The following is a 72,089-nucleotide window of genomic DNA, read 5'->3' as shown; positions in this document are numbered from 1 at the left end:
TATATATATATATATATTTGCTTTAACAACTAATCCACACCTAATGACCCACCTAAGTGGTACTCAGGATATCACTCAAGAAATCACTCAAGATATCTCTCAAGTAATTAAGGAACAAAAGAAGAAAAGGCACACTAGCCTGGGAACTTCCTCTCTGCCCAGAACATTGGAGGCTATACACCACACCCCCTCTACAGTATTTATAGGAACTCAAACACTGAGATCCTGCTCTGTTCCAGTAACAAGAAGCCGAAAGCACCAGCCTGAAGATGACGAGTGAGACCTCGTCGAAACGTCGCCTAGACACCCCAACTTTTACACGGGAAGACACCCGAGGACACCAAAACCTGCATTCCTGTACCCGTGAAAATCTACGAAAGCATATATATATATATATATATATATATATATATATATATATATATATATGCCAGAGATATTTAGAATACTACAAAAGACACCAAATGCTTGGCAAGGAAGAGAATTGTTTAGCTGGGCTACAGTAAGACATTTCTGTGTGCCCTGGTCTTCCACAAAATCTTTGTTACTCACTCAGGACATATAATAGTTGCATCACCCATGACCAGCCCTACCAACAGGTAGGAAGGGCATAATTTTCAACAGATTTTCCCCATACGTCAAAGGTGGGTAGATTGTCAATTATAGCTTATAGTTATATTTTCACTATGAAGGATGGTACAATTTGGGCCTTCTGCCTTAACCATCAGAATGTTTTCAGCCATCTTTGGTGGTTCCATGAATGGAGTGGCTTCTAACAGCAAACACTTGAATTGAATATAGCTCCTGAACATAAAGTGTAACATAAAATGCCAGTGTAATACAACATAAGATAGAAGGCTGTTTTGCAGATCAGCCATAGGAGTCAATAACTGATTTCCCAGGGGTTCCTTACCAGCTAACTCATTAGGAAAACAGTAGCTTTTATGTCAATGAAATTGTGATTTGGGAGCAGAGTCATTGAAATAAATGTTTAGTGGTTACAAAAACATTTTTCCACCACCAATAAGACTTAATTAATGAACATATGCATTAGTGTTCATTTTTCAACAGGTGGGGATGTTAATGAAATACAGAATCTCCAGTGGGTAGAACTATTAATTTTATACATGAAGCATTCCTCAGCGTATGGGAGGGAAAGAGAAGTGGAGAATTGCCCTGACCTCGCTAAGAAAAAATAACTGTCAATGCAGCATTATTGTTTTTTCAGAATGCTTGAGCACTTACTCTTCACGGAAACACAAAAGTAATGTTTTCAGCAGGCACTATAGTGATATTATGGAGCATCATTTAACTAGTTATCTACAAAACAAAGTCCATTGAAATGCTATGTCTGTTTCATGATCCTCTGTTGTGTGAACCCTGAGGAGTTATATATAATAAAAAGTAAGAATGCTTGCTTATTTAAACATTTCTGTACTTCCTCGTCACCAAAGTCTCATGGTGCTAGACAAGATGCAGGCACATATTTGTGGCTTGTGAGTGCAGTGGGAATAACTCAGGTGCAACACAAGTGTTGTGTGAAATCAGTCCACAACTTTACTAACTAAAAAGCAAATAAACAGAGCTGGCTTGGCAGTAGGGTGAGGATCAATTCCATATTCCACTCAGCCCCTTATTGATGGAACAGCATTCCTCTTGAGGGTGGGAATCACCCAACCCCCATCATGGGAGTTGGCCAGGGTTGAACCCTGGCACAGTGCAAGCCAAACATCCAGGCAACTTGCAGGGGGAAGATTCTGTTAGAATTCCTGGCTCCCTGATTGCAGTCATGGGATTTTTGTCTATCACATGACGGTATATGTTTTGACTCCACAGAGTGGGAAGTGACAGAGACAGGATGTTTGTGTTACTGTGTTCTGTGAAGTATAATAATAATAATAATAATTTATTATTTATACCCCGCCCATCTGGCTGGGTTTCCCCAGCCACTCTGGGCGGCTTCCAACTGAATATTAAAAACAGTGCAGCATCAGACATTAAAAACTTCCCTAAAGAGGGCTGCCTTCAGTTGTCTTTTAAAAGTAAAATAGTTTTTTATTGCTTTGACATCTGCTGGGAGGGCGTCCCACAGGGCAGGCGCCACTACCGAGAAGGCCCTCTGCCTGGTTCCCTGTAACCTTACTTCTCGCAATGAGGGAACCGCCAGAAGGCTCTCGGCGCTGGATCTCAGTGTCCGGGCTGAACGGTGGGGGTGGAGACGCTCCTTCAGGTATACAGGACCGAGGCCGTTTAGGGCTTTAAAGGTCAGCACCAACACTTTGAATTGTGCTCAGAAACATACTGGGAGCCAATGCAGATCTCTCAGAACTGGTGTTATGTGGTCCCGGTGGCCACTCCCAGTCACCAGTCTAGCTGCCGCGTTCTGGATTAATTGCAGTTTCCGGGTCACCTTCAAAGGTAGCCCCACGTAGAGCGCGTTGCAGTAGTCCAAGCGGGAGATAACTAGAGCTTGCACCACTCTGGCAAGACAGTCCGCGGGCCGGTAGAGTCTTAGCCTGCGTACCAGGTGGAGCTGGTAGACAGCTGCCCTGGACACAGAATTAACCTGCGCCTCCATGGGGAGCTGTGAGTACAAAATGACTCCCAGGCTGCACACCTGGTCCTTCATGGGCACAGTTACCCCATTCAGGACAGGGAATCCCCCATACCCGCCCTAATAGTGGGACTATTGTCCTTTGTTCTCACTCTTTGCTGTCTGATGCTAGAGAAAGAGGGAGCCATGTTGCAGTGCTCCGTGTGTGTTTATATGTAAATAAAGTAGATTAGCCAAAATGCTGAGTTGCTGAGGTCTGTCACGTGAACTGTGCAGACTCTGCGGATCCCTAAGTGTGCCAGTGTCTGTTGGCATCGGTTGCTGTGATGTTTGGGCAGAAGAAAGCTTCAGAAGCTCCCGAACGATTGACCAGGAGGGAGGGAACATGCCAGTCAGGCATGTGTCTCTGCCAGGGTCCTACTTGAGGGTAGGAATAGCTCAAGACAGATTCCAGCCGGGTAGATATAGCAGCCAGAGCTCAGGGCATGCCTTGGGCCAATCATGAGTGTGCCCCAGGCCCCTTAGGTCTCTATCCCTGACTATGCTGATCCTGCCCAGTGTCAAGATGATCCCAATCCTACAGGATCTCATTAGAGCATTGTGGGGTAAAATAAAAACCGATCTCCCCACCACCATGAACTTGCCACAGGGAAATGTTGCCCTGTGCAAAGGGCATGCTGGGATTGGGACCTGTAGCTCATATTTACTGAAAAATATGATCCATTGAGTTAATTAGGACATATTCCCAAGTAAGCATGCATAGCACTACAGCCCAGGTATTTTATTTAAATATGTTGTCCTGCTTTAATATTCATGCTGAATACAATGCACTCACTTTCAGGAAGATAAATATTTCCTCCCAAAAATCCTTGACTGGGAAAATGTTAATCCTTTTTTAAACTTTGTATTATTTTCATTATTTAATCTGTCTGGCGCTGCTATGACAAAATTCACCACCCATTTAGTTACCACTTCTTTCTGTCATACAGGTGATCCTAGCCAATCAGGAATTAACATAGTGAACACCAGCTTGTAACGCTAAGAGCCAATCAGAGTTGCAATGGCAATGTTTGCTGGACCAGTCATAGCCAATTGAGGACCATATAGTAAACAACTGACATCATAATGCTACACAGCAAACTAGATTTGGCTATGTGACTGTTTCGCTACTAGCAAATGAGACCATTTTGAGAGTGGCAGGAAATGATGGCAATGTTAGTGAACAGGCCTTTTCCCCTCCAGACACTGCTGATTGCCAGAAGGGTATGATGGGGCTAAAAATGTTACTTAAATGCACTATGTACTTTCAGCTCATCACTACTAGTTCTTAGGAGCTATTGAGGACCCTTGATGAGGCAACTGAGGAAGAGGTTGCAAGACAGTTTCTGCCTTATCCAGCTCTTGCACAGCTAACATTTTTGTATCTGGTTTGTTAATATTAATAGAGTTGTGACCATAGTTAACCAAAATAAAAATGTCCCACCTTTTCATTCTGGATGTAGATCAAAGAGCTGCATCCTAGCACCCACCTTCTGGAATCATTTTTCTCCTGCTGAAAATACCCATGCACTGGGATGCTTTTTGCTGTTTCCTACTTCACCTTTGCTACTTGAAAACTGCTTTTTGCTATGCTTTTGCATAGATTTCTGTCTCATTCCAAATCTGTGATACACATTGTGAAATCTGTTTCTTGCATGTAGAATCTCCAGTTAGCTCATACTTTTAAATTCAGGAATGGGGATCCACTTATGCAAAACTTTCCAGATTTACTATAAATCTAAAGATAAAATTTATTTAAAAATCACATCTGCAGCTACAAACAGTTTTTGTGCTTTTTTGTGTATTTCAGTGGTGGTGCTACGTACACCTGAATTCTGCACTGATGTAATGCCTTATAGCAGGCATAGGCAAACTCGGCCCTCCAGATGCTTTGGGACTACAACTCCCATCATCCCTAGCTAACAGGACCAGTGGTCAGGGAAGATGGGAGTTGTAGTTCCAAAACATCTGGAGGGCCGAGTCCGCCTATGCCTGCCTTATAGCTTCTACTTTTTGCTGCAGTAGTAGTAGTAGTTGTTGTTTAGTCGTTTAGTCGTGTCTGACTCTTCATGACCCGATGGACCAGAGCACGCCAGGCACTGTAGTAGTAGTAGTAGTAGTAGTAGTAGTAGTAGTAATAATAATAGAAATTGTTTAGGGCTGTAATTATTGTGTAAAATGTTTGGCAGAGCTGCTGTGTACCTATATCACAGAAAGCCATCATATTTTTTTCATGCTATAGTATAAAATGTTTAAAACTCAGAATTTTATAGCTCTTCTGGTATATGAGGCATATTTTATTATACTATTATTGTGTTTTGGGGAACCATCAGAGAAAGAAGCCTACGCATTATATTACCTAAGTAAATGATATGCTCCCTCAGAAACAGTGGAGGAGTCTTCATAGTTATAACCGCCACGTAGTGCGTATTTGGGGAGTGTCCGTTCTTCTCTCTTCCTTCTTTTTCTATAGTAAATATCTAGCGATCATGTCATTTCTGGCCATGAAGATGCTGACATTTAGTATGGCATCTCCCTGTAATGAAAATATAACTGCAGTGGTTATGTAAGGTCACACTAATACCAAAACAGGCACATAGCAATAAAAACTGCAGAAATGCAGATGCATAACTGTAATAGAGCAGAGCAATCAGTGTTTATTTCCAGTAAGGTCTAAAACACATTCTGACAGCAATTATCATTATATTTTTCCTTCTCCCAGCATCATTGCAAATAACCACTCCAGAATTAGTGGGGCAGCCCTGTCTTCAAACGGGACACATGGGGCTAATATACAGAGCTGCACGTCAGAATCCTTCTATATAATGCATTAACTACATCCTCCAGGTAGTGGTAGAAACATGTTAAACGCAACTTCATGTGTTGAACATTAGTTTTGTTGTTGTTGTTGTTCTCTACTTTGGGGAACAGAAGCTTCACTGTCTGCTAGGAAGTCTCTACTGCTGTCACCAGTGTGAACAGCCTCATTGACCCAATAGCCTGCAAACTTCAGATGTCTCTTCTCACTGTGATAGGTTATATGGCGCTATTTGCTGTCCCTGCTAAAAGCAAGGCATGTGCCTCAGTTGCCAAGAAGCTATGAGGTTGCATGCTGCAGATGTGTGAAAGCATGAAAGCTGGAGAAACTGGAGGAGAGAATCAAGCAGCAAGATTGATGGTGAATATAGAACAGTTGTATACTCAGCTGTGTTTAATGAGATTGAGCTCTACTGAAGAGACCTTCCATTTCACACTGGCAGTAGTTAAACATTTATTACATTTCTAGAGATAAACATATCTGTGATATATCGTATTGTTCTGCATATGATATGCCATTAAATTAAGATACTTCCTCTGATATAATCATCAAGTAGACAACAGTGATTGATTAATCAATAGACGGGCATGGCCTTATTACAGTGAACAAATTAGACATTTCAGAATATATTGCAATGCTGGCAAGATTTCTTCTTTACAAATGTGCCTCTTAATTGATAGTTCTGACCTTTGGGCAACACTGAAAAACATCTTCCAATTAAAAAGCTGGTCTTTCTTTTATGCCTCAGAAGTATAGATCAGAGTAAATAGATCTAGTGTTTTCAGAACATGGATTTATTAGAATGAGGCAACACACTGAGCGATAGTTTCAGAAACCCCGTGCTTTTCTTCCGTTAATTTTGCTTAACATAAATAAATGAAATAGCATGATAAATTAGTAAGGAGTGAAAGAACACTAACAACTAGTGCTTTAAACATTTTAGGAAAGATTCACTGAAAGTGAATTGGTTTTTGTGCAGCAGTGTTTTTAACTCTCCCACACATATTAAGTTGTTCTTCACAATAAGATGCTTGGATTGGAAGAGACATATATGAGATAATGCTAGGCTATTCCTAGGTGAATTTCCATTTCACACACCGGATGTCATGTTTGCCCAGGGGCAAGTTTTGTGCTATAGTGATCAGATGGTACATGTGTGATGGGTTTCAGTATCATCATCATCAACAACATCATCATCACCATTCAGCCCTCTCTGATATTTTGACCGAGGGAAACCAGTTGTGTATTTCCTCCAATATACCCTATGCAGTTATTGTAGGGTGGCGGCAGCACAAGGCTGAAGGTGCTGTTACAAGCATGATGATCTTGATGACTGCTACCATTTCCCCCATGGCTTTCCAATCACCTTGCCTCATACAGAATTGTATATTGGAATGCTGAGTGCATTCAGGACTCATTCACTTAGAGCCTTAGCAGCCCATTGATGGCAAATTCATGGTCTTAACATTTTAACAGGTTCAGCTAAAACCTGCTGTATTATTTAAGAATGGACTTAGTGTACTAGTGTCCTGTTCCGAAAAGTTATTGGGTACAGTGTGAACACAAAACTGCATGCAATATTCATAAACCGGTGACAAAGTCCATGAAAATTCTGCATATCTTACGAAGTGTTGGAAAACTAAGCACAAGTTTGCACAGAAGCTAACAAAGGAAACAGGAACTATGATTTTAACCTTTTATGTGAAGCTTTAATGGTAAATACAGACAAACACTAGTGGCTCCATCATGTTTTCAAAAGCTATCTCAAAGTGCATATTCAAGAGAAACAGAGAGCCAGCGCTTTGGCTTCAATGAAGACCAAAGGTTAGGCACTGGGAATTCTAGGGAAGTCTACACATTTTGTAAATATAATGTGGAAGACACTGGAAATACCATCCATGTGAAATCTGTTACATATGATAGCCAAAGCATGTTTACCACCTCATTGCATGATCTGCTGCTTTCACATTATCTGGTGTTTAGGAGCACGGTTGCATGTGACTATATCTGATATACTAACTTTTTGACAACACATTGGAAAAGACTTGCACATGCTGGAGGGGTTATTTCGAGATCATGACTCATTTTGTCATTTCCATTTTCAAAGATACTGTATTCCCAACCCAGTATATGAGTCACTAATAGGATACATAGCAATACTTTTCAGAGAACATAGGAAAAGCCCTGCTGGATCAGACCAAAGGCCTATCTAGTCCAGCATCCTATCTTCACAGTGGCCAGCCTGATGCATATGCTGATCCCACCCTTGAGTGGGTGGGGGGATAGTTTGCTCACCCCACCTCCCCTAGAAAGAAGACTCAAAATGGTTTTGCCCTGGGGGGAGATGGGGAGTGGAGTGGTTGGGTGAACAATCAGGCCAATCAGGATGGAGGGAAAGCCAAGCTTTATAAGCTGGCTCTTCCTTAAAGCATTGCACTCCTTTCTTTGCAGCAACCTCCTCCTTTCCTAAGCAGTATGGACTTTGCTAGTTGCCTGTTTGGGGGGCTGAGTGAGAATTTTAAGGTGGAGCCCCCAAATTAGCCTTGGGATTCCTCTGTTTTTGTCTGCTCCACACTGTTGGGAGGCCTGTTTTGTATTGCTGTTATTGGCTTTCAGTCCAGACAGGAAAGAAGAATTACGATCTGAGGGGGTGGGAAATACCTGAGGTATTAAGAGCACTCTCCATCACTCTATGCTGTCTTGGCATTGGGCCCTTTGTGATGGCCTTTCGACAAGTGGACCAGGGTGAACACCAATGCAGCAGTGCCATAGTGCACTTAACGGGTTCACATACCCAAGTTTTTTGTAGCAGGGAGAAATAATTTGTTCCATTCCTTTGCTTCAGGGCCACAGGTGTAACTATGGTGTAAATATGTACAGGAGCGGGGAAGGACCCGATCCTTCCCACCTTACAGAATCTCCTTGTCTGGACTATGTTTTGATTTGGCTAATTGTGTTTATTTGTTTGTTTGCAGATGCTCTGTGTTGTGTCATTCGAATAAATGTATTTTATTTTATTTGCCACAGTTGTGGTTTCTTGAGTCTTTGAGAATGTGCTGGCCAAACCTGCGTTTGGCTCCATATTCCAAGAAAACATCCACGGTTTCCTTCATGCACAAGATGTTAGTCATCATGATGCAAAGGCTGAGATTATAGCTTTTTATACACACACGAGTTCCATTCACACTAAGGACAGATTTCTGTACCAGCAATAGTGCTGCATTATGGCTGCTCTTGGTGTGAACCAGTAACATTTTCAGGAAGCAACTAACGTGCAGGAGCACAGCTTTGTGGTTACTTCGCATGAGACCACCATCTTGCCAAAGGGCTGGCAAAGAAGCAACCTTTTCATTTCTGCTGACATGACTGATCCGCTTTTTTCAAAAGTTGCTGAAGCAGCATGGGAACATTCACTCTTTGGGATCTCCCACACTACTGCTAATAATGAATATTCCTAAACTGGGCTGCCGAGTACCAATTACGCTGTTTGGAGGTATGCACATAAAGATGAAGGAAACTTCAATAATATCCTGTATCTGGCTTATTTCAACCCCATGATGAGTTTCAATATTATGTAAACACTCTCCATAGTCTTGAAAATCTTTTATCGGGCAGTGAGATGTGTTTTTCTCGTCACACGGTCCACCCAGCCAATTTTAATTCAAACAGGAGCCATAGATTGTTAAAAGCCATTAGTGTCTCTCTGATTTGTAACACCTTGTTCCTTCCCTGCATCCTGGTTTCTTCAAAGCATCTCTGTGTTCTTTCTAAGCATCTCTGCATGCCATTAAATGTACTCCTGGTTCCACCTCCAAGCTGCAGATTTTGAAGATTTTAACCTTAGTCTAGAGGTAACCAACCCTCCAGATGTAGCTAGACTGCAACTCCCATCAGTCCCAGTTAGCATGGCCAAACAGCAGGGCTGATGGGAATTGGAGTACTGTGATAGTTGGATGAAGGGTGGTATAGAAATTTAATAAGTAAATAAAAATAAATAAATAGAGTTATTTAGCCCGTTCCACAATTCTTTGCAGGCTGAGAGTTCTGATACTCGTGATGAGTTCCTTGCTTACAAAAGCTTCTGTATTTGCTTCAGAAAGGATGCAATTCATAGAATGGCCCTTGGCCTATCTAAATGTTTAAGGACTGCCATGGACTAAATATGGCACAGTGTGTCAACAGCTAGGTATTCAGCCTTATCCAATGCAAGTGCAGCTATTTAGCCTTCAGTAATAGCTCTTTCACATTATGTTATTTACCTGTTTTATGTAAAATATATATCTTCCTACAATTGTTGGGTTTTGTTTTGGGTTTTTTATAAAAAAAAATGGCAACAGTTATCAAGCTTGGGATAATATCAGTGTCATCAATTGTATCTTGCTTGTTTAAATTGTCATAAACTAATGGGGCAATTTCCCCTTATGGGATTCCGCTATACACAGGCTGAATCAAATAATTCACAAGAAATGATGATCAGACCTATAACAGCCCTTAAGAGCTAGATATTTCCCTGTCTGATGATGTGCTATTTTCCTCAGCTGCACTTTGTAAGGTGACATTGATACTGGCAGAAATGAAGTTTCCTGTAATAAACTAGCACAATACTTGCCGCTTCCTGTGGAATTAGACATTCTGCTTAGGGGTTGTGATCCTTAGGAGTCATTTATGATAGACAAAAAATGAATCTGTATCAGTAGAAATGCCTTGCAGAATTAATGCATTTTTAAACAAAGCAGATCCAGGAGGGATTAGATTCCTAATTATAGAACAAATAATGAAGGTGTTATGGGCACATAGTAGATTGCAGACTGCAAAGGGATGCCCCATTCAATTAATATGCCTGCTGTGCTTGTTCTCAGGAGTGAAGAGGTACCTAACCAGTAAAAATTGCTCATCTTCCCCATCCTGAAACAGGATCGAAATATCTCCCTTTTATTAAATATATAGATCGAAGGGACATATAAACCATACATTTAAAGCACATTTAAAGCACACAAATTCCCTTAGAGAATCTTGGGAACTGTAGTTTATTAAGGTAGCTGGGAATTGTAGCTCTATTGGTGGCAAACTACAGTTCCCATGATTCTTGGGGGAAGCCATGTGCTTTAAAAGTGCTCCTGTGTGCGGATATAAGTATTCAGCATTAATTATTCTATTACTTAATTAATAGAAATGGTAAAAAGCTTAGCTGGGTAGCATTCTTTCCTGAAAAGAAAAAGGGATGCAGGAGGTCAGCTTCACAGCCTGATGGATTACGCAGTTCTCTCGTGGGAGAAGCTCTGTGTATGTAAAGAGGTCCATGTGAAACACTGCTGTGGCATTTCTGAAATGAGCAAACACTGAAGAACCAAAAGGCTTTGTTTTAGCTCTCTCTCACTTCTGTGCAAGTGAAGCAGCATTTTAGTCCTTTTTCTAAAGCACTGTAGTGTTATTTAATGATGTTCTCTAGCTTCTATAAAAGTTATTGCTGAGGCATGAAACAACTTGGAATTACATGTATCACATAGGCTCTAGTGAACTCATTTTTCAAAGTATAGATCCTTATGTAGCCTTATTGGTAGACTTCAGGGAGTTGTGTTTTGGAGGAACGAGCCATAAACAGCTCAATGAACATGTTGTTTGGTGGGGAAGTGGAAGGAAAACTGGAAAGTGGGGTAGAGAGGAAATGGAATGGAAAGGAAAATAGCATGGGAGGAGGGATAGAATCCAGACTAGGACCATGCTACGCTACAACATTTTGTTGCAGGGACAAACATGTTAGAAATACAGTGGTACCTCAGGTTACAGACGCTTCAGGTTACAGACTCTGCTAACCCAGAAATAGTACCTTGGGTTTAGAACTTTGCTTCAGGATGAGAACAGAAATCATGCTCTGGCAGCGCGGCAGCAGGGGGAGGCCCCATTAGCTAAAGTGGTACCTCAGGTTACGAACAGTTTCAGGTTAAGAACAGACCTCCAGAATGAATTAAGTTCTGAACCTGAGGTACCACTATAACAGACAACCCAGGGCATTGGTACAAATAGCAGCTTTCTTCCAACCAGAAGCTTCAGCAGAGGCAACTTTTATCAGGACTGAAGAAGACAGAGAAAGTGCTAACCTTTCACCTCCTTCAATAGCTACATCATTTTTATATAGACTAAACAACAACAGAGTTTTAGCAAGATTTATTGTCTTATGGACTTATGCTGTATATGTGTGTTGTTGTTGTTGTCGTCCCCCCCCCCCAGGTCAATATTCAATTGGGACAGTCCACTAATACAACAACTATTTTGCTAGCAGGAGCCCTGTCTTTCTGTAGTGCAACACTCAACTCCAATGGATGTCTTGCACTTGCAAAATATGTTGTGCGACACTTAGCATGAACACTATAATTATTATACTCAATTTTAGTGGTTCCCTTTGATTGTGTTTCCTATTATACTCAGTGATGCTGCTTCCTATGTGACTTCTTGCACTACAGTTAGTGCTAGTGCTTTCATAACATTTAAACTGCTTGCACTAGTAAGCATGTTACCTTTGGACTGGGCAAGTGGGATACATAGGGGGTGATAGATATTTGTATAAGAAGATGCATTATAAACTGGGAGCTAAATGGGAAGCTTCTTGAAGTCAGATGGAAGGAACCTTCAGAGCCCTCATATAGAATGTATTCCCTTTGTCTTGGGGAATATTAATGTGTTATATTTTTTCCCTACATGGGAAAGGAGTATATTTATACATGTTGTTTTTGTTGCAAAATAAGCACACAAGAAGTATGTGAACCATCTTGATTAATGATTACATACTTAAGTATTTCAGTTCACACACGTGTGTGGTTGCCACACAGATATAATTCCTGTGTAGGAAAAACACAATTTAAGAAATATCCCTGATTTCATGCAGTTTGAGTCCCTCTTTCAGAATAAAGCTTATGATCCCGGTCCATCTACCTCAGCCGTTCACTGCTCTCACCCGTAGAGCTCGTGAGTATTTGTATAAATCAGACCTTCCAGGGAGGAAAGGAATCATAATTTGGAAGATAATCTCTTCTCCTCTAGCATCTTTACCGATTGACAAAGCCCGGGTAGAATAAAAAAAGAAAGAAAGCTGTGCAGCTATAAAACTGACATTATTTTTATGGCAGCCTTTCTGTGGAAAACTGTGCCTCATATATGGTGTTAACATAGTTCAGTTTCAAAGAGCACTTGGGCTGTACCCTTATTTGTTCCGCAGTCTCTTCGCAACAGCAACACATAACCTGTGGCCTCGAGGCAGTGGTATGGTAATTGTGTTAGGAACAAAATGAAACTGCAGTAGTGCAGCTGTGATCCTGTCAATGTAGCTGCCCTATATACAGTTTACATTGCTTGGCTATAAAATACCAGACTGATTCCAAAGCTGGCTGTGTGGGTTTTTATAATGCACACATGGTGAAGGCAACAGATCTGGCCATATATGTGATGTCACCTGTAAATCTCATATTGGGCAGACACCCAGCCCTAGCTATCTTCCAATAGTTCCTTTAGCCATCGTATTAGAGGCTAGCAAGGATGCATTCAGGGTGAAATTCTCTCCTGATTTGCCACTGGTGTTTACAGTGACGGGAATGCAGTTTGCTCTGCACACCACAATTTGTTCATTCCTTCATTATATCCACACAAACCTTTTCAAAAAAGTTCCTTTTGCTTTTGTGAAAGTGTTCTAGAAAGATTGTGAAGGAATCAGGCTTTATTGTCCTAAACTGCCTGTTCATGATATGGGAATGCATGCTTTGGTTTGTGTATATGCTTTGTATGTACAGTGGTACCTTAGGTTACATACGCTTGAGGTTACATATGCTTCAGGTTACAGACTCCACTAACCCAGAAATAGTATCTCGGGTTAAGAACTTTGCTTCAGGATGAGAACAGAAATCGTGTGGCGGTGGCGGGAGGCCCCATTAGCTAAAGTGGTGCTTCAGGTTAAAAATAGTTTCAGGTTAAGAACGGACCTCCGGAATGAATTAAGTACGTAACCAGAGGTACCACTGTACTATGGGAATGTATGTCTCACTTATATGTCTTGTTGCAACCTGCATGGGAAGTGTGAGGATAACTTGGAGTCCTAGTGAGTGTCCCAAGGCTCTAAACATCAACACAAGGCATCCACAATTGCTGATGTACAGAACTGTACATCCCTCATCTGAAGGTGTAAGATTTTAAAACACCTGAATTCCTGAACACTGAAACCCAATGGAGGTGTCTGTGGTTGACAGGAGCCATCTATATCAGCAGTTTCTGATGTAAATTATTTGGCTCAAGGAGATCTCAGTGTGATAAAGAGAAGAACTGAGAAATCCCCCTCGTATGTAGGGAAGATTGTGGAATGACCTGTTAAGACAAAAGAAGACATGAAGACATGTATTCGCACACGTGATACCTGAGGAAGTATTAGGAGTGGGGAGGGGAATTGCTATAGTTGTTATGCCATGTGTGTCAGGTGTGCTGGTCTGAAATTGTTTGAAAATAGTTGTATTGCAATATTTTAAAACCCTACCACCACCTTTGTACTTTGAGAAGTATTTGCGTAAGAATCACAGCAAGTCAAACCAATAGCAGCAGAGTAACTCTCCATATCAATGAGCTCTTTTTCCTCTCCTCCTGCCACCCTTATCTATCAATTGTGGAAGGATGCTATTGCTGCTGAAAAGTCATTTAGGAAAGTATTCTGACTGGTCAAAATGCATTCGTGTCATGTTTCCAGTAATTACAGTGTTACTTTGAGTGACTATTTTATGATTTGCCTTGACCTCTAAAAAAGGTTTCCGTGAAATTTATTTTGGATTTCTACCCTGAAATAAAATGTCTGCTTCTTAATTTTAAGAATCATCTCGAAAGCATATCTTCAGTGCTGTTTCAGGAGTTGCATAGAGTTGTCTCTTGCAATGATGCGGCCTCGAATCAGTGGAATGGGGAGGGAGGCTATTTTTTGTCAATCTGTGCACCGCCCCTGCATTTCATGTCATATGCTATTCCAAAGGGTCCCACAGACATCAGGATCAGGCTTTGAGGGCACATTGGAGGAGGCCATAGAGAGGGAGGCAATTGTCAAACTCACTTCATTCTAGAGAAGAAAGGTTGCACTGGATTAAAGAGCCTTCCATTATGATGGACACCACCCTTGGTCTGTAGACAACACCCATTAAAAGTTTACAATCAAGCCCTATTAAAAGCTCCTGTATCTCAATAACATAATAAGGCACCCCAAGGTTACTTCACTAGAACTTCAGGGTTGCAGAGGAGGAGATAGTCCCAGCTGCTTCACACTGATTTACACATTTGTTACAAACTTCCAACCTATGTTTAGTGACCACGGGTGCTAGAAAAATTAGCAATGCCCTGCTATCTAAAGAAGCTACATGGCAATTGTTCTTTTAAAAAGAAAGATTTCTCTTCCTGAGGCACTTGCAATAACGATGTTCCTAGAGTACAAATTACTGTTGTTTATTTGAGAGTCATTTAACTTTACTTTGGTTCCTAGATACAATGTTTATTCGATCAAATACGAGCAGCCCTTTTGGCAAAAGCTCTTTCCGATTCTTTTAAGAGCTTCTGTTTGTCGGCATCAGTCATGTTTAGCATTGTATTCCTGGGGCCTTCCATTTGAACACTTGAACATTTGAAGAAAACACACAAAATGTTTGCCTGCATCTCTTTGACTTGGAATCAGAATGCACCTTTGCTCCCTTTGTTTATTTCGGACTAGATTGTTTGTGTATAAGAAGGATAATTACAAAGCTCTCTGTGGCAGAAAGGAAGAGAGTGGATAAAATTATTAATCACTGTGCACTGAATTAAAAATCTGTTTTGAGTTCAGTACCTCTGAATAAACTAAGAACAACCAACCTTCCTTCAATGGGGACTCGGATGAATCCAAAGAATGAAAAAGACAATAGATATTATAAGAGCCACTCTGGTCCTTCCATCACAGTTTTATCAAGTCATGGAAGGCAACTATTCGAAGAAGAGAGTCTTCTGCATCTATGGAGGTTTCCCACATATTTTTAACCCCTGATTTTCAGGTTTAAATAATGCAGGAAGCCTAAGCATATAGAACAGACTCTCTAGTTCAGACTTCCCCCCTCTAAAATGTGAAGAGTGGTGAAGCCAAATGCTGAGGACATGATGGAGGTGTGGGTTCAACAGGCATGTTCTCATTCTCTCCTTCATATGACTCCAATTGCACGGAGCTACAGACAACTGAGTTTGGACCATGTTAGCTAACAGCATGCTGGGATGCTGAGTGTTTCTTCTTCAGAATCTATTGTAGGTACAGTGCCTGTTGGCTCTCTGTTGGACTGCTTAAGCTGTGCCTCCATTTGTGTCCAACCTCTATATTTGTGAATAAACATGAATATTGCCACACTGATGTTTTTTTACTTCTTCTTTTTACAATCAAGAGGTATATAAATTGTAAACAATAATAAATAATTACATGGCACCAATCTGCTTTAATTGGCTTCTAAAGGCAACCAAGCCTGGGTAAATAATTTACCTCTTTGGATTGGTATAGCAATATGTTATAATTCTAAAATACTATAGTGTTTTAAAGTAGCAATTAAAAGCAGTTCAAAAAGTGAACAACCTAAAAAAGGAAATTTCTGATCATCCTAGAGAAAAACTCCTTTGAGAAAAAGTTCCAGAGCTTGGGTTCAGCCACTGAATCTACCCTCTCCCTGATCTCACTTAGGCATATTTCTGGAGATATTTGGTAGAGATTAATGAATCTGTCAGTTTTGGTTTCTCTCCGTTTCTCATTCCCTCTTCTTCAATTTTAAATTCAGATCTGCACATGGCTGCAGCACTCTGAATAATTTTTGGAGGGTGAGGACATTGTCATGAAAACTAGTAAGCATTTTAAGTGAAAATTTGACTTTTTGTGAGTATTTTTTCCTAAGATAATGCATTTTTGTATATTGCATATTATTTTTGTATATTAGTTTCATCGGCATATACATTTTGCACACTTTCCATCAAGATACATGTTGCTTGGTTGGTTGCACAGCAACATTCCAAAAAGTGCAAATTTCAAAATACAGTTTCTGTTAACTTATCGTTTGAAGAAGTATGAAATAAGTGGGTGAATCAAAGAAAATGTCTTCCCCATCCCCAATGTTGGGACACATTTATCCCCTGCACCCACACCCCGGTGGTTGATACTTCAAAATGACCACAGGAATAGATCTGAAAATAGACAATTAACAAAGTTCAGCCTGAAGAAAGGAGACTTTAAAAGCTTTCCCAGCCTCGTTATGTGTTTCTTTTCTCAGAGGAGCAAAATAATGGAGACAAGTTTAGAAGTCATTTTGCTTGCCAAATATCTGGATATAGTTTTGGATTCTGGTATGTGTTGTAGTCACTGGGGAGCAGTGAGGTACCTATTTTATTTGATGCCTTCTGTGTCCTCAAAACTTAGCAGTGAGAGCTGTCATTTGGGGATGAATAGCATTAACGCTCTTCGGTTTCTCTCTGCTTTCACGTATAAACGGCTGCTGGGCATAATGTAAGAATTGTTATGGATGTGGCTCATTACATTTTCCTTTCAATGCATCTTGTTTTCTTTCTAACACGTTTTTATGTCTCTTTTACACCAGAATGTGTGTGTGTGTGTGTGTTTTCTATTAATGCATTAAAGCAATGTGCTAATATTTCCCACATGGAGCTTAGTCATTTTCATAACCTTTACAAAAGGGAAAAATATCAGTTGGCATTGTAACTTTTCAAAACCTTTCAAGAAAGGAATTCCTTTTCAGCAAGGAATTTCCATCAGGTCAGACTGACTGAGAACCCTTGAAATATGCTGGTGTGGTGACTGCCTCTTCTGGTAGCATGTGGTTTTCCTTGCTTATGTGTGAGGACCACACCATAGCTTTTTTCATGGAAATGCCCATTTTTGGCTCAGCCTCAAGTTTTAAAATCAATGCAATATAAAATTGACTAAATGTGTTATTTTAATTGGGAGCTTTACTTTGATAATGGTTCTTTAGTTGACAGCCAATTTTTTATTACATTTATTTGCATGCTTGTTGATTAGTTGGGTCCTCCATCATGGAGGGAATGTGTTGTGGTGAGATCACCAGAAACTGCCTCCCTGTTGTGGGCCAGGACCGTTTGGATGGCCACAACACCCCATTGGTTGCCCCTCCGTTGCTGGGGCAGAAATTTGGTCAGTTGGGTTGTCTATTGGCTGCTGAGGGGCTACTTAAGCTGCTGCATGTTGCTGGAGAGTTTCACTTTCTTGCGACGTGCAGTGGATCACCCGCCTTCCTCTCCCTATAGTTAGGGTTGTTCTTATGGCCTTGCTATGCCTGTCTAGGGGTTGTAGGTTTTGGAGCAGGGGCCCAGTAGGAATTTTTGCCATTTGGCTGATTGGCTGGTGCCACTTGGTTTTTGCCTACCATGTAGCAAATCGTCACAACTTTGTAAGGTTGGCGGTTAGACATTTGGTTCAATGTTTTCGGGAGGGGACGTGGTTGGCTGTGGCTGCCCCTCCATTGCTGCTGCTAGGGAATTCCGTTAAAGGAATCCAGGAGCTTGCCTTGCTTTTGTCCAAACCCTGTCAAGGGGCTAGGGCCACACCAGAGCCCTTGGGAGCATCTGGGGTGAGCTGTGAGATCGAAGGAGTTCTCGCTCCCCCAGGATGCTTCCCCTTTCTGACATATGGTGGGGCCCAGTGTCAGTCCTGTGCCAGCCATTGTGCAGGTTCAGGTAGTCTGGAACCAATGCCTAAGCAACCACTCACATGCTGTAATCAATAAAGTTGTGCCAAAATTTAATGCCAAAAACCTTAAACTAAAATCTGTGTCTATTGTGTCTTCATTTGGGGGTGGTTTTGGGGGTCTTCACATGCAACTCCCTTTAAGACTTAGCAATGAAAAGTCTTTAATGCAAACCTGCAATGTAAATTGTTATGCAATCCTAAATGCTCCCTTCTGTCTTCCCCCTCCCTCTTTTTTTTCTCCTTCAGTCCTACATAATTCCATCTGGCGCTCCCAAGACAACAGAGCTGAAATTAAGTCTCCATTCATTACAAAAATTGCCCACAAGTAATTCAAGGCTATGGACCGTCTGCTATTTGTCAGTGGTACTGAATGATTTCTATCTACTGTAACAAATCACTCAACAGTAAAATAAAAAAATGGAAGTTGATCACATGCCAACCCTGTGTTTAACAATGCCCTATTGTATTGTATGCTGCGGATGTGTACGAGGTCAGGAAGAAGAAAAGGGGGACACCCACACACTTGATGCACTCTTTTGGTTTCAAAAAATAAAATATGGATACAGTGGCCTAGGGACACGACAAGCCTACAAGGAAGATTGGTTTTAACAGAGTCTTAGAAAACTTTGGGATGCCTGGGAAAAAGGATCTCATTCATTTCAAGTCATTTTAATTAAGTGTACTAGTGGTACCACAAGCATCCGTAGAATGGTTTCTCTCCCCCCCCCCCATCAGTTAACGAAACCTAGAAGCATCTTATAGATCTGCAGGAAAGAAAGGAATAGTAAGATACTTCCTAATGAGCACTCAGAGGCAAGGAGGAGCAATCACAGCTCTAAACCTATAATCATTCCTTCTGGGCAGTCTTTTTTCACAGGCTGATTGGCAAGACCAGACAATGCTTGATGTTTTTCATTTACTGCAAGCTCTCTCTCTTTGATGGAAGATCCCTCTTCTTGCTCACTCCCCCCCCCCCACTTTGCTTTCCTGTTGTTTTCTGCTCCGTATTTCAGCCTCATTTTGCCCTAACTACACCTTAATGCAAACATTTGCCTTTCTTACGTCTTCTCCCCAGTAATCCCTCACTGAGCCTGACTTCATTTATTTTTTCATTGTTAAAAATGCCAGTTGGTAATAATTCCAGTGTCCCAACTGGTTTCAGTCACCACTGGCATGCAATACGTTTGGAACTACCCATACTTTCTCCATTAACATTTCAGCAGCTGGCTTTGTTGAAGGAAAAACAAAGTCTTCGAAACCCAATCTGAGTGTAATTTTGATGCCCACTCCAGAATCCCTGAATTAAAGGAGTGGAAAAAAGTGAATTATTTTTACTCTTTTCCATCTAGAGACTTGTTCCAAAACCTGTCCTCCAGAAGCCTGAAATTATGTTCACAAAACAACAGAAGCAAAATCCTATTTCTGTACATAAACACTAAATCTCCTTAGGGGCTTTCCGTTCAAGTTTCTTTGAGCAAACAGGCAAATAGTAGGCATTTTAAGTTTTATAACTCCTTCTGGATCTATGAAGTTCAAGGTGCGGGTGGTATCTATGCATCAGTATGAGTGGCTAATGGAGCAAACAGAAATCAGTCTGCTAAACAGCCGATTCTAATACAAAGATGTGGACAATTATATTTCCCCTGCTGGTAGTGGGGAACTATTATTATGCTGACATAAGTAAAATAAAGATGAAGGGGGCTAGACAAATAAGGGGAAGTGAAAATTCAAAATCACTGATCTTAAGCATTTATTTTCTTTGAATTTGTTTTCTCCCTGTCCATACTATTTGTAGATTTCTAATGGAGCCATGTGAATTCCAGATGTCCTATTTTAGAACTCATTGTGCAAGCAAGTGATGAGTGGGGGATTGATTGATTTTGAAGAAGAACCAGCCATACCCTCTTGCTATCATCATTCGTCTCTTATCACCATTTATCTCTTGTTGACTGACTTTACATCTCAAGGAGATCTGGGTTTGGTTCATTTTACTGATTTTAATATTGATTGCTGTATTTACTTTCTCTTTCATTATCCATCCTGAGACCTACTGTGGACAAAGGTTGGGATATAAATAATATTAATATATACCTTACTATGCATAAAACTGGACCCTCATTTGTTCTGACCTCTTTCCTGAAGTATTTCCCCCCCACTCCTGGGTGCACCTTCTCATTTCCCTCAAAGGTGCTGCAACCCAAGTGTCAGTCTTCCACAGATGTATACATGCTCCATATGGCTCTGTATTCACGAGTCCTGCAGCTGAAAAAAGTCTTAGCATGTGAAAACTTATGCTTAATTGTAATCTTATTGTACCGTGCTTTGAAATGTTGGGGCTAAACAGCATATAAATTGATGAAACAAATAAGCAAACTGCTTCTCATGAAAGGCTATAACCATGGGAGCACCTACTTATTTCCTTATTTCCTCTGCATAACTCTGGCTTCTCTGCGTGAAGCAAAGTGAGATGTCCACTTTAGGTGTAAGGTAAGATCTACCATATCAGAATGATTCCACCAGTGTTGCACTCAGAAATACCCAATGATACCATATCTATCTACGTGTGTGTGTGTGTGGACAATTTTTAAAATGTTCATAAATGGAGTAGTGGTTTATTATTTCCATATGTAGAACAGGATCATGTTACTGTTGCTGCCAATGACATCATCACACCCCAGTGGCCTTACCTCCAGACCTGAGTGTATGGAGAGCTGTAGGTCTGGAAAAGGGTAACTATCAACATACAACCAATTAGATGTCTCTAAGTACATCAAATATTTGCAGAGTTCTGAGAGTGAGGCCAGTGGGACGTCAGTAGTGGCAGTACTGGTGTGATCCCACCGCTACCTCCATGTGCATGGAGGGATTTTGTTAAGGTCTCTTTATCCCCAAGCATGTCTCAATAGTTACCAACAACTTTACTTGGTATTAAAGCAAATAATTTTATGTGGAGGTGAAGGTTTGAAAAACTCAGTATGTTTAAGATTTATAAATTTGCTTCTTTGTGCCCAAGACACTTGCTCAATAAAAGACAATAGACTTTAAGTGACTTTTAGCTACTCTAATATGCAGGATGTTTCGCTGCACTACAAATGTATTTGAAAATATTTTGAAAGAAGAAATACTAATAGTTAAACCTGTATATTGGGAACCACAAGCTGCTGCCATGGCCACTTTCCATGCCATCATTGGCCCTCACTGGGGTTGGCATGGGAAACAAGGTGTCAGGGACTGGACTGAAGGGGATGAGATGGAGGAGGAATGTAGCCCCCCCTTCTCCTGATGCTTCCAGAGGAGAGGAAAGCAGTATTGATTTACAGCAGGGGTGTAAGGAAGGTTACAGCACAAAGACAGACAAAAAGAAGAGTTGGGAGGTGTTGGGAGATGAGAAGGGGGAGACAGAGCAGCCAGCTGACACATTATCACTGCAGAGCTTTTCTGACCTCCCTTCTCCCAGAACTTTGTGTTCACTAAGAGTGCAAGAGCAAAGGACCCAAAGACAGTTGGCTATGCGCGGACACTATAAAGAGAAATGCTGTTGCTAGGAAGGGAGGGAGGAGAAGCTCAGTTGGAACAATGCCATTATCGGTAGGAAGACTGCATTATTTTGTCTCTCCCTATTATGAATTAATAAACTCATTAGAAAGGACCTACATAATTTCCTGGAAATGGAGCCACAGGGTGGTACAACTATTCCACTATGGCAAAGTCTGGGATCTTGGAGAAAACAGTATAGCTTGTCAATGAGTTGCATTGGCTCCATCCCCTTACCAGGATTTGAGTTATTCCTACTACTCTCACAATCCTTCTTGACATGAATCATGTATTTGTCGACAAGTGTAATTAGAATAGAAATAACAGAACAACTCATGTATTCTTTGACTGTATATCAGTAGCCTCTGTTTTCATAACCTGGCAGCTCCTGCAAGTTTCTATGAAAATTTAGTGTGCTGCGGAAGGTAGGCCCAGTGTTTTGCAGATGAGCGATGCATTCACAAAGAAATGCTTAAGTTTATAAACTTCAGGCTGGAGAATCAATTTAGCTGCATGGAGAATACTTAATTACACTAACATTCGTGCCAAGGAAATGACATTCTGAGAACCCCATGAAAAACTGACACTGACATCCTGCTGCTAGGGCTTTCTTCTTTCCATAAATAGACTGTGGGGTGAGTTATTTAGTGCCTGTGATACTATGAAGAAGGGAGTGGAACTCTCTGGATATGCTGTAGTCTGCATTCACTGTGAAGGTAGAGAATGTATGAACAGCACTTTCAAGATTGCAAAAAATCAGCAAGTAGGCTTTGGAGAATTACAAGCATAAATATTCTTCTACAGGAATTTGCCCATCAGCTGGCAGAAAGATGAAAGGGAAGAATGAAGAAAAGATGAAATGTGGCTCTGAAAGGCACAATATATTCTCAACCACCCTTCCTCTCAGTAGCAAGAATATTTGCTTCTTCTTCTTTTTTTTATTTTTACAAGGAGGAAGTGTATAATACCATTCAGTAATTGCAGCAGAAGGCTGAGATTTTTTTCTTTTCTTTTCTGAAATGAGGAAACATTACTATGGAGGGGCAGGAGGCATATAAAATATAGCCTAAAGGTATGATGTGGTTGCTAAATAAATAAGTGAGGTTTTCAGAGTTTGCTAATAATAATAAAAACAACAACAAAGCCTATGCTCTAGCTAATGCTAAAAGATGGTGACGCTGCAGTCCTATGCACACTTACTTGGGAGTAAGGCCTTTCAAACCAAATGGAGCTTACTTTCAAGTACACATGCACACGATTGCACCATAAGTTCCTCATATTTCTTTCTTAGCATATTCTTAGCTATGTTCTATTTAAGTTAGTGTATCTTTGAAATGGGTACCTTTGATTTGGCATTTATGGTCAGCTTTTTTTATAACTGTTTGAAGCCAAAGCTCTAAGGCAGGACAGTGTTCATATTGCAGATAGAGGATGAGTGTCACACACTAAATTGATCTCAGCTGAAATCCAAGGCAAGAACGTCCTGAATCACAGTGCTAGCCAGCACACCAGTTTGTCTGAACTCTTTGCAATGGCAGGAGCATTGTAAGAATGAGTGCGAGTCTGAAAATATAGGCATGAGTAGAAGCTGCTGTGGATCATCCAGCATTTTTCTCCTGGCTTCTGAATCTTTAGGATTGTTGCCTTGGATTCTTTGCACACCTTAGCTAACAATTTGTCCGGTGACAAATGTTGGGAGTCCTCATCTCCCTTCATCTGTTGGAATCCCCTTGTTTAATTCACATCCTTCAAATCAAACATTGGGCTTCCCTGCTGTTAATGTAAATGACAGGGAGGGACAGGGCTGGCCCAAACCTGAGGCAAGGTGAGGCAACCACCTCATGTGGCAGGATCCACAGGGGCAGCACATCTCACTGTATATCTTTCTTCCCCTCTTCTTCCTGATACAGATCTTCACTCACCCCTTCTTCCGTGGCAGGGAAAAGGGTGTCATTTTTGGCTTGCCTCATGTGCCAAAATGTCTTGGGATGGCCCCTGGGAGGGGGGGATTCTTCCCATTGTCTCACAGGATCTGCAATAGGCATATTTCATAGCAGTGTAGCTGTAATGTCTCTGGCCAATAATAGAGGGGTGTGTGTGAATTTATCCTGCTCATGATTACCCTAATCATATTATGTCAAACATCAGACCCATACAGCTTCAACATATGTTGAGAGCTTATTATAAACAGCAACAGCAGATCACGTCAAATCAAAATAAAAGGCTGAAAAACTGGTACAAGGTTTTTAATTCCCTCCTTTCACCTGTTTTATTTATTCATTTGTGTTTATCCCCATCTCTAATAAGGGCTCAGGGCAAGAATGACCTTTTCCAAACTATGATATTGCAGTCACGGTCTGATTTGCACATCACATATAAAATGAATATCAAAGATGTAAGAAGCTTTCCTCAGTGGCTATGAAGCCAAAGATCATTCTTTCAGATTCAAAGATTGTAGATAGCCTCCTTATTATAAGGGTTTAATGTTTAAGTCCTGGCAGGTTTAGTGCAACTAAGGCAACTGACTACACACCCATAAAGAAGACTCAAGAGGCAAAAAGCTTGTAGAAATGGTCATATAACATATAGAAAAACTGTAACCTGATTAGACAAATTCAGAAAATGTGGGGGGGGGAATGTTGTGGCTAAATCTGGTAGGAACACATCCCTCCAATCTTCTGGACATGTTTACAGCTTCAGTCTGTGACTTCCCAGTCAAGGTTTCGGAGCAAATCACTCCATTTTTGCTAAATGAGCCTTGAGTTTGTGAACCTAACACGTGTACCCTGATCATGTCCACTGTTCAGCAAAATGTGCTCTTCAGGCCTAAAGTGCACCAAACAAGCCAAAGGCAATACTGAATGCCAAATATGTAACCAAATTAGTGAAGCACCACTCCCAATTATAACCCCCAGAAGTGTGAAACAAGCAAGATGAACAGTCTTAAGGGCCTACTGAAGATTCCCTCCAAATATTCTTACTCAGTCCCTTAAAAAGGTGATGAACACAGTCCACATTGTTTTAAGGGAGGAGGGCATAGAAAAAGAGAAGTCCAAGATGGGAGTAGAGCTGTCTTAAGATAGCTAGCTTCCAGTCCTCCTCCCAGCTGCCCATATAATTCCTCCACTCCATACCTCCATTTGGGGAATCAGATTCCCAAGCCATCTTTACAGAAAAAGCGGGTGGAGACAAACGTGTCCTCACCTAAATTGCTTTGTAATTGTAACAGCTATGAGTTACTTCTGTCTCCCCCAGCCAAACAACAATTCTATCCCAAATGCCATTAAACTTACCTGTTTTCACTTAAAGGAAAATGTGTTACCAGCATCAATCGACTGCTGATACAAATATCACATATCTTACTAACAATGATATTGTCAGCCTCAAGATGACAAAGATCTTATCATTAATTTACAGGAACTAACCTGATTCTGATCTGAAGACGGTTCAGCTTCTGACTGATAAAAATGCTAATAATACTGTACTGTTGCAGGCTGAGCAGGAAGCATAAAGGACCGTAAAGTCTGGAAACTGCTTGACCTCAAAGAATAGTATCTTGAATAAAGTCTCTATTAAGCATTTCTTTTTATTAGAAAATGTTAAGTTTTCAAACCCCCCTGCAAAAATAAATTCCATTGTTGTTGTTGTTGCTTCCATATGTTGTTGTTCCAATATGTGAACTTCAGCTGAAGTTCACATATTGGGCAACAGGCTATAGCACTTACATGGGACTATGCCCAATTGAAGCGTATATCCATGTAAAATCCGCATTAAGCATTTCTGAATTTGCAGGGATCTGTCAGTCAAACTCAGGGCACTGGAAATATGGACACTATAAGTCTAATCCAATATACATCACAAATAAAAGTAAAATGGCACTCATTCTGATCGCTCCTCCACACAGCACACACATAAAATTTTGTTTCACCCCCCCCCCTCAAATTACAGATAAAAATGCCCATTTCAACGTAAGCAAAACAGTTGCAAAATTTATTTGTTTTTCTTTCTAAAATGACCATGAAGCAAATGATTTTGTTGAACTTAACAATTTTAATGAAAAGTTCTTTCCAAAATTGCCTTTTGCCCTTGGTTGAAATAAATACACACAAAAATGTTTATTTTACTTGGAGGGGGAAAGAAAGGAAGAGCATGGTGAGGATCGTTGTTGAGAGATGTTCAACAAACCAACTCAAATGGGGTGTCAGTTTGGTGAGGTTTGTTGTTGCTTGCATTGCTTTTAAACAATATATTATTTCTAGCTGGATACGAATCAAAACCCATTCCCTGTGCACTTTACAGAACAGCAGGCTCTCGTAGCTTCTCTGTATTTGGACATCTTGATTCAGAGACATATTTCTGTATTCAATTTTTAATGAATTCGAAATCAACTATATATGAGGGCAGCAAACTTCTCCTTGGTGCATTTATCAGTGGTCATTCTGAAGTTAAGGCAAAAACTGAGGTGAGAGGCTATTTTGTCTAACAGTCAAAACATCATCATCATCACCATCACCATCACCATTTTTTATTTGTATGCCGCCTTTCCATAGTTAAAACAATGCTCAAGGCGGCTTACAGCATAACAAGATTTACATAATTACCAACATAACAAAGGTCATAAACAATAAATAAAGCACATCAAAAGGTACACAACCAAATGGAAAACAATTTCCACATAAATCATAAAATCTAAAACTAAAAAATACAACATTGATATCAATAACAATTTAAAATGATATAGATAAAAAATAAAAATATTTAAAAGCATCCATCTCTGTTGAGCAGCAGCAGCAGCAGCAGTCCTTTATGGAGCCCTCCAGCCCCCTCCCCAAGCCAGGTGGAGAGAGGCAGGGCAGGGCCCTTCAGGCTCCCAGCAGGTCAGTCCTGGGCAGCAGCAGCAGTCCTTTATGGGGAAGAGCTATAGTGCAGTGGTAGAAAAGGTTCCAGGTTTAATCTCTGGCATCCCCAAGCAGGGCTGAGAAAGTCTCTTCTCCAAAACTCTGGAGAAGAATTGTCGCCTAGTATAGAGTGGACAACACTCAGATAGGTAGACTAATGGTTCAACTCGGTGCAAGGCCACTTTCAATAAATTTGAGAATGTACAGCACTACATTTTGTTATTACACTGTTTTTATATTTACTTAGAAACCTACCCCACCCTAACCTTCCACAGAATCACACTCCAAGTATGAGCTATGGCAGGAGGGTATGTGGGAAGCCTGGCATAGCTGGGACTATGTCTGCTCCATCAACCAATGGGATGTGAATGTGGTAGAAGCTGGGTGTGGCAGCAATTGGCCGTCTGAATTTTCCCCAGCCTCCCTATGATCATATAAGAACGTAGGCAGACAAAGAGGGAGCAAGGATGCAGGAATGCTGCAAGAGAACACTGCCAGTCTAGATGCTACATGGAGCCAGAACAGGAAGCACCCTTTCCTGCGGCTGAAACTAGCAAAACTGGAGGCAATTCTGGGCAAATGTCACCTGGTAGTATTCCAGGAACTGAGAGGAGACAGGAGATTTGCTGTGGGTTAGAAGAAATACCAGCAGGAGTCCTTTAAGAACCAAGTTGCTGTGAAGCCTCACAGGGACTGCTGCGCTCTGCTGCCCAGGAGGACACTCCTGTGTGAGTGTCTGAGGGCCCTGCTCCTTCCTGCCATTTACCACCTGGCCCAGGGCAGGGCCTGACGGGCCTCACTAGGACAGTTGCTGTTACTGCTGGAGGGGTGCAGAGTGCTTTTTAAATGTTTTAAAATTTTTCTTTTGAATTTTTTGTATGTGGGGGATGGGGGTGGGATGGATGTTTATTGGGCCTGGGAATTTGTTTGATTTTATGTTTTTGTAATTTTTACTGTTTTTTGTTTGTATTGTTTTATTGGGGTTTTTTTGTTGTTGTTTTTTAAGGTGTTATTTTGTTCTTAAGGGGAGGGGTCAGGGCTGCTGGGGAGTAGGTCCCAGCCAACAAAATGGCTGGGGCATGTTCCACAGGGGGAGATGCACTGGGACAACCAATCTCAGTGATCACGGGTAGGAAGAGGAGTTATGCTAAGACCAGACCATGTCATTACAGAGGAGGCAGGTTTAGTCGTTGTCTGAAGACTATCCCTGCCTCCGGGTCTGGTCCTGACCGGATGGATACTCGAATCAGCAAGGGATACCCACATGACCTGAAGGTGCTGCTGTGCAATGCCAGGTCAATGATTCATAAGACCACTGCCATCCATGACTTGATCATGGATGGAGGACTTGACCTGGCATGTGTAACAGAGACTTGGTTGGATGAAGCAGATGGGCCTGTCCTTGCCGCTGCTTGTCCACCAGGTTTCTCTTACGCACAGCAACCCAGGTCATGTGGGCGGGGAAGGGGGGGTTGCATTGATTTTTAGGAAGTCATTAGTTTGCACCATGCGTCCTATTGGGAAGACCCAGTTTTCCAAGTTCATGTTCTGGAAGTTGGGCAATAGGGGCAGTACAGGATTCCTTTTGGTGTACTGACCTCTCCGCTGCACCAAGGATTCCCTGCCCAAGCTGCTTCAGGTTGTGGCAGATGTTCTCCTGGAGACACCTAGCTTGGTTGTCCTAGGGGATTTTAACATCCATGCCGACATGACCCTACAAGGGGCCGCTCGGGACTTCGTGGAAAGCATGGCCTCCATGGGGCTGTCCCTGAATAAGCCGCGGACATGCCTTGGACCTGGTGTTTACCTCTATGGATGTTGGTGATCTGACACTAAGTAAAAGCGAAACGAAAGAAGTGCTATGGTCAGATCACTTCCTGGTGCAACTGGACTTCTCTGCGACCCATCCCCTCTGCAGGGAGGTGGGACCGATTCGGATGGTCCGCCCCCGCCACTTAATGGATCCAAATGGTTTCCAGAGAGTGGTAGGGGATGCTTTATCCCATGTTGATGGCCTTTCAGCCGATTCCCTGGTGGCCCGCTGGAATGTGGAGTTAACCAGGGCTATTGACTGTTTGGCTCCAAAGCGCCCTCTCTGATTGCATGGAGCCCGGGCAGCCCCGTGGGCAATGAAAAATCGTTGAGACGGCTAGAGCGCCGGTGGCAGATAACTCATTCCGAATCTAACCGGACACAGGTTAGAGCTCAATGTCGAGCCTACCAAGTGGCGATAGCGACAGCGAAGAAGACTTTCTTCACTGCCTCTATTGCATCTGCAGAAAACAGCAGCAGGAGACTTTTTCAGGTGGTTCACAATTTAGCGGAACCACCTGCGACATCGGGGCCCAGTACGGGCCACATGATCTCCTGCAATGATTTCGCAAAGTTTTTTGCAGATAAAATCACTCAGATTTGGGAAGAAGTAGACTCCACCGTGGGAGCAGGGCCAGGGCGGGAGAGTGCTAGAGTCCTGTCTAGTCAAGTTGTGTGGGATCAATTCCAATCTGTTACCTCCGATGATGTGGACAGGCTGCTTGGACGATGAAGCCAACCACCTGTCTCCTGGATCCTTGCCCATCCTGGCTTATAAAACCTAGCCAGGAAGGACTGGGTGATGGGCTTCGTGGGGTGGTGAATGCTTCCCTCCATGAGGGAGCCTTCCCAGACCCGCTGAAAGAGGCGATTATTAAACCGCTTCTTAAAAAACCATCTTTAGATGCGGCCACGATGGCCAATTATCGCCCAGTCTCAAATCTTCCATTCTTGGGCAAGGTGATTGAGCGAGTGGTTGCTGAACAACTCCAGGCACGCCTGGAAGAAGCGGACCATTTGGATCCCTTCCAGTCGGGATTCAGGCCTCATCATCACTGGTTGATGATCTCCGGCGGGCTAGGGACAAAGGTGAGAGCTGTTTCCTAGTTCTGCTGGATCTCTCAGCGGCGTTTTATACCATCAACCATAACATCCTTCTGGACCGTCTTGAGGGGCTGGGAGCTGGGGGCACTGTCATACAGTGGTTCCGCTCCTTCCTCCTGGGCTGTGTTCAGAAAGTGGTGGGGGGGGATGAGTGTTCAGACCCCTGGGCTCTCACTTGTGGGGTGCCTCAGGGTTCTGTCCTCTCCCCCATGCTTTTCAACATTTACATGCAGCCACTGGGAGAGATCATCAGGAGGTTTGGGCTGGGTGTTCATCAGTATGCAGATGATACCCAGCTCTACCTCTCTTTTAAATCAGAACCAGTGAATGCGGTGAAGGTCCTGTGTGAGTGTCTGGAGGCGGTTGGAGGATGGATGGCGGCTAACAGATTGAGGTTGAATCCTGACAAGACAGAAGTACTGTTTTGGGGGGACAGGAGGTGGGCAGGTGTGGAGGATTCCCTGGTCCTGAATGGGGTAACTGTGCCCCTGAAGGACCAGGTGCACAGCCTGGGAGTCATTTTGGACTCACAGCTGTCCATGGAGGCACAGGTCAAATCTGTATCCAGGGCAGCTGTTTAGCAGCTCCATCTGGTACGTAGGCTGAGACCCTATATGCCTGCAGACTGTCTCGCCAGGGTGGTGCATGCTCTGGTTATCTCCCGCTTGGACTACTGCAATGCGCTCTACGTGGGGCTACCTTTGAAGGTGACCTGGAAACTACAACTAATCCAGAACACGGCAGCTAGACTGGTGACTGGGAGCAGCCGCCGAGACCATATAACACCGGTCTTGAAAGACCTACATTGGCTCCCAGTATGTTTCTGAGCACAATTCAATGTGTTGGTGCTGACCTTGAAAGCCCTAAACGGCCTTGGTCCAGTATATCTGAAGGAGCGTCTCCTCCCTCATCATTCTGCCCAGACACTGAGGTCCAGCTCCGAGGGCCTTCTGGCGGTTCCCTCACTGCGAGAGGCCAAGTTACAGGGAACCAGGAAGAGGGCCTTCTCGGTAGTGGCGCCCGCCCTGTGGGACGCCCTCCCATCAGATGTCAAAGCGATAAACAACTACCTGACATTCAGAAGACATCTGAAGGCAGCCCTGTTCCGGGAAGTTTTTAATAGGTGACATTTTAGTGTATTTTTCATCTTTGTTGGAAGCCGCCCAGAGTGGCTGGGGAAACCCAGCCAGATGGGCGGGGTACAAATAATAAATTATTATTATTATTATTATTATTATTATTATTATTATTACTTAAAGCCAGCTAAAACTGTTAGGTAATGAAAAGATGGGGTAGATGCAGGGGGGTTTTCAGCCAGAACTCACCAGAACTCAGTTCCGGCACCTCTCAGGTGGGCGCCATTGCCATTATAAGAGGAAATGAGTGAATTCCCGCACCTCTTTTTCTAGAAAAATAGCACTGGGTACATGTCTGTGATGGGCTGGGCTTCCTGACTCTGCACAAATATCAGGAAGAAGTCATGTCTTCTGTTCCCTGGATTGAAAGAGAGTGGGGGAGAGACACAAATGTTTAAAAAGAATTTGAGTGGAGTTTGTTTTAAGGTTCAGAACAGATTATTCTCTAATGGGCATTCGCTAGAACTCTCAGTGCCTCACAGCAGCAACAAACAACAACTCACAACTTACGCAATCCTATCCCCGATGAAAATGTTTTGATGGTGCCAGCTTTCACGTGGCTGCATACAGCATATTTGCTAATGTCTGTCACACACGTAGGTGACAGGAGGGAAGGTTTTATAATGAGAATCTTCACAATGACCAAGCACAATGGGTTACATCATTTACATACACGATCAATTACTGCATGACTGCTGGCTTTCTGTGTGAATTCCTATTGTTAGCAGTACTTAACTGAAATTAAGCTGTCATGCTCTTTAACATAAAATGTCATCCAGAATGAAAAGAAATGTAGTGACTCCCTTATACTATTGAGCTGTGCAGATAGAAACATAGGCCTGGACATACTGTACAGCATCTTCCTGATCACCTCACCTCCAGTTGTTTTGTTCAGAAAGCATGTATGTTGGAAGCAACAATTTCCCCAATGTATGCATGAATGTTCATTAGTACATTGCAGATGTAATAATGAACGCGTTGGTGTCAAGGGGACGTAACTGGTGTAATGTTCTTTGTGGCATATTCCTTGCCATTACAGAACAAGGGAAACTCCTGCTTTCATGGAGCCCCTTGGTGCAACGATGTCAGGACTGCAGCAGAAATTGAACTGTTGACTTGAGTGGACCATTCTATCCAAGGTATCCACATCAGCCACTAGCCCAAAAAAGGTGAGGTGACAGCTCCTGATCCTTATCCATCAGAAGCAGGTGGTGTGGTGGGACAGAGGCCCTTACCTGACCTCCCAGCATGTGAGTTGCTGCTGCATATCCGAAGGGGAGGGGGAGATAGACAGTGGTACTATCAGTGTGGTGCAAACACACTGGCTGAGGCAATCCAGCACTCTTGCCAGTATATTTGCACTGCACCACCTTCCCACAGTCTTGCAGCAGTGACTCCACTGCTGGGAAGTCAGGTAAGTACTTCTGCCCAACCACAACAACCACTCCTGTTGTGCATGTTTCCATATCATGCTTGGTTCCTTGGCTGAAAAACTAGGAGGGAGCAATTCTTGAAGGCAGACCACTTTCATGTTGCCTTGATCTGCCATCAAGTGCATAAATAAGTGAAGTGTGTCAGATCGACATTCAAAGGCCCTAGCTATGATTCACAGCGGTTCCTGATGGGATGGCATACAAAACAAAACTAAGTTCAGCTCCTGTGGGGGAAGTGTTTTTAAGTAGTAGCAGTGTGATAAACTTGACTTTAAGCTTTGGTGGAAAACTTATCATACTGCTACGTATTTTATTTTCTATGCAGACTTAACTTCCTGATTCTATTTATTGTTTCTCTCCCAACTGTTTCTTTCAAGTCTATTTCTTTTAGGCATATTTCTTTGTTGTGCTTGTGCCTTTTGTTCTCCATACTGTTCTTTTATTCTGTGATCTGCCAAGCTCTGCACAATTAGAACAGCTAAGTCAACATTGCCAGCCTACTTGAATTCACTTGGCACTGTAACTAGCATTAAAGATTTGCATGGCCTATACACTCCTCATCTCTTTTATTGGAGAAGGTCATTGTAAAGTCATTTATGTATTCCTGAATAGTTTATTGATCTCCTAATTATTCTGTGTTTGTGGTTCCCTCTGATGTGTCTCTCTCTCTGTTATTTTGTTATATTATTCTAAACATTCAATAAACAAATTTCGATTTATAAAAGGCAGCTTAGACAAGAGGGTAGAAATTCCCTGAAAGTTCAAAGGAGGAACCGAATGTTTAACTTCTACTGAACTTAGAGGGTGGGAATAAAAACACAAGGCAAAGGCGAAGCTAAAGCATATCATGCCTATCCCAAAGAAATAAATAGTGATATTATGGCCTTTTCCTCCAGCATTGTGGTCACGTTAGCCTTGGTTATTTCATAGCAGTTCCAGAAATGGACGTTAATAATTATCAGAGTAGTCTGCCCAGAAAAATATGAAATCAGCAAAATGATTTGCAGATTTTTGGAACAATAAATATCGACCTCAATTATACAAAAGAAATTTCATAATATTTCTCCTCCCCAAACAATTACAAAGCATAGCCCATCCCAGCTTCTGGGAAAGGGTTCAGTGACCAGAGCTAATGCCAAAAGGAGGGGTGGGCTTTACTTAAACCCATATTTTACATTCTGCTATTAATATAGCATGCCTGCTATCCATGTCCCAGAAGAAAGGCACATATTTTTGCATGCATAAAATCCCAGAGGCATCCCCAGCAGTTAAAGGGTTTTGGATAATGGAGAAATGCTTGGCTGAAAGGGCCTACAGACACCATCGTCCCAAGAAACCCATCAAACGTATGCTTACCTCTAGGTTCACATCATGATAGCCAAAGGGAGAGGGGAGAGCACAAGGGAAATTGCTCATATACACGAAGCAACAGCATTCTCAGCATCACCTTCGAAAATTGTGATCACGAACTGCCAGCCAAGCCCAGGGGCAATTCTGCATTTGGCTGGCTGCATGGAATTATAACATCAAAACTGTAGTAATCTGCTTCTGGGTGGGCTAAGCTAGATGGACAATTGGTCTGACTCAGAATGAGAGTGTAACTACATGCTAGGTGAAGCATGGCTGATGCCAAGAGCAGCAGCCTGATGTCTGACTCTTCCCTTTTGTCTCTGAAATGTAAGGATGGGGGGGGGGATTCAATTCAGCTCATATTTAAAAGTGAACCTACCTAATTTGCAGTTTGCAAAACAATATGCAAACCAAAGCATTGCCATTCTTCTGAATTTGCACTTTTCTGAATTTTGCAATGCAGATTTCCCACCAACTAATGTGTATAAAACATGCTTTTTGGTGAAAATAACATACAAAAATGCATTATATTAGGCAGAAATGCTTTGCCAAATGTGTATATAAGGAGAAATTGCATACAAAAATTTGGGTATTTGGTGAAATTAGTACTAAAATTTTCACAAGGAGTTTGTTTGTTTTGTTTTGTTTTACTTATGAGCAATGCAAAAGTCACAAGGGCAGAGACAGACCAATTCATCCGACCTGACTCTTCATTGCCCAGAGATGACTTGGGTTTGTATTCATCTTTTATATTACATTTATACCAGCATTGCTGCTGCCACTACTGCTGAAACTGTAACTGCTACTTCTAATCAATGCATATTTGACACTGAACTTGTTGGTCAGTACAGTAAAGGTAGTTGTTGAATGCTGAGAAGAGAAAAGAAACTATAACCATAGTCCTCCCTGTTGCATTTCATTTTAGGGTGCTGAAAGAGACGTCAAACTTTTCAGCATGTGTTTGGAAATATATTTTTAAAAAGCAGTAGTTCAGCTGAACATAAATATTATTGTTTCAATCCTAATTAAAACACAGGTCATTACTACATAAATAATAAAGCCATCAAAATATGTTTTCCTTTTATGAGGAGAAATCACATTAGGAATGGCATTTCTAACACTCACTCTCCAAAAAGTAATTTTTGACAAGTATTGCCTGTGTGTGCATATGCTTACACACACACAAACCAACACAATACAATTCTATTATATAGGAAAGCGAGAGCTTCCAGCCCTGACACTTTTATAACACCATACTGAAAAGTACAGCTTTCCCAAGCAAAGAAATCGGAGAAGGCCTGTATTTTTTGTTATCTTGTATTTACATTAACTAGAATCGCCATTTTTACTAGCTGTGAGATCACTGACTAGAAACCCAGAGGGTGTTAGCTCTATATTTGTTGTATTGTATAGTGCTACGTGACATTCTTTTTCCATGGGAAGCACGTAGCTTTCATGCGCTGTGCCGGAGGTTACAAGACCCTTGCCGTGGTCCCTATGGAGTATCACATACACCATGGTGCATTATCAAACAAAGCTGTTTTGTTTTTCTAATGAGCTCATTGAGCAAGGATGACTACCATGTGCAGATACAGAAATGGAAACAGCGTTTGCAGCTTCTTAATGATTTCTCTTTTCATTTGCTGTAGCTTTGCACTGTAACTATTCATATACCTATGTTTCTTGTGCGACGGTTAATTTCTGCCTGTTATCCTGACCCAAGGAGTGTCAGGTTGCATTACCATATGTGGAAACGCTCAAGTGTAAGGCTGATACGTATTTATGTATTTATATTAGCAGATAATAGCAATTATTCTATTCATGAAGACTTGTGTATGATGGTTATTGTGATAGTTGTATCTATATCTTCCTGCTGCTACACAAATTGTGAGCTTTATTTTTTATTATTTACAGGCACAGTTTGTCATGCAGGGGTGAGTGACACAAACACACTTGCACCATAAAGTTATATTATATGGGCTATCCCAGTGGTATATCTGTTGTGTTGTTATGGTAGACCTGGCTGCTCATCTGACTGATTTTCAGTGTAGGATTGACCTCTTAATGTATCAAAAAATCACAATTAGCCAGCTCAGAAAATAATACTAGGTAAGATCATGCCCCTTTACTTTAGATAGCAGATAAGAATGCCTAGAGAACACTGGCTGGCATTAGGATATACAGGAGCAGTATGGGTCTCTATAGACACAATGTATCACCTATTAAATACCTTCTGCTTTACCTGGCAGTAACCTTCTCCTCCACCCTGCAATAGATATTCCTGATTGCCTCCATTTTAGTACCTTCTGCTGTGATTCTTATTGGTTGTTGGGAGCACCATCCTTTCTGTAACTGTTGGTACTGCTTCATTTGCCCCACCCAAAAGTGGTTTATGTACACCAGCCTACCTTTCCCAGATGACCTAATATGGATGTGGGTGGCGCTGAAGTACAAACCACTGAGCCTCTTGGGCTTGTTGATCAGAAGGTCAGTGGTTCGAATCCCTGTGACGGGGGGAGCTCCCATTGCTCTGTCCTAGCTCCTGCCAACCTAGCAGTTCGAAAGCACACCAGTGCAAGTAGATAAATAGGTACCATTGCGGCAGGAAGAGTTTCTGTGCATTCTGGTTTCCATCATGGTGTTCTGTTGCACCAGAAATGGTTTAGTCATGCTGGCCACATGACCCGGAAAGCTGTCTGTGGACAAAAGCTGGCTCCCTTGGCCTGAAAACAAGATGAGCACTGCAACTCGATAGCTGTCTTTGACTGGACTTAACCATCCAGGGGTCCTCTACCTTTACCTTTATCTAATATGCACCTCTTTTTCCTGACCTTGTGAAATTTTCTGATTATACCATTTTATTTTATTTTTGTATATTGGGTTGAAAATAATCCTAAATGAACTAACAGAATACTTTCATCTTGCCCAGATGACATATATAAAATATTTTCATTCTAAATCTATTTATTAAAAACCTAAAATATTGTTTAGGCTCTTAGTTGTGACAGTATCAGGGAGTTGCCTTTTGGACACCAGATTCCCTCCTTACGCCTTTCTAAGCTGCAATCAAAGCTATGTCAATTGATTCCCAAGATGCTTGCTAGTCAAAAGTTCAGATGATCCAAGTCGGTTTTCTGCTGCCAAAATTTTAGCCACAGTTCCAGTCACCGTTTCTGCTCATTAGGCCAATGGGAATTGTTTAGATCATTTTCATTCTCTGCGAAGATGTGGTGCCAAGTGTTTACCATTGTATATGCAAAATAATTTTCCAGAATCACATTACAAATGGGAAACGCTCAGATGACTCACAAAGACTGAAACAAATGAATAAGAAATAAATAAACAGTCCCAACTGCATGGGTTATCAGTTTTATGCACAGGATGAATAAGCCATGCATATTTCCACTAATCTGGAATTACAATAACCACCTTTCTCTTGGGGGGGGGGGGATGGCAGCTGAAATACTGCATTAAGATGTGCTTTGTTCGCTTTTCAGAATAGCAAGGAATGGTCTTGACTGAACTGAGTTTTATTGAGTATGCAAACAATTCTAGAAATCTTAATAGTGCTGTTGGGCTACACTCCCATACCTACTTACCCGGGCCGGATTTAGGTTTAATGAGTGTCACAGAAGAGCCAGAATGTGCTGCTTCGTCAGTAGCAGGGGAGGGTTCGGAGCAGGAACTGTCAGAAGAGGAAGACAGGGAAATGACGCATGAAGCAGAACAGGGGGAGGAAAGTAGTCAGGCAGAGTAGGGGGTCAGAGATGGTGAAGAGTCCTATAACCCACCAGAGCCAGGAGAAGGAAGTTCAGACTCAAAAGGGGGGGGCATTCACATCAGCACAGGCAAGGAGGGAAATGAAATGTAAAAATCAAAGATGTCTTGCGAGGTTTCCACGCCTACTTTGTTGGTTCCGGAAACGAAAGAAGCCACCCCCCGAATCTGACTCAACAGGTTGTTTAGCTTATATGTAAATCCGGCACTGCTACTTACTTGTGAATATGGCTATAAGAAGGCAATGTTTTCTTTTCCGCCCTGTAGTTGTCACATGCAGTATTGTTTCCATTTCAGTGCAGCTCATCTTCTGCAATTTTTTTTTTAAATGGCATTATTCATCTTGTCTGCTGTGGCAAAGTTACATAATGTGCATAATTAATTACATTATCATGTTGCCGTTACATTCTTCCACCCCATTCCTTTCAGTGCAAAGGAAATGCAATGCAAATGAGGAAGAAGCATTAACAATTACATATAATTTATTGACTGAAACATCAACAATCATGAATACCAATCATATTTGCTGGATTGATTTCTGGGTATGAGATGAATAAGTGAACACTGGCATTTTTTGCTCCCATTTCCATTTCCATTGGAATTATCTGGCATTTCTTCTTAGGAAGAGATGTTGTTTTTAGGAATAGCTATTGTGAGCCGCCATGAGATCTATGGATGACAGTATACAAATAAATAATAAATTAATAAATAAAAGAAGAAGAAGAAGAAGAGAAAGAAGAAGTAGTAGTTAGTAATGAGACTTACTTCTGGGTAGACAGGTACAGGATTGAACTATTTCTTGTCTTTTCCAAACTTTCTTTTCCAAGCAGAATAAATGAATTTGGGGGAAAGTAAACAGCATCCATCTCAGGAAATGAACTGAACTGGAAGAGATAAGAGCTCAGATCTAGACTAAGCTAGTCACACTTTAAATCACAGGGACAAGTTCACCACGACTAAGTCTGGATATCAGTCAAAAAGGAAAGGGCAACCAAAACTTCAGAGTAAGTATCAGTATTAATATTACTGAACATATGTAGAAAACAATTGCTGGTAATTTAACTCTACATTCTGAACGTGCTGAAGATGTCACTATTAAAGCTACAGAAGGCGAATTCTGTTGAAAAACCCAAATCAGCCTTTGTTGTAAAAAGCAGCAGAAAATTGCTGACAAAACCTAATGGAGGCATCAGAATAATCTCATTAAAGTGGAACGCACTTATTCAAAACATACAAAGAAGGTTCACAGCAGCTCTCAATATGTTTGAGGAATGGCAGGGGAAAGAATGCATTTGACCTCATCTCCTTTTTGAGTCGAATTTTCTCCATTAACTCTATATTAAGCTCTGACATTCTAATATCCTTCACAAATACACCTGTGTGTACAAACACACATACACATCCCACTTTAATACATCACCCACACAAAACACCAAGTAAAGAGACTTCAAATCTTAAATGTAGATAACTAAAGATAACTGGATCCTCTCCCTCTTTCCTTATGTTCCTGATGGGAATGTATTTTTTTATGTTGGCTGTGAGGGATATACAGTGGTACCTCGGGTTACATATGCTTCAGGTTACATACTCTTCAGGTTACACACTCCACTAAGCCAGAAATAGTGCTTCAGGTTAAGAACTTTGCTTCAGGATAAGAATAGAAATCGGGCTCCGGGGGCGCAGCAGCGGCAGGAGGCCACATTAGCTAAAGTGGTGCTTCAGGTTAAGAACAGTTTCAGCTTAAGAATGGACCTCCGGAATGAATTTAGTACTTAACCCGAGGTACCACTGTAAATTCTATAATTCAATGAAGATAAATATTTGTATTCCTATCTGCCAGAAGCCAGGCAGTGGCTGGTGGAGAGGGAGGCCTGAAACTGGAGTAGGGGGTTCTCTTCACAAGCCTCCCCATTGCAGGAGTGGAAACCTCCACTGCTTTGCTGCTGCTAAGGTTGGTGTGCTTGTTTTCCTTCCTGTTGAGACCTGGGACTCATGACAATATCTGGAATCAGAGCTGGGAATAGGATTTCTCTAGTCTAGAGTCTCAGCATTAATCTGAAGTGAGGTGGTGTTTGAGTGACTTCCATGTGGCATTTGGAAGCTTGAGCGTAACTGGCAGGAAACACTGTTAACCATTTAAGAACAGAATGTGAGGCTGCCCAATAATCCCAGAGGCTGATGTTAGAAATGTCTGATTCCTTCTGGACCTGAAAAGAGGGCTCAAGGAACAGAAAACTACAAACACAGGTAGCATGGACCTAGATTGACCTGGTTCAAGCCTCAGATTCCCTGTCACAAATAACGCACTCCCTTATTCCCCACCCCAGCTTGCAGGGTTGATTGGGGCAGAAGTTGTACGTAAACTGTGCCTGTTTCACATACATGGAAGCACGTTTCCAAGTGCTGCTCAGGCACTCTCGCTGAGTGAAAAATATATGCATGTCCATGGCAAATCCTTATTTTGTGAGAACAGAGTCATAAAGGTTAAGTGAATCTCTGGCCTAGCTTGGTACAGTTAGTAGCAAAGTAAGGAAAGGTGGGTATAAACAGGAATCAGGTGAAGATGTGTCTAACTTTATGGGTTGGGTTAACATGAAAGCAAAAAGTGCAAAGGCCAGAAGGTCATCAGTTTAAAATCTGTTATATACTTTCCCATCACTAAAGTGAAATAATCATTAAAAAAAACACCCAAGACTGAGAATTTGCTTATACTGTATTTACTGACTGTGCAAAATCGCACAATTTAATAGGCTTCACCAATGCCAAAGCAATTTGTTAGGTGTTTTTAAAATAAATAGAAAATATGTTTTGTAATTAGGAAGAAAAGGTTGCCACCAGGATAGTTTTCATGAAACCTGGCTGAGATGTGTTGTGACTTAGCCAGAATTGATTCTTCAATCTAAGTATTAAGTAATAAGCAATTTTCTGTTGGCATATAATTCAGTATGCTAGCATATGAAAATGAATGACAATACAATTCCTGGGGTTGAGGGTTCATCTTATAAAAGTGACAGATATGGCTATGTTGTACGATGCATTTTCAAATCATTTGTGATCTTCTTTTTCATCCTTTGAAGGATTCCTGTCATTCTGTTTAATAGCAAAGACATTGAAAAAAGGTAAGGGCAATTGCTGATAGTTAGCTGTGAGCATGCTTCAAATCTTCTGAAACTTTTAGATATGTAGTGTGGTAATATTTATAATTTTCACTATATTGTAACTCTTGCATTGCATTAATAACATACTATGATGCCTGTGGTCTGTGCCCAAACATGTGATGAAGGCTATCTCTCCCCACAACCCAACACACACACAGAAATCTATCCACAGGAGAGTCATCTGACTCACAGAATAAAGTGTGTGTCAATTTTGATGGGCACCATTACAGCTCAGAAGTTGCAAGCTTCCCAAGAGGTCACCAGCAGAGGAACTGAAGGCATCACTCAAGAGAAATACTATCTTTCTGAAAGATTTCAAAGCACAGAACCTTTACAGCTGTCACATTGTTTTGGTGTTCCCATCCAGTAAGCATATCTTTACCAACAATGTGTGCCCATCAATCTGGGTACAATGAACTTGTTTTCATCAGTCTGTAACTTTCAAGTTCCAAGATGGATCCTTTGTGATGTTCAGGTTGTTTTACCCAAACTAAAATATTTGTATCTAAAAGAGCCTCCTCTGCTAGGGAATGTGGGATAATGTGTTTTTGATCACAGAAGAAGTGGTCTTATTTTGCAATGCAATTATCTACATGAAAATACTAGTGATGATGAAAACAAGTGATTAAAGTGATTTAAATATTCAGTTCTTATGAATTCACAGGTGTGAATTTGACTGCAAAATGTAAATAATATTTTCCAAATTTGGAACAAGTTCTACAAGGAGATTTATTATGATCCGTGTTCATCAGTTCCCTCATGAGTTTTCATATCTGTAACAATCCTATTTTACTTTGCAGTGGTAAAGCAAAAGTTATGGACATGCAACATATTTGAAAATGGAATTGGTTTTTTTCTGAATCCTTTGTACAGTGTTATTGTTGATTGGCTCTCAATGAGCAAAACACACCAGTGTTGGTTTACTGATCACCTATACCGATGTATAACTGATGTACAGTGGTACCTTGGGTTACAGACGTTTCAGGTTACAAATGCTTCAGGTTATAGACTCCACTAACCCAGAAATAGTACCTCGGGTTAAGAACTTTGCTTCAGGATGAGAACAGAAATCGTGCTCTGGTGGCGCGGCCCCATTAGCTAAAGTGGTACCTCAGGTTAAGAACAGTTTCAGGTTAAGAACAGACCTCCAGAACAAATTAAGTTCTTAACCTGAGGTACCACTGTATTTAGAAAACTGAAATAATCTCTGCCTTTGTAAGCACTCATTGAGTTGCCTCTACAGCAAAGACACTGATGCATTTATGTGAACTTCTGTTGGTAAAAGTCTTGAAGTGTTTCACCCTTAAGCAGGTCTTAATTAAGAAGAATTCTTCACTGACACTGAAAAACTCTCATTTGTAATTTGGCAAATAGCTTGTGTTTTTCCAGGTTGGCCACTTTGTGAACAGATTCTGGACTAGATGTGTCATTAGCCTGATCCAGCAGGATCTTCTTATGTTCTTGGTACATTGTCTACACGATGGTTCCCAAGTGTTACTGTCAAATTGTATTTTGTTTGCCAGAAAGAAAAAAAAGTTGACTAAACCCAATAGCTCTGAGGTCTCCACCCCATTTTCCAAGATAAGATTGCAGTTGCAAAATCTGACTTTGGTTTTGGATCCAGGTTAACTTAGTCACATGTTGGCCCCACTGGAATCAGTGAGATAAGTTAGTAATGATTCCCTTTACTGAACCAGATCATTGGGTCCATCTAGCCTGCTAGCTCTTTGACTTCTCAGGTAACCGTCTTTCATGTTGATGGTATTCCTGGAGAGGCTAGAGATTGAACAAGGCTTATTTTATTGTTTGATAAAAGTTACCATTTTATTATTTGATACTAAGTATTAAGCAATAAACATTTTTCTCTACAGCATCTTTACAGTAATGTAAAGATATGATGGATTTATATGAAAACAATTTTTTTGTTATGTGTATTTAATTTTAAAACAAATACAGTCATACCTTGGAAGTCGAACGGAATCTGTTCCGGAAGTCCGTTCGACTTTCAAAACATTTGAAAACCAAAGCATGGCTTCTGATTGGCTTCTGAATCAGAAGCCACGCAAGCCCTGTCAGACGTTTGGCTTCCAAAAGAACATTCAAAAACCGGAACAGTTACTTCCGGGTTTTGATCATTTGGGAGCCAAAATGTTTGAGAAGTAGGCTGTTCAACTTACGAAGTTGAAGGAATCAAAGTACGACTGTGCTTTTCTTTTTTTTAAAGGAATTATTAAAACCTATCTGCATAGGCTTTTATTAGAGTCATTTGCAAATATGGCTATCCTGCTTTTCACTCCTCCTGTATATCATTTACGAAAAAGTTAAGTATCACTGGACCTAATATAAATCCTTGGGGGACCCCACTTATTACTTCCCTCCATTGCAACAATTTCCACTTGTTTCTATTTTCCATTTCCTGATCTGTCGATAGTTACTAATGCATAAGAGGAGCAATGATATTATCTCACGACTGAACTTCTCTCTGAGCAACAGCCAAACCTGATAGTTGATTAAAAAGAAAATTAGTCCAATAATTCATTGCATTGTTTTGATAACTTCTCAAGCATCTTTTCCAGTGCTATATAAGAGGAAAGAGGGATTGACTTCCATGCAGAGGTGTTAACTGACATATTGTTAATATTTACAGTGCTTCTATTGATCTGATGTAGGTCTATGAGAAGAGAAAAATATTTCCCACTAGCCATCCCTAGCCTAGGAAAACTTCCTGTATCCCTAAGTTTGGTAAAAATGTTACTGTGATAAAATGCAAACTAGTCAAAATGGAAAATAGGAACTTTGCAAAATGAAGTTGGTTTGGAAGATTCACGCTGAGTTAAAGTAGATTTGCATTTCCAATTTATTATTTCTACTGCAGTTTTGGAAAGGCGCATGTTTATTTTGAGCTTGACATCTTTGCTCTGCAGGCCCTTCAATTTCCAGAATACTGCATATTTTCTGCAGAACGGTAGTGAGTCTTTCTATAGATTGCTCTAAATTAATTTGACTTTGTTCAGCATTATCTTACAATTGCAGTGACCCTAAGGTGAACTTCCCAGTGTTAATTCACATGCCCATAGTGAGACTCAATGTTTCTAAGACCAGAAAAGATTATGCTAAACTCATGCTAATTATAATTTTCTAATATATTCTGAAAATCACAGAGTTACCAAGTAACAAAAGGTCATTTCCAATAAACGATACCTTTCGAAGTAACTGATATATTAAATTGTTTGTGGTTTTTTATATATACGCTAGCTGGATCTTGAAAAGTAGAAATGGGATCTTTGCTAAGGAAATGATCTTTGACACTCATAAGCAGCATATTGAATACAAAATTGTTATTGGCATCCGTCTGTCTTGGGAGAAAATGGAGGAATGTGCCTTTGGGTGTGAAGTCAAACTGTTGGAAGGTTACAAAAGCACCTGCTATGGCTGCAGAGACCAAATAGAGAAGAGACATGTTTTGTTGCAGCTGAGACAGATAAAGATGTCCACTTTGTACACCACGATGTACACCATGGTGCTCCTTCTCTCAGTGTTCCTCCCAGCAGTCATTCCTCCTCTTACGCACCAGAAAGGAATCAGGAACAAACAGTTGTAGTTAAAAACATCAGTCTATGGTCAATGTAAAGTTTTTAAAGAAGAATTTGGCGACCTCTCTCATAACCTTAAAAGTCACATGGAGGTACTATTGTCTACTTCATGGGTAGGCAACCTAAGGCCCGGGGGCCAGATCCCACCCAATCACCTTCTTAATCCGGCCCATAGATGATCTGGGAATCAGCGTGTTTTTACATGAGCAGAATGTGTCCTTTTATTAAAATGCATCTCTGGGTTATTTGTGGAGCCTGCCCAGTGTTTTTACATGAGCAGAATGTGTGTTTTTATTTAAAATGCATCTCTGAGTTATTTGTGGGGCATAGGAATTTGTTCATTTTTTCCCCTTCAAAATATAGTCCAGCCCACCACACGGTCTGAGGGACAGTGGACCAGCCCACGGTTGAGAAAGGTTGCTGACCCCTGGTCTATGGGGTTTTTTAAGGCCCCAAATAGGTGAGCATGCAGGATATGGGAGGAATGAGGTCAACAGGAAGAATTCCTGGCTGCAAAATAAAAGCTACTGGTTGCTTGCAGTGGTAACGGAACACGCCTTTCTTTGGTGCTCCCCACCTCACCCTAGTTTCTCCAGAAGTTAAATATTGGAGAGTGGAAGAGCAGGTGCTTCATTTCTAATATCAACATGCTGTATGTCCATGAACACTAAAATACCATGCAGTGCAGAGCCTGCTACTTCATATTTCAGGTGCTTCAGATATATATTTGTGGGAAATTGGGTTGGACTAGCCTATCTTTATCTGAAAGAAGAACAGACCATCTTGGCTTTTACAATGACAGAAGGCACTATATTACAGTCTGAGTAAGATCTAATTTATATATTTTAATTGCTGCTATATCTGTACTGTCCCTGTTATACTGAACTGCAAATTTAAATGTGTCCCTATTGTGTTTCATGATTTCCCTGATTTTGTACGTGAGTGGGAACTGGTCTGTGACCGAAATAATAAATTCATTCATATATTACAGTATATATTACAGAGTAAATAGCATACAAAAGGAAAGTGTGGACTTCTAAATCAAGTTCAGTGGGTAAAAGTGGTGTCGGCAGTCATCCTTGGTATGAGAATTAGGGCATCACAGGTCTATTTCTCTTTTTAATCTATTAAGTGCTTGAAGGCATGGACTCCTTAATGGTTTATGCAGATTCATAGAGACTACAGGATACCATACCCTTCCACAGTGGACACAGATGCTGAGTACCAACAAAATTGTAGCCAAAATGGGACAAGCGAGAAAAAAATAGCAAGGCATCAGCATGTTCATGCAAATCCTGAGGTCCACAGATGCAGATTCCCCCCCCCCAAAAAAAAATACTAAGGGGGCATCCCTACCCCAATAAAAAAACCTAATAAGGCCAAAACATGCAAAGTAGCCATGGTATGTGGTCAGTTGGAAAAGGTCTATGGGGAAAATAGGATGGAGAGAAAGAAGAGCAAGGTACAATACCCTGCTTAGAGGGAATGGCTAACTGAACCATTTCAGTAGGAAAGATACACAGCAACATTAGGTTGCAGGACACACAGACACACGTGTGTGTGTGTGTGTGTGTGTGTGTGTGTGTGTGTTATTTTCTACTTCTGTTTCTCATATTTTTCGTCTTGCGCTGTTCTCATCAAGTTCAAAGTTAATACAAAATCGCATGGAAGAAAGAGTAGCTCTGTTATCTAAGAATGTGTAATGCAACAGACCTTTCACATTAGCATCTCAAATCCCCAGATTGCGCATGTAATGTAAGAACATTTTAAATAGTCTCAGTGGATCTCTCTCCTGTTTGGAATTTGAGCCACAACCCCTCAGCATGGTGCCAATAATCCTTGTTCAGGTGCTAGCCCCTAGTGTACAAAGTGATGTATTAACTAATAATCTCTGTCACCCAGAAAACAAAATCCATTCATCATATACAACCTTTTTCACCCACCTACCCATCCTTGCCAATAAACACACAAAGCCTAATAACAAAAAGGAACAAGAGCTATCTTGTGCTGCCTCCATCACATAGCAAAACATATTATAAATCAAAATATGGCCACACAGGACTCTCAGAGCAAAATGAATATGGGGCAGAATAGTTTCTTCATTTAACATGAAATGTATGCCTTGTACAGTCAGGTCTGTATGTGAACAAAGGTTGACTCTGTACATTGCATTCAGGCTTCAGTCCTACACACACGTGGCCTGGAAGTAAGCTCCATTTAACTCAGTGATTCTCACTTCAAAGTAGACTTGGACAGAATACACTGCTAGTTTCCAAGATGATAGAACTTGTGAATATAGACAACCAATCATTTTTTGCTGCAAAACATAGGCCTGGTTCATTCAGCCTCAAATCTTGTCATGGAAAACAGGTTCTAGCTTAGACTTTTCTCATGTATTAGTGTTCTATAAAAAAAAAGGTAAAGGGTCCCCAGACCATTAGGTCCAGTCATGACCGACTCGGGGGTTGCGGCACTCATCTCACTTTATTGGCTGAGAGAGCCGGCGTACAGCTTCCGGGTCATGTGGCCAGCATGACTAAGCCGCTTCTGGTGAACCAGAGCAGTGCACGGAAACACCGTTTACCTTCCTGCCAGAGCGGTACCTATTTATCTACTTGCACTTTGACATGCTTTCGAACTGCTAGGTTGGCAGGAGCAGGGACCGAGCAATGGGAGCTCACCCCATTGCAGGGATTCTATAAGCAAGGGTAATTTCCCCCCCTAATCAAGAGCAACCACTTCTTGGAGCTATTGGCTAGAAAGTTGCCAGAGTTTACATGTAGAGGTGCCAGTGAAGTTCTCCTGAGTCAGGTTCAGGGAATAACTTTGAGGGGCCTTATAAAAGCTTGTCTCAGTTGTGAGGTGAGCTTTTCACAATAGCTCAGAAACACATGGTTCACATAAAGAAGGTTCCAGATGGATTCCCAGGCATCTCTGGTTTTGGGGAGGGCCAGAGTTCAGTCGTAGAGTGCATGCTTGGTATGCAAAACACCTAAGTTTGGTTTCTGTAATCTCCAGGTAGGGCTGGGGAAGGCTCCTCTCAGAAACCTTGGAGAGCTGTTTCAAGTTAGTAAAGACCAGGGGTGGTCAACCTGTAGTCCTCCAGATGTTATTGGGCTGCAAGCCCCATTGGCCCCAGCCTTCATGGCCAGTGGTGGGGGGGTGATAGGATTTGTAGTCCAAGAACATCTGGAGGGCCACATGTTAGGCACCTCTGGGATAGACAATACCGAACTACGGTAGATGGCTCAGTTGTCTGATTAGCTTCCTAGTACCCAAATCCTTCTCTGACAAATCAATACTAAGAAAAGAGTTGATAGGGACTGAAGGGTTCTAAGCATCAAACTGGGTCAGTAAATGATACAAGTTATTGCCTATTTTATTCTTAGGTTTTTGTTTGTTTTGTTTTTTCTTCGAGAAATGCAGCCATGGCATATCATGCATGTCATTTGTTTTGATTTTTTTTTAGCATGAATAAACCACAGCAGCATAGCATATTGAGCATATTACAGGTTGTTCCCAGATATTCCAGAGTGCTTGGCTATAAACAAGGGAACTGATTATGACGAAAATACAGTAAGCCAGTGCACAAGGATAGGAGCCAATGTGGACTCATTGTGGCAGCAGCCCACATGTTATTTCTAAACTGTGGTATTAATTGTTACTTGTAGGGTAGAAGCTGTATTTGTATGTCAATGCTGGATTTAATGATGAGCGGATGAAAAAGTGATCAAGGGTTCAAAAGGATCTGAAAGGTTCAGAAAATGTGTGCCTCAATGCATCCAAACATCTGGAATGCATACAGGAGAGAATGGCAATGAGACTTTACTAGTAAAATGTAACCAAACCGTTTAGCTGCCCTGCTCCATATTTCAGACACTTTCATTTTACAATACACAAGAAACCTAGCACTCCCTGTTAGATGATTTACTATTCTAGACAGCTTATATAGAAGAAAAGCAATTGAACATATCTGGCCACACCAACCTCCCATGCCAATAGCAAGGTTTTAAAGTAAAACTCAGCACAGCTGTGCATATACCTGCCTTGTCTTCTTCATGTGTTGTTTTCAGAAAGAACAGCTTTGACCACGTTGACTTACAAAATGATAAATACATCGTTCAACATAGACAATTTAATGTGATTCAAAAAGATACCCATTAAACAGCATCATTAACTTTTTCACCTAATATTTAGAGTCATCCGGGTTGAAAAGCTGGGTGAGTTACCAGTAATTATATTTGGAGGACAGATTCAAAAATAAATGTGTCAGGCTAGCATAGACAAAACAGACACCATGTAGCAGTCATTTTGTGAACAATGGCTTTCAGGAGGGTTTTGTTGTTGTTGTTGCAAGGATTAGCATGTTCAGCATAGCACTCTGTATGACAAAAATGCTTGGAAAGAGCCATATGACAATATTCACAATTATGTAGATCACATTAAACTTTTGACAATGCTTCCTGGCACTGCTTGTTTATTTTGTTTTATTTTTTAGGTTTATTTCAATTTTTGTTCAAATTTTTATTTTTATTTGTAAGCCACCTTCAGTTTGCTTTTATCCTGGGATATAGCTGTCTAAGGGAGATAAATTACATTCCACAAAGGCAGTGACATAGCAACTCATTCAAATATGACAAAGAAACCCACGTTCTTATTACATATTATCATGACTTCCCAGCATACATGAAGGAGCGTCTCCACCCCCATCGTTCAGCCTGGACACTGAGGTCCAGCTCCGAGGGCCTTCTGGCGGTTCCCTCACTGCAAGAAGTGAGGTTACAGGGAACCAGGCAGAGGGCCTTCTCGGTAGTGGCACCCGCCCTGTGGAATGCCCTCCCATCAGATGTCAAAGAAATAAACACCTATCTGACTTTTAGAAGACATCTGAAGGCAGTCCTGTTTAGGGAAGTTTTTAATGTTTAATGTTTTATCGTGCTTTTAATATTCTGTTGGGAGCCGCCTACAGTGGCAGTATTAGTATTATTGGTATTAGTATTAGCACGTTGGTATAAATATTCTGAGGGTGCCTCCTAGCAATAAAAGAAATGAAAAGAGGGGCCAGGTGATGAAGATGTGATGTGGAGGGGCAGACCAGCTAGTGCATCCTCATTCTGCCTTCATCAGGTGAGGCTTTGAACACTTGAAGAACACTATACAAAAAGAGAGGGCAAAGAGGCAGCTTCTGAACCTCTGCCTTATTTCCAGGCTCCAATCATATGCCCACCTACGTATATGGGATTAAGCCCCTCTGACTGGGTCTTACTTCCCAGAAGATGTGTCTAGAATTGCACTGTCAATCTCCAAACTATGTTTTGTTGCATGTGAACTGAACAGTATAGGGCTTTTAGAAAATGCTGCTAAACGTTGCCCCCTTACCAAAAAAGAAGAAGAAGAGTGGTGTGCTTTTAAAACTAGAAAAGTCAATGTGAATTCAAAGTATTGTTTAAGTAGCCCCCCTCCCCCCACTGTCCTTATGATTGAATATGGTTAGGCTTGCATAGTCTGCAAGGGCTTGCATCTATGGGAAGAATGAAAATATGGTAACCACAAGGTTCATTAAGTCTTTGATGATTTACTAGCAGAGACTTATGGCAAAAGTGATGCACAAATTCAATGCAAGTACAGTGCTCTTTTGATAAAATAAAAATTACTGAAATAAACTGGCGGGCATCTGACAAAGAACTGAATATATTCTGCAGAAATCAAATATAGACTTTGATTTATGCATGAACATTATAAACTAATAAATGAAATGCATTATGTTTTACTTTTTGTGCAAGTCAAAATTTTAGATCATAGTATTTTAACTTTTTTTAAGGAATATATATGTGCTCATGAGTCATAATTATAATCTTTTGGATAACCTGCCTGTACCAGAACAATGGTAGGGTGTTTCTATATCAGTTGCAGATCGACAATTGTGCACTTATCCCCCATCTCACACCACACATGTACATAGCCCTGCTAGTGAAATACTTACATCCTGCAATTATATACTGAATGCAAATAAATTTTAACAATTACACTCCTTTTGACTGAATGGTCCCCAATGAGACAATAGTATTGTGTTTCCGCATATATGCAGTTTCAAATCTGCTTTATTTCATACTCCATCTTCTATTCCAATCACATATTTATGTATCCTGCAGTTTAAATAATTGTTAAAGTTATCCTTTTTTGCATACTTCTATTTCAGCTTTTCTTTAAAATAGTTTTTTTTTAAAAAGCAGAAGTCATAGAAACAGAAGTTACATCAGTTGTATGGGAAACTGAGATATATCCAGAACCCCACCCTCCTCCAAATTGCCTTGATGCTTGTAGTTATTGCATAGTAGGGCTAAAGCTTAAAATGGGATTAGACAAATTAACGGGCAGAAGGTCTTTCAAAGGCTATTAAATGTGATAAGTAAATGCAGCCTCCATCCATGCTCAAGGTAATGTGCCATTTGAGTCTAGATATTGGAACAAATAATTGAGAAGGACAGTTGCCTTCTCTTACTTTGAGTCTCCTTAATCAACCACTGCCTACCTGGTGAAAGGCCCCATGTTTGATGACCACAGAGTGTGATCTCTCGCCACCAGACCACCAAGCTCTCATTTTCTTTTTCAATTCTTTATAAATATGTTTAGATATATGCAGAATCCCTGACACATGTCCACTTTCTGTGGTTACCTAAGGCTCAAAAGGGAAGCAAGGATTGTGCAGTCGTAAGTCAGGACCAAGGAGAGAGCATACAGAACCTTGGACAGCTCTTTGAAGCTAAGGCAAGAGAAGTTGGTTCACAGAGAGCTGGAGCCGAATTAAACCTTATGTAGGCTGACTGGGACGTGGGTGGCGCTGTGGGTTAAACCACAGAGCCTAGGACTTGCCGATCAGAAGGTCGGCGGTTCGAATCCCCGCGATGGGGTGAGTTCGCATTTCTCGGTCCCTGCTCCTGCCAACCTAACAGTTCGAAAGCACGTCAAAGTGCAAGTAGATTAATAGGTACCGTTCCAGTGGGAAGGTAAACGGCATTTCCGTGTGCTGCTCTGGTTCGCCAGAAGCGGCTTCGTCATGCTGACCACATGGCTGTACGCTGGCTCCCTCAGCCAATAAAGCGAGATGAGCGCAGCAACCCCAGGGTCGGTCACGACTGGACCTAATAGTCAGGGGTCCCTTTACCTTTACCTTAGGCTGACTAGATCTGAAGTGGAGGAGTCTCCACTTTCTGAAGGAGATGTTTGTTTAAAGGGCCTTCACATTATTTTGTAAAGATTGTCTTCTGTGAGGCTGAGGGACAGATGTACTGTATGAGACCCATCCTCTGGGTCAGAGGCTGTGCCCTCTGGCTGAGAAGGCCCTAAATAAGGGACTGTTAGTTATCTCCCCTTAACTTCATCTGATATGCATTTCTGATCTTCTTTAGTCCTGGTTTGTTCTGTGTTTGTTTCTTCTGGTTTACCCTTGTTGCTCCTTGGACTGGACCCCCAGTTCCCATCTGCAGGCACACTCCAAACTGCTATCCTGATAAAATGAGAGCTGTCATATATTATCATCTACTATGCGCTTTCCAATTACCTTTTTCCACTTTATATGCTAGTGGCAGAATGTAGTGCACATCAGGTGATTGTGCCATCTTTTGACACATCAAGGTTGAATCTGTTGTGGTTCCGATTTCTGAAGTAAGACCCTACAAAACCCATTCCAGCAGTGCATTGCTAGCTGAAATGATAGTACTTCACTCGTTCACAGCTATCAGCCTCCCATTTGGCATGAGCTTCTCCTGTTCATTTCTTTCTTGTTTCTTCTTTGGCCGACAAAGCTCAGCTTGTAATCCTGTCAGCAATCACTGAATGATTGGCAAAACATTCCTCACCAAAGCCAATTCCCTGGTTCACCCTTCAGTTATTTCATATTTTAGCTCATCAGTGGTTAGGAAAGCATTTTTAGACTGCCGGGATCTGGACTCTATTCATGCACATTGCTTCCAGCATCAAGCTGGATAGGCCGATAATTCCAAAGCTAAGGCCCTGCTCGCCAGCGCTATAAATTTTATCACGCTGCAGCAAAATGCTATGATGCATGTCAAGCTCTTTTAACTTTACTCTGCAAAACTAACAGTAGAAATCCTGGCAAAGCTTCCACTGTTTGGCATTTGGTTTAAGTTCATCCTGGGTATCAAGATCTACTTAACAGACAGAGACCACTGCTGGGTCTAGAGCACAGAGACATCCTTCTTCAGGGAATTAAGCTAAATAGCTGTGAGACTGAAACCCAGACAACCATTTGTTCAGGTGGTGGCTGTTTCTCTCGAGCCAATGGGCAGAACCTTCTCTTCACCATGCCTTGTAAGAGCACAATACAGACAGATACAGATGAAAGGAAAGTGTGACATCTGCTCAGTCCTAGGGGAAAAACAGCTGTGGCAGGAGAATGTAGAGCGGGGAAGCAATTGGAAAGCCTTGCTTAATCCTGTTTCTGTCCCAGACTACCATATTCTTAATTCTCTCTCTCTCTCTCTCTCTCTCTCTCTCTCTCTCTCTCTCTCTCCACACCCCCCCACACACAACAGCCCCCTTTCCCACATGAAAACATGCAGGTGGGAAAAAGTGGCAGGGGGTTCACACAGATTATTTGAAAAGAGGTTTGCACCCTATCATCTGTGGTTGATTCTTCTCTCAAAATCCCCTCCTAACATCCCTCACCTAGAAAAACAGATATTGCTCTTAGAGAAAGCACAATTTTCATTGCAGACCTGTTTATGTGTTCGTTGGGTCTGCCCCCCTTTTTGCTCCAGTAGGCATATTCAGAGTTTTGAGAAAATTCCAGTGACACCTGTCATAAAATGGCTGCCATGGGAGCATGTAGCGGAAGCTGAGCAGGAAGAGCAAACAGTCTCATATGCATTGTGGCTTTTGCAGGGAATAGTTACCAAGATACTTTTTGGGTGCCATAGGAACTATGTTGGTGCCCATGCTCACCACACCAGTGACTCCATGTCTAAGCTATAGGTAGGCCCTAATACAGGGTGTGGGAGGACCATCAAGCAATAGTAAGGACCCCTAACCATTAGGTCCAGTCGTGACCGACTCTGGGGTTGCAGCGCTCATCTCGCTTTATTGGCCGAGGGAGCCGGTGTACAGCTTCCGGGTCATGTGCCCAGCATGACTAAGCCACTTCTGGCAAACCAGAGCAGCGTACGGAAATGCAGTTTACCTTCCCGCCGGAGCAGTGCCTATTTATCTACTTGCACTTTGACGTGCTTTCAAACTGCTAGGTTGGCAGGAGCAGGGACCGAGCAACAGGAGCTCACCCCATCACAGGGATTCAAACCGCTGACCTTCTGATTGGCAAGTCCTAGGCTTTGTGGTTTAATCCACAGCGCCACCCGCGTCCCTATCAAGCAATAGTAGCTGATTGCAAAACAAATAGAAAGTGGTGTGGCCAATGCAATATGAGTGAACAGAAGCAGAGCCAGCCAGCCTATGAGGTGGGCTGAAGCAGTTGCCTCAGGAAGTCGAATCCTTGGGGGGGGTGCCCCACCTGCCCCTGTCACCACTGGGCTCTAGCAAGATCTCAGAGAACTCTAGGAAGCATTCCATGAGATCTCACTGGAATCCACCATGTGACCCTAGTAGGCAAGGCTTCGGTGGGGCAAGGGGTCTGAGCAGAAGTATCAGTATCAGGGAAATTATCTATGCCAGAAATATCATGCAAGGCAGATAGTCAGGAAGTGTGCTAAAGAGTGTCAAGGAAGGAAGACTGTGAGAGGTAATAGGGTAGGGAGAGAGTTCATTATAGATATCCCCTGTTTAAGAGTGTAAACAATCCAAAACGCCCCCTCACCTTGAATCTAGTTGGATTAAAAGTTATTTGTGCAAGTGAGGCATAATAGCGGCAGCTGTTGCCATTTATAATATCATGAGGCTAGTCTCTCCTCCCCCCACCCCCCAGCGCTGACTACCTGCAAACAGCAGAAAGACAATAGCCATTCATCATTTCAAAACGAGACATTTTGGAGTGGTCTAGTAAGTAGTACACCGAGTTTTCGACTGCTGGGTTCTGCTTCTATACAGAGGGGAATTCCTCACTATGTTTTTCACCAGATCATATTGATTGCTGAGTGTAGCAGATATTCAACTGTACAATAAATATTTTCCTTTCTTTTCCTTTCTTTTGTTTTTTACACAGGTAACTTAATGTAATAAACAACTTCTTCTTCTTCTTCTTCTTCTTCTTCTTCTTCTTCTTCTTCTTCTTCTTCTTCTTCTTCTTCTTCTTCCATATTGGACTGGTTTTGTAAGCCTCCAAAGACAGCTTCCTAAAATACCTTGGTTAACTCACAAGTAATGTCGAACCAAAATTCCTCCCTAGAAGACCTTCTGCTCAAATTTGGAAGGGGGAAAGGAAAGGAGGAGAGGTAGCAATTTGAGGGAATGGGAGTGGGACAACAAAATATGCCAAAAGATTCTCTGCCACTTATGGTGGTGACCAAGACCAGGCTGCAGAATCAGATCCTTATGAAGAGTGAGGATTCATCAAGTGGCAGTCTATAGGAAACACTATTTTACACTATTGTATTCCTGGATGATATTTTTAAAGTGTAAAAGTGTTATTGTAAAAGCTACTCAGTCTCTGGAGTATCCAGGTTGGTACTATATGTCTAGCTATGCTTATCTGGGCTAAGCAAAATGTATAGGGCAAGGGAGTGCTGCCATTGATTGTCACTTATGCTTGATTAACCTTTAACCATTATCTATCTCACATGAATGGAATCCTTTTTATGTCACTCGCTAATACCAGTGGAACTATTTTGCTCAAAATTTGACTGATGTAGCTGCCAGTTTCCTTAAATGAAAGGATTATACTGCTTAATCTTCCTTTTAAGATAATTTGTGGCAGATAGTTATGAAAGTAATGGGTCTTAAAAGTATTTCTGAAGAGGCCTAGGCTACTGTTTTAGGCATCCTTTCCCTACCTTGAACAAAGTATTTACACGAGCGGAACTCAAAACACCACAGAATATGAAAGGAAGTTCTGATTTGTGTGTACACAGAAGAGCTAAATACTAGAATTTAATTATGCAGGTGGCGTTTCATTGTTTAAGCTCTTTTATATTTTGCTCTTAATGCTGTCTGATAGATCAAAGCTTTCCTTTTTTTAAAAAAAAAAAGAGTTGCAGGGCTGTCTACAATTTATCTTTCAGCAAACGTCTGACCTTGTATTTCATTAGCAAAAAGCACCAAGAAGTCTCTTGCTGTCTTGTCCAGATACATTAGTGAATCTTACGCTTATCCACAGGCCAGCAAACATTCATTCATTTGTAAATGAGCAAATAACGATTGTGTATCATGCTCTTCAGTAGAAATATAATATAATATATATATACTAAAAACAGTTAAAAGAATAAAACACAATCAAAATGAAGTTGCAAAAGCAGAAGTTATAGTTCTCAACAAACTAAAACTAAAGTGGTGGAGAGAATATCTCAACTTTCATGGGACCATTTCTCTTATGCCCCGAAAGGGAGATATATTAATTGGATTTCAGCAGGTGCATTCTAAGAATTATTGGGGGGGGGGGGTTTCACCTTATTCTGGCATGTCAGTGAGGTGATAATGAGACTTTCAAGTGTGTGTGTGTCAAATTATCATAAAGAATTAGCAAAGTACTGAAAAAGAGGCTGGATACCTCTTTTATTTTCTTCAGAGGAGTTCCTGCTTCAACATTAGTAGTTCACTACTTTTCAAGATCTGATGGCTGGTTGTTGTTGTTTTTTTGTTGTTGTTCAATGCATTAAGGTTGGGTTTGTTTGTTTTTAGCAGACTTGCTAAAAACAGGGTAGACCAGAATCCATTAGCTGTCATCCACAATGAATTGCCAACTTAATGGGACAAGCACTATTTCTCTGATAGACTTTTTTCAGCTTCCAGGGAACCCTTCCTTCTGGTCAAGACTTGAGGATACCCCCCAGAAACATGATGCACATGTCTCCTCTAACGTCTTCCTGCTTCCTGGGGCCAAATTCTTGCTGCTGTAACTCTGGCCACTGGAGTTTTCCTCTTTTTGTGATCTCTTGGAGCTTTTGCATTCAGTGACTCCCTCTTTTCCATCTCTCTGTGTACTGTTCTTTACTGTGCTGGCTGATCATCAGACCACACATTGACCACATTGTGGACAACTGCCCTTTATATAATACATTTTTGTACAAGACCCTCTGACCAATGACTTTTAATTACTTATCTCTCTGCACATCCATTTCTATGGAGAAAACTGGCCTACCAAATCCTGAGCTTTTGAAGCCTCCTGCCAAGTATAAAAGCTGGCAAGTTTTTAAGTGTTAACCACTGGGGCCTGTAGCAGCTTTCTTTGTAACTGTAGGAGCTGACAGCAGGATGTATAAGAAATAACAGTCAGACTTCAGCTAGCGCTGACCTTTTCATCACTTATTCTTACCTAGGTGTAAACACAACAGTATTATTATACTCATAAACATTCTTATTTTTTCCTATTTATAGAACATCTTAAAAATATCAGACTTTTTCTGATTCTCCACAGAATGCATGGAGGACAACTTCTAAAAGAATCTCATGGGCTGCAAGGCATAATGATTGGTCTCATCACTTTTCACAGCTGGCTACTCCCAGAAAGAATCACCAATCTCAGGAATGGTAAAAGGAAAAGGAAAAGGAAAAGGGGGAAAAACTTGACAAAAAGCAGTGGTCAATCAGGTCACAAACAGGCAGAAACAGCATGAATAAAAGGCGATCTGTGGAAATAGTTTAGCTGCCCTGACAGAACTATTTGTGCACTCGTAATTAAATCTGGCAGCTTAATGAGAGAAAAAAATTATTATTTAGTTCACAGAGAAGGTTATTTTGTTGTATGATTTTTTTAAAAAAGTGAATTGTCCTTTGGTAGTTGCACATCACAAACCTTCCCTGGTCCCTCACTTAAAACGGCTCCTTTAAATTCTTTTCAACCCATATTCTTTAAAGTATGAAATCTCCTACTTTTGCAGTAAAAACAAAATGAGAAAGCAGAGCAAGACAGAGCAACAAGAATGCAGAATACTTAAAAGGGCAGCTTCCCAAAGGCTTTGAAAAGTTGAAAAACTCTGCCTAAGCCATAGCCAGGTTTGTTTGTATTTGCTAATATTATATGCACGTTCATGAAGTTTAACAGCGGGAAATGCTTCTTGTTTTTAATAGATGACACACCTGTATTCCAGACTGCCAAGAAAAAAGGACATTCCAGTCTGAAAGTTATTTTTCATGTGAATCACATATTTGCTTTGAAAGTGCAGACACCTGCTGATCAAGATTCGAGAACACCTGTTCACCCCCACATATAGGGGCATATATCCTTCTCACATGAGCACCATGATCTTTTCTGCTGTTGTTGTTGTCAGTTGTTTTATCACGCGATCCAACTTTTATTCATCTAAGCACATGGTGGTTCGGTAAGCATTACTTTGAAGTTTCGATGCAGATGTTTTAGAGCTGAGTCAGATCCTGATCTACAAATGGAACCTTTCTTGGCAATGATGTATAGGGCACTATGTCAGCTCTATCTGGGGTAGGCCAGGAAAGGTATGTTCCAGTTCTGGATTGCTCCAGACTGCATTCACACACGGGGTTTATTGTGCTAGTTTTACTGATGGAAGTGCGTCTGTCCAGATCTAACATTCCTTTTACATGGCAGTACCTGTTGTGTTATGAAGCTGTGGCTTTTTGATGGCCATACCACAATGTCTTGCCTTCCTGTTCAGGGTGCAGGGCTGGCAGGGTGGTGTGAGTGTGCCCTTTGGGTCCATGCCTGTTGCACCCACCAAGGGCACCAACCCAGGGTGTGCCCACAACAGCCATGCATGCTACGTCACAGGCTAAGGGTCATGAATTGGAAAGTGCTATTGTCATCAAGTGCCTTTAAATACGGATAGGGGACCTTTGGCCCTGAAGATGTTGTTGATTTCCATCTCCCCTCAGTTTGAGATGTTAAGGGATGGTGTGGCAACATCTGGTCCATCAACATCTGGAAGGCCAGAATCATAGCTGTCAACATTTCCCTTTTTTTAAGGGAAATTCCCTTATTCCGAATAGGATTCCTCGCAAGAAAAGAGAAAAGTTGACAGCTATGGCCAGAATGTCCATACTTTAAAGCAAAGGTACAAAATCTGTCATTTTCTTAGCCTGAGAAAGCTTGATCCATCATAAGGAATGTAGATATTGAGGGCTAAATTAGGTCCTTGAAATGTCATCCACTTAAACAGATTAACAGCACTGTTTTCTCTCTTAATAGTCCTTGCTAAGAAGCAGATACAGGAGATAATCAAGTACCGGGATGAGGTGGGGGTTGTGGACTGGTCTCAGGTTATGCAGGCCTGACCTAGATGTAACTTCAAATAGGGTTGCGCATCTTTTCAACTGCTCTAAGCAGTGAAATGTCTTTTTTTTGGATTTGGTCCCCCCGTAATAGTAGTTTCTGCATATGACAAAAGCAAATAACCAAGTGCTCTTTGGGGGGTTAACTGAAGTCCTTCAGTCGGGTGGTGGGGGTTAAAATGGTGCTGTAAGATGAATGAATGTGTTTCCATCACTTTTCTTATTTTATCTTCTGGTAGTAAAGAAATTTAGTCTGTAAAATTTTGTTAGTGTCATAATATATATTGAGAGACTGCATAAAGTGGCATGCTCCTTGTATAAATGAATAGGATACATTTTGAATCAATATTTGAATATCACATAAATCTTGCACCAGATTTTCCTCCCTCTGCATTGTTCTATCAGATGACCCATTTAGACATTAAGACACTTCTATGTGCATACAATGAGCAAATGGCTTAAAGACAGCAACAATCTCTGTACTCTCTGTCCACACACTGAAGTTTGCAACAGGGGGTCATGCATAAGGATGTATGCAGTGCCACAAGTCCACAGGATCAGAAAAATCATGTTTTCCACTTGTGCAAAGTCCTGCCACTGCACACACAACACACACTGTGTGAACGAACCTGCCAATTTCAGTTTCTCTCATTTTCTCCACTCTTATGTTCAGTTCTCCAGAGTTCTCCATCCGTTTCTGCATTGTTCTTTTCAAATAAAGTCCTTACAAAAATATTATCAGCATTTTAATGTGCATTCCTTTTAACACAGAAAAATTTGCAAGCCGTTTCACTCAGTATAATGCATTTTTCTTCTGTCATACTAATATGTGAATTTTCATGCATATTTCCCTAATATGTTTTTGGGTGGGGTGCAGTGTAAATTTTGAAGGAACACTGCATTTCAGTCTCTGTATTGTTTTAGCAAACTCCAATTTGGTAGATTCACATTAAATTTACAGTAACTGCAATTATTTTCCTTCCCTAGACATGGATAGCAGAAAGTGAAGCACATTCTTTGCAGATATGAAGAGAAGCCCCAATACTTTGTCGGAACTGGAGTTTGCTCTTGTTTTAGGTGGGTGGGTGTGGTGTTTGCCCGTGCCTTGTGATTTTGTTTGTACAGGGGGATGGAAATGCTTGATGTAGATTGACCAATGGGAAAGCTCAGAGGTGGCGCCTACCTGGTTTTGAGGCTCAGCCCAGGGGTTTTACTATTGGAGATAGAGGAGTCAGAGTCAGACAGAGCCAGTAAGACAAACATAGTGGTTGTGACAGCTAGTGAGAGACAGGGATATAACTGAGAGAGAAGAGTGTGACAGTGTGAGATAGTGCCACATCTAGTTAAGGGCGCGCATTCGAGAAACCGTTCTGAATATATTTAAAACTTGGTTGTTCTTCAATAAATTTTCATCTTCGTTGTTGACTTTACAACCTGACTGAGACCCATAGAATCATAGAATCATAGAGTTGGAAGAGACCACAAGGGCCATCGAGTCCAACCCCCTGCCAAGCAGGAAACACCATCAGAGTATTTCACCAGAAGAAACCTGGTTGGTGGCAGCGGAAGAATAAAGCAGTGGTGTACAGGTCAATAGTCTGTGAAACGACCAGGAGCTCTGTATGAACGCCACAGTGGGAATCAATGTCTATTTTGTCAAAATCATTTTCTATCAACAAAATACTTGAGAGCTGATTATTTTCCTTTTACTCAACATTAACAACAAGGTCAAAATAGCTATGATCATATCAGGGCCATTCTACGAGGGTTCCATAGCCGGAGTCAGAGCTGCCAATATGGACAGTATCTGTGCAGCGATGTATGTACTGCTCTCCAAATCCAACAAGGGGTAACATTCATGCAACATTGTTTTGCCTGCAGAGATGGATACAAAAGGGATATCTCCAATAAAGCCTAGTTCTGGGCATGGAGCATCCTTGTTGGTCAGGGCACAAGTAACTCTCTTGCACTCCAAATATAGGCATAACCAGTCAGCTTCCTCATCTCAAAGGTTTCAAGGTGGAATCCCTGAAGCCCACATACCAGTGCTTCAATATAAACATATTGACATGTGTTTGTTTTATGCATTTTCTACTTCAGCAAGCCTGGTATCCTTAAACTCCCTGGAAATGTGCAGCAGACGACAAAGTCTAGATGTAATTGGTCTATTAGGCAGGGAAATATATGCAGTGACATATTCATGGAATTGGATTGATTCAATTTGCATGTTTGTTGAAAAGGACTTATCCTAGTTCGGGTAAACAGAATAAGATTAAGTTTGATCTCTAGCCTCTTATTCAAACCAATTTACACAGTTCAGTGACAACACACAAAGAAAAAAATATGTGTGTGCTAAGAAACTGTGATTTTGTAGGATATTGTGCTTGCTGTAAACACAAGTTTACAGTACACCAAGCTGCACACCTATTGGCCACATCTTCAACCTCATCTCTTCATCTGATTTGCAACTATGATGTGGCCTTCTGTCTAACAGGATTTCCATTTTAATAAGGTCATGCTGTACTTGTTAACAGAATCACTAAAGGAAGAATTACTGTAACTAACTAAGAAATTGGGAAAGGCGACATTTAATATTATAATGCAATGTTTAAACTCAAACAAATATTACAAGAAATTATTATCCATATATATCAGAAGCAAATTCTTAGGTAGATAAGACTCTATCTATCTGTGTATCTATATATCATCTATCAATCTATCTATCATCTATCATCTATCTATCCATACTCTGTAATAATCTGTTATTCACTCTCCCTGTCAAAGTTATTATGCAACTTTGAAAGAGAGGCATTTTTTTTTTAACTGCATCTCAGTGTCACATGTTTTCTATTTTAATCAGCTAAAGTCATACAAACCCTAGTTCAATATACATATGCACACATATTTAGAAGATAGTGAATATTACAAGCAGCATCCATGTCTGTTTAGCTGTGTATAGGCTATTTTCCATTTTCAAACAGGGGGATCCAAGAAACAAGGGACCATTTAAATGGTGCTAAATTACATTTTCAAACTTAAAGTGTAATCTGCGCACAGCTAAACAAGCAACATACAAGCAAATCCAGGGTGTACAACTGAAGTGGGTTGACCATAATTCTGGAGATTCAGCAGTCCCAACTCAGAGAAGGCTTCTCTCTTTGGATCTGATTCTTGAGAAAAGTTGTCCACAGCTCTGACCTGCTTTTGGATGCAAGCGTCATAACCCACCAGATACATTTTAGAAGAGAGGGTGAGCAACAAGAGCACGTTAAAGAAATGTCCCTCAGAAACCAAAGGAATCTTGTTATTACCAATTTGGAGAAACCGATGTATCTCCTTGAAAGTGAAAGCCATGGTAGGTAGATGTAACCACAAGCACCAGAACTAGATTGACATTTGATATGCCTATACCTTATTGTTTGTTATTTTAAAATCCTTTTTCATTCCCACAAACCTGGATTATATATGCTAAAAACACCAAACAGATTAATATTTCTGCCTTCTCATGATTACTGGATGAGCAGCTTCTGCCTAAGGGAAGCTTTATGAAAAGCATTTGTGAAAACAAAATTATTGCTTAATTATGTATCAAAGCCCACTATTATTTACAGTGATATAAAGACAGGGAGTCAGACAGTAATGAGGGTATCAGAGGAAGACATGAACCCAATTAATGTAGCCAGCATTACACACTGTTAAGGCTACTACGGATGAGAAGAATTCCTTTTTGGCTACTGGGCTTCAAAGCTCAAGCAGCAGAGGGCTTTTGTGGCCAAACCAGGAATGGGATTCTGGCGTGACTTCAGTCATGCAGCATGCTCATGCATGCTATGATTGAGTGGGGCTTGCAAGGCTAGATTGAAGACCACTCTGCTCCACCACCTGCCTCTTTCATTCTCCACCCACTCACCCTCCCTGAGCGCAGTACAGATTTCACTGGCTGCCTTATGGAGTTGAGCAGGTTATTTTTGCCAATTGGCTCACTTGTTGACTGATCCTTATGGGGTTTTTTTTTGCCTACTCTGTACTGCTTCTCTTATTGTGCTAATTTGGCTTGTTTAAATAGGTTAATGTGCTGCTTTGTGAATTGGATTGCTTGGAATTTTCCTAGTTTCCTAGTTTAGTTGGTCACATTTGACAGGTATCTATGGGAATTCCTCTTCCCGGGGAGGTTCGACTGCCACCTTCACTATATACCTTTAGGCGCCAGTCAGATTGACATCTGATATCCTTTTAAAATGTGTTGGGGAGGGGGGGGATTATTGGCTTGTTTTTGTTCTTATTATGTATTTTGTGTTTTTATATTGTGATTTTATGTTGTGAACGACCCTGAGACCTGTGGGTATAGGGTGGTATACTTATTATTATTGTTATTATTGTTATTATTATTATTATTCCACAGGGTAGGGAGTGGTGAGCACCCTTAGGCACCTTTAAGATGAAAGGTGAGACACAAAATGTGCCTGCCTGATCTGTGGGGCTTGTTGTCTAAGTAAGGCTCATCATTGGTGCTATCTTGTAACACTCACCTGGATTTGTGGGGCACCAAGATTGGGGGGGGGGGGTAAGGCAAGGGTGGAGGAAGTGGGTGCAGTGGGTGCAGTCTACCCGGGTGTCACCACTGAGGGAGGGTGACAAAATGCCAGGCAGCACTCACCACAGGGCCTTCAGCCTCCTGGGAGAGACGCGGTGGCTTGGGCGAGTGCAGGCTCCGCACTGCCCCAAATGGTCCGCCCGCTGCCTCCTGTGGGCACACCACTCCAGGCACCCAAGCAGCTTCCTCCGCCACTGGGGTGAGGAAGGCCTCCCTACCCACCCTTGGATAACTACTTGTTTCCCACAAGGCCACACTGCTGATAGTAAATAAACAGCGACCATGTTTTCCAAAATCACTTTTGTGCCACCTCTCTCTTCATTTCATGCTTACAGTCACAATTATTCTGCTTTCCATGTGCTTTTTGTCATTTAAACTGATACAGCTTTATATATGAACTCCGTACTTTAACAGAGGATTCTCTCCTCCTCCACGCCCCCCAGTGATTTTTTTTATAAAGTTTCTTCTAATTGCAGTGTGACAGAAAGGCTGGTATCTTAGACAAACTGCCATGAGGCATGATCTGCAAATGGATGGTTAAGTGACATGCTTACTGTGCTCACAGACAGGAAACATAGTGAATTCACAAATGCATTAAAAGTACAGTAGAAAGAAACCCAGCAGGATCTTACAGAATCCCATAAACATCCCCACAGGGCTCTCACAATATTTTGCAAAGGGCACTGAGCCAAAAAGACAAAAAGGCCCTTCAGAACATAACAATGAGGAAATGATGAGATCTTAAATTGATGGTTTCAGCGTATCTTTGTGCCTTCTAAACTTAGCCTGGAACAGTTTGAAATTGTGCAAAAATGTCAAAATCTGCTATTTTCACACGACCCTCCATTACAGCTATTGTGGGTGAATGACAATAGGTTTACCAGTATTGGGGTAGGTTTAAAAAAACAACAAATATTTTAACATTTAATTTAAGAACATCTAAATGTAAAGTTCAGTGTTCGGGCACATTACCATGCTGGAACTTTAATGAAAATATTATCTAGTCTTTTTCCACTGAAGTGCTCATTGGCAATTCTTTCAGTATTTCACTACAGTCTTCTTCTACACAGCCTAAGAACTCTGACAGGCCCACTCTTTCCCTTCAAATGCTTGTTAACTATGTGATGAATAAATCTGTCACTTTCAATTCTGAAGCTGCTCTCTGTTTTGATTGCTGCAGGATCCCATATCTGTGGCAACTTTTCACCACTCCAAATCGATTAAAAAAGTGATTGGCTTAGCTTATCGGAGGAGTGGTGCTGATGGAAAATGATTGATTCATTGAAACTGAAAGACAGTTTGTGTGTGTGTGTGTGTGTGTGTGTGTGTGTGTGTGTGTTTCTGTGCACCTTTTTTTTTAAAGTGAAAAACAGATAATGAATTCTCAGAGAATCTATCATTGCCGAACTAGATGCACTTTCCCCCCTTTCTACAACTGGAGACTAATTAAATGCCCCTGAAATCAATAGTGGAACTTCTGATTAATATGTAGGGGCTTCATTTAAGGAAATTACTTCATTTCACAAGCCTTGTAAAAGACTCGACAGAGCTTTGTCTTCGGCAGTGGAAGCGTTTTGTTTATTAATTTGCTTCCTAAGTGTCTTCAGCATAATGGCAAAGTGAGTCGAAGGGCTTCAGTTTCGCTTCCAGAATAAATTTGTTGCTGCGTACAGCTATCAAACCACTTACTCTTGGGTAGGTCCACTTTGGAGTCAATATAGCTACCCTGGAAAATGTAATCTTAACTCTGATTGTAAGATATACCGTACTCTGCCAAAAGCTAAGTGTTTTATCAGAAGAATATATCTGTTACAGATAAATAACCCTAGTGCATGTCAGTGAGTCAACCAGCGGTGCACTTTTTTTTTTACCTAAACATATTAGGAGAAGATTCAGCTTTCTCTCACCATTCACTTCTGACTAAAGTATAGTTCTATTGACAGGACACTTCCACTAGCAGAACGGAGGAGATTTCGTCTCCCCCTTCTTCTCCTAGGGGCCTCCTGCCACACTTTCTAGCTGAGCCTCAGCCTATGGAATCAACTACCTCCCATGAATAGAAAGAACCTTTCTGCGCACAAAATGTGAAGTCCAGACCCAACCCCTTGATTTTGCTAAAGCTATTTACTCAGCCCTGCTTCAGCTAAAGCAACCCTCATCCCAATGAATCTGCAGCCAGCTTTTCATTATTATACCCAACTATGAACCAGCATGTCTTTGGTTCTTTAAAACCCTTCTGTGAATATTTCTACTCAAGTTGAGCAAGTGGTGATATTAGTAACAGGGATAGGGATTCTTATGCTCTGCGAAGTGTGTCAGGACCCCTGCAACAGCTCATGGACTATAAGGGAAGAAGATTCTAGTAAACCACAATCCCCCTGAAGAATCATTTCAAGTTTTGTCATATTATAACAAGCTCTTGACTCATGTTATGTGTTATTCTTGGAACAATTTTCTTGCATCTGAAAATATCAGAGATCGGATGTACATGCTGTAAGTGCTAGAGATTTATTCGTTTATTTCATAAGATCCAGAGAAGCTGGAGGTTCAATCACATGAGGCCTTCATGGATGGAAAAAGCTGTTCTATAGAGAAACAAATGGACACATCATTTTTGTAATTTAGAAGCAACGGTAGCAATGGAGAGAACAAATGCAACTTCAGAGGAGAAGGAAATGATTAATTGTATGGTACAGTTCCTTGGCTGTAATTGAATTATTTTCTCTTTGAAGAAAAGCTTAAGTGTACAATAAATGTTAATTATATTAAGATCAGCACAGTAGAACCAGGATTCAGATTATTTTGCGGAAACAAGAGGGATTTACTGGAGATTTCCTGAAGAAAACCTCCACCTAAAGATTGCCAGAACTTCAAAAACCATCCACACTACAATTTTTGTGAAGTATTGTGTATTGATGTGACACTAAGGTGATCGTATTTAAATCAAGCTAGCCTGGCTGACATAATAATGGTTATAGGCTTGTCAACACCAATGTCTCACCACATATTCATTGAGATTTCAAGGGAATTTAATGTGCAGCTCCTTTGATGTACACGTGGACAGGAAACTTATGCTAGCTTGGGATCTAGTCATCAAATCTATGGGGATGGGTGAGTAGGGTTTGTCTTGGTACAAAAAAAAATGTTTTGCACACATTAGTATACTTCTTAATCATAAAAGAGAATATCAAAGTGGCGAACAAAACTATGGGCTATGCAAAGGCCTGCACCACCAATTTGATAGACTGTTCTTTCTTGCCCAACAATGGTAGCGGGTGGGAATTGGAGAGACAGCAACATCTGTGGGCGGCATCATTTCCAGCCCTGTTTTGAAAGTATGTGGTGTCTAGCCCCTTGGAGTAGTTTGTACCTTTAATAAATGTTCAAAGAAGAAGGCAAATGGTGGGAAGCCTTTGGCTCCCTTGTAATTATAATCCTCCCACCACAAAAAGCTCTACTTTTTCCACAAAAAGCTCTACTTTATGAAACATGCACCTCCAGCTCAAAATTTTTAGGAAGGATGCCACTGTCAGAAGAGCCGGGGGGGCACTGCACACAGCCCCCAGATCAAGACAAACCTCTACAGGCGTCTTCCTCTGGAGTGCAGCACGGGACGGTCATAACTCTTCAGTCCTGTTGTGCAGCAGTGACACATATACAAAGATATGCGCATACTCCAGTATATCTGAAGGAGCATCTCCACCCCCATCGTTCTACCCAGACACTGAGGTCCAGCACCAAGGGCCTTCTGGCGGTTCCCTCACTGTGAGAAGCAAAGCAACAGGGAACCAGGCAGAGGGCCTTCTCGGTAGTGGCGCCCTCCCTGTGGAACGCTCTCCCACCAGATGTGAAAGAGAACAACAACTACCAGACTTTTAGAAGACATCTGAAGGCAGCCCTGTTTAGGGAAGCTTTTAATGTTTAATGTATTACAGTATTTTAATATTCTTTTGGAAGCCACCCAGAGTGGCTGGGGAAGCCCGGCCAGATGGGCGGGGTATAAATAATTTATTATTATTATTATTATTATTATTATTATTATTATTATTATTATTTTACTCAAACAGCAGAGTAAAGCTGGAAGCTGAGGCTATGAAGTGTGGAATCTAAGTTATTTTATTAAGCAATATATACAGGACAAAGCAATCATGGCGTCCTCTCACATCTTCTCCGAGAGAGAGAGAGAAAGTACTAAAGTACAATACAACGGAAAAAATAGGACTGGCTTCCGTTTCCCACACTTTCCAAGCATGGAATGTAAACACAGACATGTGATGTAACAATCACACATACAGCTCTGGGAGAGAAAGAAAATGCTTCCAGCCACCCCCACCCAAAAGTCCCAGGAACTTCCAGAATTTTCCTGAGCTGAAATATTCAGTCAGGCCCGGTGTAAGCAGTCAGCCAAATCAGGCACTGGCCAAAGGCTCCTGGGTCTCACCAGCCTGACCCAGCTGTCCAGCCATTCATTTCCCTTTGCACCAGGTACTGAGATGGCTGCATTAGTGGTGTGTAAGGGGCTGTGACGCTTTTGATTGGATTGACACTCAGCTCCTACCTGCGTCGACCACTGGCAGGAGCCAGAGTCAGGTGTAGATCAGCAATAAATAACATGGTGTCAATGAAGTTAGCTCCTTATTCAAAGAAACAATGCAGGCCTAGTGATCCCAGCAACTCTTTGCAGTAGATCTTGTTCCAATGAGGCAGTTGCAAGGACCAAAGGTCCTCGCCTTCCCACCACTCTTTAAGGCTCCTCCTCTCCAGGGTCTTTCCCAAGCAGTTGCAAACTGTGTCTGCACACAAACAATATATGCTCTTCTGTTTTCATTTTTCTTTGTGTTTTAGGAGACCACTGAGGAGGGGAAAACTCCCTGGCTTCTTCAAAGGCCTGTCTCTCTGTCTCCTGGCCTCGCTCTTCTCCATCTTCCACTTCAGCCTCAGAGTCTGAACTGCTTTCTGCCACAGCTTCTTCCTGCTCACTAAACCCAGTTGCCTCTTCAGCTTCCAACACCTCATCCTCCCAGCCTGCTTTCTCTTCACCCTCTGCCCAATCATTGTCATCCCACCAACAATGCCCTGGCTCTGAGCCTTCTTTCCCTGGCATTCCCCAGCCAGTGCTTCCCACCACTTCTCTGCATCCAACCAGTCCATGACAACCACCTGCCATCTTAATTTATCCAAAATGCTATGCTGCGGGCTACAGATCTAAAGCCCCACCAACACTCAACAACAAAAAATATGCTGTCTAGGGGTCCAGCAGGGAGACAATAAGCAGTGTCACTGCTGCCTCCATGGCAGCAGTACAATAAAAAACAACAACACTGTGTGCCCACATTGAGGTTGTGTCTATTTATACTGAGGTGAGAGACCATTGTTGGCACTGTGCTAAGGGCCCCCTGAATTCTGGCACTGGACATCCATTCCACCCAGTCCTACTTTCATACAGGGTCTTCTAAATCCTGATTTCCTCCAATTTCCCTAGCTTAACACATAGAGTAATATTCTTCCTAAGGAATAAAAAGCCCATTTTAATTTCTTTTTTACTTCTATTTTAAAAAATGATTTTCCCACCTTGCAAACTGGCACTGAAGCAACTCTTTAATGGATTCAGCACATACAGCATGCCATTATGTTTTGGCACCTATTCCACTGGTTTCATTAAGTGAAAGATTAAGACTTTACCAATGTAAGTGGTTCCCCACCCACCCAGACGCTGGATATTCTTGATAGCTTTGAGAGAAATGGAGCTCATCGGTTTCTGAGGAGACGTAAGTGCTTTAATGCTTGCAAAACAAATCTGCATGATGTTTTAAAACTAGGGTACATAATCAGTAATAACATTTTGAAAAAGAGTAATATTTTAAAAGGGTTGTTGACTGAACGGGGAGTGGGAAACTCAGGCCATTTTATGAGCTACCCGGTGCAATGCTAATCCAGCAGGCTGGAGCGGCATTTGATATGACATATTCTGCAAATGTTCAGCTTTACTGAAGGTAATTTTAAAAGACACTTCACACAATTATTTGGATAAGTTTTTGTGGGATTTTTATGAACTCAAAAAACAATTTTATTAAAACAAATATTTTCCAGGTATTTATAAAGCCATTTTAGGAAAAGCATAGGTGTTGATTTACATAAAACACATTTTGCTGAGGTAACAAAGGTAACCTTTTGAACCAAGGGTGACACCTTTATCAGAAGAAAAACCCCTTTGACTAACATTAATCCAGTGAAAGTAGTAACTTTAAAATTCAGGGTGAGAGATTTCTTGTAAAAGGTAGACAGCCATTCACAGTCTTAGAGAATGGAGAAAGGGGGGAAATCAATAGGAAAGATTTTATACTTAGTGACAGGACTATGAAGAATTATCATAATTCTACCTAATGACAGAAAGTTTTATGATTGGGTATATGATTAGGTTACATTATTATTATATCATCATTACATTCATATTCCACCTTTCCTCCAAGGAGCTCAAGTTAGTGTACATGGTTGTATTCCTCCTCATTTTATCCTTACAAGAGTCCTGTTAAATCAGTTAGGTTGAGAGATAGTGACTGGCTCAAGTACACAGAGTGAGTATCAATGTGTGGGTATTTGAACCCTAATCTCCTATGTCCTAGCCAAACACTTTAACTACTGTGGCACATTGGTTTTCATATATGTGGAACAGTGACTTGCTGTCTTGATTTCAGGATAGATTCCAGAAAGTTCACCTGGGATGGTTCTGTTAGACACCTTGGCTGGTTCCCTACAGCATTAGCATGCAGTTGAATTGCTGGGGGAGATATTCTAGAGAGTTGGAGATTTGGTGGCATCAGTATTCAAATATCACTCATGTCTATCTTGTCTTCCCATTCACATCGGGGAAGCTGGAGGAATTCAGCAGCAGTGTCTAGACTGCATGTGGGCCAACAAATTGAAACTGAATCCAGGCAAGTCAGAAGATGGCCAGGAGGACTGCTGAGTCTGCATCTGCCTAAAAAACTGTTTATTTGCAAATAATACAAAAGTGGGCGCTCAGCTTGCACCATATTCCATAATACTTCCGCAAGGGGCTTTTATGTTGCGTGAAAGCTCAAAAAATAATGTGGCAAGTAATGGTTATGGGAACATTGAGGAAATGGCATGTGAATGCAGAATCAGTGGGGGAGCAGGAGACTGGCCAAGTGTTTTTATTTTGGGAGCAAAAGCCAAAAAGTTATTTGGAAGGTTAGGGGACTCCTGATCTTATCTCAAATACCTCATTAATGAAATGGGAAAACCTTCTTCATATCTCCCCAATCTGCCCCATAATCTGGGCTACATACAAAGCAGATACACACCCCTACCATTCACCATCTTCATTTCAGATTATCAGAGAAAATTTGGTTATTTCTAGCAAACTTCTTAGCAATAAAGTTGGTCCTATCATTTATCAAGATGATGCAGTAGATGAGGATTCCAGCAAGATACAAGGTCCTCTAAGACATTATTAAGACAATAGAAACAATACTATTCCCTGTGATATATGCCCCATTGTTACATGTTTGCAATATGGTACTGTTTTAAATATTTGCTGTGCATATGAAAGGAAAGGCAATGAAAAAAGGATTGACATACAGTCTGATCCAATGCATGTCTACATGAAAATAAGTCCCACTTGGCTCAGCCAAACTTACTCCTAAGTAAGTATGAATGCCTAAGGCATATGATAAACTTTAGTCATTTTCAAAGAGTTTTGTGAGAGTGAAAGCAACAGTTGAGCTGGTAAGTTTTAAAAGAGAGTTTAATTCATTTAAAATTCATTTTGGCACGTCTGGGGTTTTTTTTTAAGACTAATATAACAAATTCTTGATATACTTACCATGCTTCAGTATTTCACTGTGGAACTTCAAAGTTCCACAGTGTTTATAAGATTAATCAAGCAGTGATCAATAAATTCATTATTGTTTTACTAGCCCATGAAAGACCTGAATCATATGACAAGCTGTACATAGTTTAAAGTTACTTACTGAAAATTAGCCATTCTCCAGGTCTAATATATCTGTCTTTCAGATTAGCCATACAAATTATTTTTTTAATAATATGTTGCTGATAAAGAAAACTCACATATAAATGTCAAAGTCTTAATACAGAATATATTAGAATGAAGAAAGATGTCAGTAAAGCACTCCAAGGGCTTAAGCACCATTATGCCAGCACAGTATGCCTATTGCTGGTCCAAAATTCTGTTTTATTATTGTGGTGTCTCATATTAAAAGAATCTGGAACAAAATAGACTCATTTAAATTATTTTTTTACAGCAGGTTGGATGCTTATTAAGATCATACTAAAGTAATGCAAAATGATGGAATAGGCATTTATTATACTATTAACCCTTAGAGAGAAAATCGAGAATAAATCAAAATGCTTAATCAAATTGCTTATGAGACAAACAATATATTGGCTGTAATAATCAAGGTAGCCAAGGGCTATACAGCAGTATTTGAACCTAGACCTCAAAGTGTGTTCTCTAACTCATGGGCTCAGTTCAGGTGATATGCTAAGCCAAAACCTCTGCTCCCAGCCAACGGTTAGAATTGCTTTCCCTAGCACAAGATTAGAATCAGCAATTGCATTAAATAAGCCAATAAACAGAGCATTTTCTCATCTCAAATTGAGCCATTAGCAAGCCCCTTGAAGTTTTCACAAACCCAAAATGTTTTAGTAGAAGGGATGCTTAAAATGCTTTACACATCTAGATCCACATTGCAGGATCACCTTGGAAAGGGTACCTTTGGTAGTCATCCTCTGTCCCTCTGACAGAGGGTTTGGGTAGAGAGATGACCAAACCCAACAGGTGCTCACCATTTCTTCCTTGTCAGCCTGGGGGGGGGGGACTCTGCCTGCTGCAGAATTCTGTCCTAGGCTCATTGTTGCTCAACATCTTTATAAACAACTGGGATGAAGGAAGTAAGGAGATCAAATTTGCAAATGACATCAAACCAGGAGGAGTTGTTAGTACCTCAGAAGATGGAATCAGGATTCAAGACTAACCTAACAGATTGGGCAACTGGGCCAAAACTAACAAAATGAATTTCAAAAGGGGCAAATGTCAGATTCTACACTTAGACAGGAATAACCACCTGCACAAATATAAGATGGGAGAAAACGGTATTGCCAGCAGTACATGTGAACAGGATCTAGGGCAGACCACAGGCT

At 41.2% G+C, this 72,089-nt stretch overlaps 2 long non-coding RNA genes across 3 annotated transcripts; one reads left to right on the top strand and one right to left on the bottom strand.

Moving 5' to 3' along the window:
* Positions 1 to 26,037: 26,037 nt before the first annotated feature.
* LOC309341822 lies at positions 26,038 to 39,289 on the bottom strand. 2 transcript variants are annotated; one of them, XR_014156562.1, is made up of 6 exons: positions 37,960 to 39,289; positions 37,709 to 37,863; positions 37,414 to 37,504; positions 37,017 to 37,102; positions 30,824 to 30,992; positions 26,038 to 26,702 (listed from the first exon to the last, which is right to left on the bottom strand). It is a non-coding gene; the product is annotated as an uncharacterized lncRNA (long non-coding RNA). The 2 variants fall into 2 exon arrangements; XR_014156563.1 differs by having other exon boundaries at positions 26,038 to 26,602; positions 37,960 to 39,288.
* A 22-nt stretch (positions 39,290 to 39,311) lies between these two features.
* Positions 39,312 to 56,623, top strand: LOC309341820. The gene is made up of 3 exons (XR_014156560.1): positions 39,312 to 39,441; positions 40,272 to 40,313; positions 56,487 to 56,623. It is a non-coding gene; the product is annotated as an uncharacterized lncRNA (long non-coding RNA).
* Positions 56,624 to 72,089: the final 15,466 nt, after the last annotated feature.

Source organism: Podarcis erhardii, assembly GCF_964252035.2.
Source record: "Podarcis erhardii genome assembly, chromosome: 5".
NCBI classification, from domain to species: domain Eukaryota; kingdom Metazoa; phylum Chordata; class Lepidosauria; order Squamata; family Lacertidae; genus Podarcis; species Podarcis erhardii.
Note: the sequence above shows the minus strand (reverse complement) of the source record. Positions and strands in the feature narration are given on the sequence as shown.